Below are 63593 nucleotides of genomic sequence, written 5' to 3' on the forward strand. Positions count from 1 at the left end.
ATCGCTGCTTGCAGCTATATTCATTATTATTTTTATTTTTTTTGTGTGTATGCACTTCATAGGCATATTAGATAAAGGTCCTTAGATTGTGTGTAGAATGTTTCATGCAAATTGCAAAAAAAATCCTAACGGGTTTAAGCGTTTCACAAACTGCTCAAAATGATATAGCGCCCCCCTTTGGCCAATTGGGGTAAGATTGGTTTTAGTGATATTTGGACTAACACTCTACATCTTTGCCAAATGCCATGAACATGTTACTTTGCATGTATGATTTAGAGGCAGAAGAATAATTTGCATAAAACTGCAATATTCATTGAATTTATTTAAAAAAGCATGTTTCAATTTTAAAGAAATCCGATCCGACAGATCTTTAGATATCGGTCCAAAGTTCACGTAAAAAAAGTTTTGTGCACGTGGAGCGAAAATTCCAGAATAAAAGCGGGTTTACGCGTTTTACAAACTGCTCAAAATGGCGGAAAATCGAAGGGCGGAGCTTACTTAACAACGACACAGATGTCTTCCGCTCGAGTCAAAGCACGCGTGTAACAAGTTGCATGTCTTCAAACGAAACGAGTCATGACTTATGCCCGTTTGAAGTTTGAATTTTCAAACGCTTCGTATAGCGCCCCCCTTTGGCCGATTGGAATAAAATTGGTTTCAGTGATACTTTGACTAACCCTCCACATCTTTGCCAAATGCCATGAACGTGTAACTTTGCATGTATGATTTAGAGGCCGAAGAATAATTTGCATAAAACCGCAATATTGATTGAATTATTAAAAATTTATATTTCACTTTAAAAGAAATCCGACCAGACAGTTTGACCGTATTGGTCCAAAGTTCATGTGAAAAAGGTTTCGTGCGCGTAACGAAAAAAACCCAGGAGGAGATAGATTTTTACTGTTTTTCATATTATTCAGAATTGTGGGAGACCTAAAGGTCAGAGGTCAAAAGTTAGAGGGTAAAAGTTGTTCGGCATGAGGAGACGCATAAGTGTATACAGGTCTCATGGCTGTATGTATAACACAGCATGAGCTATACCTGTTCAAAGATCGCACTTTCGAAGGCTTCCTACAGCGCCACCATTTGGCCGATTGCTGTAAAAAGTAATAGCACACTTCGCCACAGTAAACTGAACACATTGATGTTTTTATTTTCATTTTCTCACTACGTATGTAGGAGTTATAGGAAACCGAAGTTTGAAGGAGAACTTGCTCTAGTATAGTATAGTATAGTATAGTATAGAAATAATGACAATAACTAAAGTGTGCTCGCCTATAGGCGAGCCCACAACAACTGTCCTTTTTTCTGGTGACTCCTGACACCCTCCGAATACGTGAGCAGGCCGTGTTTTTTCGATAACCTTTTTCATTTATTTTTTATAATCTTTTATTGTATTTCATAATTTTCATTTCCCCAAAAAATGTATGAGACATCTGCTCGCGTATTTGGAGGCTGTCAGGAGTCACCAGCAAAAAGGAACGGGTCTTGGAAGGGGGCAACATGGGGAAATGAATATCAAATATCTAAATACTGAATGAAGAAATTCAAAAACTGGTTAGGGTTAGGCACAGTCTCACACATAAAACCCACAGGACATAAACTACAAGATGACTTGTATGATTTTATGAACTAGGGGAACCAGCCCAATTTAAAATTGCAACATTCTTTCTTTTTAAAAACAAGATGGCGAAAGCACTATTCTCTATACTGCATCTTAGGCATTGACTTTGCCTAGGACAATATATTGAAGTCTTCACTCCCTAACCTAACCCTAACCCGTTTTTTTTAAAGTGGAATATCCCTTTAACCTCAGTAAAACTAACACTGGTGAATGCTAACCTGTTGAGTGACTAACCTGCCGATGCTGGTGAATGCTAACCTGGTGAATGTTAACCTGCTCTAACCAACGGGAGGTCTAACCCTCACACACACACACACACGCACGCACGCACACACGCACGCACACGCGCACACACCTTATAGTAAAACTTCAAACAATCCCATTAACTGGATGACTACCAGGGGCCACAAGGTGCCGCTAGAGTGCCAGACATTCTCCCATAAGCCTTCACTATCACATCCGGGTATCCAGGCAGAACTGGCTTTGCTTTTCACTGCAATGAGTGTTATGAGAGTGGACCGGAGGAAGTGAGCTAACAGTTAGCAATCGGCTATTTTATTTTTTAGAAGACCGATCTGAAGCTATTCAGCCGCAAAAAAAAAAAAAAAAAAAAAACGTTTCCGCTGCAGTAGGAACGCAGTTCTCTATATTGGATTGGGCGGCGCGTTTCGGCAGCGTTACCCGATTACGGGCCAGTGGAAAGAGAGCTTGGTAGGCGGCTTGGATCCAGGGCTAGACCGGGGCTTAGTTGAGGCCTCCGATTATCTAATTCATTTTATTAAAGGAACCGTTTTTTTTTCGCAACATGTCGCATGGCTCGTTGGAAAGCGATGGATGAGACAGGACCACCCACGTCGCTACTAGCAGCTCAGGGTAAGTAAAATAGCAAAAAAAAAAATAGTATTGCAATGAAAAAAAGAAACGAAAATATTCGGTTTTAGCACTAAAAGAGTTAAATGCGTTTCCATGTCCTCTAGTCTACAGCACTGCTGCCAAGCCAGAGCAGTCATGGAAGAAGTACTGCTATTATTTTACTTCAGTAAAAGTACCAATACTAGGGATGTCCCGATACCACTTTTTTGCTGACCGAGTACAAGTACGAGTACTTCATTTTGAGTACTCGCCGATACCGAGTACCGATACGAGTACAATTAATAATACAAAATGTCTTTAAATTACGTTTTTTTTTTTTTTTTTTTTATCAGATGTTCCTCACTTTCTGGCTGTATATAACACATTAAATTGCATTGCTTTCCCAGAACATGGCACAACTGCCACACATTTCACTTTTCTTTTCAGGTTTAGCCCATGGAAATTCCTGTACTGTGCATGATCTTCTAGATCTGCTATGCTCAAACATTTTGTATTTTTACTTTTGATACTTTAAGAGAGAGAGAGAAAGGCGAAGTGGCGGAACACACAGGGTACTCGGGCGCTTTGTGAGCAGTATCTGACGAGTACCGATACCGCAAAATAGGCCGGTATCGGGGCGAGTACCGATACCACGAGTACCGATACCGCATCCCTAACCAATACCATACAAACATAACAAAATAACTGTTAAAATATAGGCCTAGAAGAAAACATACTGTTACAGATAAAAGATCTGTTCAAAATAATACTTTTACATGAGTAAGTAAGTACAAAATAGAGACGCACAATATTGACATTTTGGCCGATTGGTGATAAAGTAGGGTTAGGGCTTCTACTGGTTCTACTGAGTGAAGTCCCGCCCCCTGTGATCTTCCAGCCAATAGAGCACTAGAGCAGTGAAGTCATGACGTGACTCGCTCATCCCCCGGTTCCACGGAAGTAATTTCTCTATGGAGAATAACATTGAGTCATCTTAAAATCCTCTCATAGATATAAGCATTGTGGTCCCAAAATAAACACACGTGTGCGTTAGAGGAGAGGTGGCTCTGTATGGTTTATGATAGTCAGTCACTCATATTTGATAAAGCCTGTTTCTAGTGAAAATTTAACTAATTGGGTGACAGTAACATTAGCGTTTTTTCACCATCAGTTGATTCTTCATATCCATATGAGTCAAACCGCTGAGATCATTTGTTTATGTTTGGAACACAGTTCTTATATGACGCAACATGAAAAAAGTCTGTAGGAATTCAGAATGGGGGGGGGGGGGGGGTGAACTAGGTAGGATGGGTAAATGACATCAGACTTCACTGCTCTATAGCATTTGTCTCTGTGGCTTCAAAACCATAGAGTAGTAGATATATCTAGAGGACAGTTTGCATCATTTCAATGCAAGTTGCTCTCTGGCGTTTGAAGCGACCGGAAGAACGCATCCCGCATTTCTTGATTTGAGCGCCACATTTTGGTGCCCAAACGCAGAAGACTGGAGCACTGAGCAGGCGCACTAGGGTTTCAAGCGGTAGACGCACGCGCAGTGGCGCTTTAAACGCTTAAGTGTTGCAGTCCCAGATTTGACCACCAGGCGACGTCCACTTCACTGTTCCTACAGCATAGCGTGGTTCTGGGGGCTTGCCTCAAACGGGGTCTAAAGAAACCAACGGGGCGACGACATCACCTACCCCTTCGTCCATATTGTTTAGCGTCTGGAATAGAAGCACTTTAATGCACAGGAAAAACTGAAAATATTCCAGTAAAGTAACCTCAAAACCGTACTCCCGAGTACAATAAAGTACAACCGTAGCACCGCGGCGTGCAGGCAATTTCCTCCGGCAGGCCACAGATAATGTTCTTATTTCATGGTGTGTTGATCTGTCCTGATGACATGTTACTGCAGCCGTCCGTCCGCACGGTCCTTCAGCGTGACGATTAAAACCCATTCAGAACGGGTACACATTTGTATCATTATTTTATGCTTTAACTATTGAAAAATAGCAGATATACAAGCTCACAGCGCGGCACCGAGTGCACCGAGTACACATTTTCACGACTTTTTCAAAAATAGCAGATCTACAAGCTCGGTGCCGCGCTGTGAGCTTGTAGATCTGCTATTTTAACACTGGTTAAAGCATTCAATAATTCTAGGCCTAAATGGGTTAACCCCGCGTGGTCTCTCTGAGCCGCGCTCTGCCCGTTGAGTAGGATGTAAACCCCGTCTGACTGCTTCATGTTGTGTGTTTACAAGGAGAAAGAGGTTTTCTGATGGCGCTTTGATGCTTTCATGTCAGTGGAAATCACAACACGAGGCGCTGCAAAACCTGGGAAGACATTTTGAGTGGATTCTCTTCTCTATACTGCAGCTGGTGTAAAACCTAATGCTTATAGAGCATCGCAGCGGAAGTGGATTCCTGGGGTCACTTAATATTCCCCATCCATTTTCGCCATAGACTTTTACAAAAATATTTATAACAATTATGTTAAGCCTCGAACCAAGCCATCCAGGATGGAGGTGAATCATGACCATATAACCTTTTTTTCTATGAAAAGAACATTTTGAAAATCGCTAAACAAAGGGTAGTTATTAAATGTAGTATATCAAATAATGTAATATTAACATATGTTTTCACATAGGATCAAAGGTTATATGATCATGATTCACCTCCATCCTGGATGGCTTGGTTCGAGCCTTAACATAATTGTTATAAATATTTTTGTAAAAGTCTATGGCGAAAATGAATGGGGAATATTAAGTGACCCCAGGAATCCACTTCCGCTGCGACGCTCTATAGTTGTTGTTGTTGTTGTATGATAATATGCATTAAACCACAGGGTAACCAGTAAGAGTGGGCAAATGCATGAGAAGCAGCTATGCTTTGAAAAATGTTATGAAATATGATAAAATAAAATATACAGGATTTGAAGGTAACAGTATTGGTGGTGACGAAGGAAGAGTAGGCTGTGTTAAATTGGCATTTCTTTTCCCTAAATGTACATTTTTAAATGTCCCTTGTTTAAATCTCTGGGAGTTGGCAAGGGGAATGCCCATACGTCTGACATGGCACCGTTGGCAACCCTAGTCCCTGTAAAGCCAGTAGAAATGCATTCACAATCTGTATAAGTTTAATAGTATAATAGTATAATAGTGTAATAGTATAATAGTGTACTAGTATAATAGTGTAATAGTATAATAGTGTAATAGTATAATAGTGTAATAGTATAATAGTGTAATAGTATAATAGTGTAATAGTATAATAGTGTAATAGTATAATAGTGTAATAGTGTAATAGTATAATAGTGTAATAGTATAATAGTGTAATAGTATAATAGTATAATAGTATAATAGTGTAATAGTATAATAGTGTAATAGTGTAATAGTGTAATAGTATAATAGTGTAATAGTGTAATAGTATAATAGTGTAATAGTATAATAGTGTAATAGTGTAATAGTGTAATAGTATAATAGTGTAATAGTATAATAGTATAATAGTATAATAGTGTAATAGTATAATAGTGTAATAGTGTAATAGTATAATAGTATAATAGTGTAATAGTATAATAGTATAATAGTGTAATAGTATAACAGTGTTGCCAACCTTCATAAGCTATCAATGTGTCGCAATGCAAAGCACTGATAGCTTTGATACTGTTACTGTTGGGCAGAATTGAAACCTTGTATCAACTTAATGTGTTGTTTTGTTTGGTTTTATTAGTGCCCTATCCTGTCATACGTACTGTACATGAGTCAGTGTTTAGGGATGGGTATCGTCTGTGATACTTTTAATGGTATCGATCGCATGATGTCCATACTATCGGGTATCGGTTCACGCAAAAACGAACGATACCTCGTTTCGATACTCTGGAACGCAGCCCTGGCCGGTCACATCTGTAACAGTTGGGCTACTGAGAGTTTAATGACTGCTTTAGTAGGCTACACTCGTTACTGTGGAAAATAGCCCACAATAGCCTATAATGTTTATGATTATGATGATTATCCAACGTCTATACTCTCCGCTCCGCCACACTGTGTGATCATCATCATCACCTCTGCTCTACCACAGCAGCCAGCGAGTCACCACTCTTTCCGTGTTGAAGTTAAACTTAAATAAAAAGTATCGAAAATGGTATCGAAAAGGGTATCGTATCGATTCCCAGGTATCGAAAAAGGTATCGTATCGATTCAAGGGTGAACGATACCCATGCCTATCGGTGTTGCACAAAAGCAGTGAAATGATTCTCAATGTGACACGTTGTGGGCTTTTAGATCTGCTATTTTCACAATTTCTGTTATAAATAACTTAATTATAGCGGGCGAGGTGGTCCGGGTGCCCTAGGCTGCCATCTTTGCATTCCTGTCCCCGCAAATTCATCCTACAGCAAAGTATCTGTAGTATATTGACGAGGCTTGACAACGACTTTATAGTTCAGTGAGTTTACTTATTCCACAGCGTAGCATACAGCAGCATAGCATTCACATAGTAACAACTGATCTACTGAAAGTTGCACGACAGTACCGTTAAGTGTACTGTAGCTACGGGTGCCCAAGAGGCACAACACCTAATATGTGACATCCCCCTTTTTATAGATTTTTTCCATTACATTTCATTTTCTTTTAATACTTTTTTTTTTTTTTTTTTTTTATGTTTTCTTTTTTTTTTTTTTTTTTACACACTCAACCATTAATAACCATATCGAACAGGTGGTTTACTTTGCCGACCAGACCTGGTGTGATACGAGAGTCCAGGTTGTTCAACAGTTGTTGCTGTTGGGACTGTAACAACTGCGTGCTCAGGTGAACTTGGTGGTGGTGTTGCAGGTCTGACACTTGTGTCACAGTCTTTTGTCCCAGAGCCTGTGTTCAGATCACTGTCCTCCTGACCAATGTCACGTTCGATAGTAGCAGGAAAAGTTTCCTCACTCGTTGGTCTCAGATGTTTGCGGTTTCTCCTGTACTGTCTCCCATCAGGTGTACGGATAATGAAGGATCTAGGCAGCTCGTGTCTTTGCAGAACCACAGCTGGCTGCCAGGTCTTTCCTCTCTGCATCCTGACATTGTCACCTGCTTGCAACTCAGACAGGCTGGTGGTTTGCCTGTCAAAGTACAGTTTGTGCTTATCTTGTTTTTCTCTCAGCTTGCTGCGTACCTGATCAGACCCCTCTGGAGTAAGCAGTGTGGTTGAAGTTGGCAATTTTCCTTTTAGCCGCCTTCCCATTAGCAGCTGTGCTGGTGATAATCCTACACCCTCCAGCGGTGTGTTGCGATATTCCAATAGTGAAATGTAGGGATCACCATTGCTGTCTTCTGCTTTTTTCAGCAAGTTCTTAACTGTCTGTATTGCCCGTTCTGCCTGACCATTAGATTGGGCATAACCAGGACTGGAAGTGAGGTGTGTGAATTCCCACTTGTTTGCAAAGTCTCTAAACTCAGCACTAGCATACTGAGGAGCATTATCCGAAATCAACAAATCACAAATACCTTGCCTAGAGAAGATCGATTTCAGTGCTACTATGACACTGTTACTGGTGGTATTCTTTAGCTTTACGATTTCTGGAAACTTAGAGAAATAATCCACACACAGTAGAAACTCAGATCCTCTGAAATGAAAAAGATCAGTCCCTACTTTCTCCCACGGCCTGTGAGGTAGGGGGTGTGAGAGCAGCGGCTCTCTCGGGTTGCTGTTATGGTTCTCATTGCACGTGGCACACTGAGACACCATTTCCTCAATTTGTGAAGACATGTGTGGCCAATAAAGAATGTCTCTGGCTCTTTCTTTACACTTCACAATTCCTAGATGTGACTCGTGTATCTTGTTCAGCATCTCCTGTCTCATTTGAGTTGGAACAATGAGCTTGGCCCCTTTAAACATCAGTCCTGATGTGTGAGTGATTTCATCCCTAAAGGTCCAATAAGGCTGCATTGTTTTCGGTACTGCACTCCGTTCCTTGGGCCATCCCCTTAGTGTAATGTCTTTCAGTAACTGCATTTCGGGGTCGTCTGCAGATGCAGTTCTGAACTTGTGCAGTTTCTCCTCTGACACAGGTAGCTGAAGTGTGATTGAATTCACTTCCAAATCTTTCTCCAGCAGCTCCTCTTTCTGCTCATTAAGGAACGCACGGCTCAGTGCGTCTGCTATATGAAGCTCCTTGCCTGGACGATAGTTGACTTTAAGGCTGTATCTTTGCAGCCTCAGCAGCATCCTCTGTAGCCTCATTGGAGCTTGATGTAAGGGCTTTTTAAAGATGCTCTCCAGCGGTTTATGGTCACTCTCAACTTGAATGACTTTCCCATAAACGTACTGGTGAAACTTCTCACATCCATAGACAATGGCAAGTAGCTCTTTTTCGATTTGCGCATAACGGCGCTGACAGTCACTGAGTGCCCGTGACGCATACGCTACTGGCTGTCCCTCCTGCAGTAGGACTGCTCCGATGCCTTCTGAGCTGGCGTCTACTGACAGAGTCACTGGTTTGTTCACATCATAGAACTTTAACGTTGGAGCATTAGTGACCAGCTGTTTGAGTTGCTCAAAACTCCTCTGCTGCCTGCCCAGCCTGTCTGAGTTGCAAGCAGGTGACAATGTCAGGATGCAGAGAGGAAAGACCTGGCAGCCAGCTGTGGTTCCTCCCAGTGCCACTCGGTGCCACCTTCAAGCAGCTTTCTTAAAGGAGCACTGATTTCTGACAGGTTAGGAATAAACTTTCCGAGATACTGGATCATGCCATTGAACCTCATTAATTCCTGTTTATCCTGTGGCGGTGGAAGCTGTGTCACTGCTCTGATTTTTTCCTCATCCGGTTTCAGTCCACTGGCACTGAGTTTGTGTCCAATGTATTTTATTTCCGTTGTCCTGATTGTGCACTTCTCTCTGTTGAGCTTCAAGTTATTGTCTTTTGCTCTCTCCAAAAGCAATCTCAGCCTGTGATCATGCTCTTCCACAGAGTTTCCCCACACAAGCATGTCATCAATGATATTCACAACTCCTTCAAGCCCCTCGATCATCTGTGCAAAGGCCCTCTGGAACACCTCGGGTGCCGAGCAGATGCCAAATGGTAACCGCAGGAAACGGTACCGTCCAATTGGGGTATTAAAGGTGCAGAGCTTTGAACTCTCTTCATCCAACTTGATTTGCCAAAACCCTTTATTTGCGTCTAGTACTGAGAAATACTTAGCGTTTGGCATACGGGAAACTACTTCCTCAACAGTCAGTAATGGATAGTGCTCCCGTTTAACAGCTTCATTCAAGTCTTTTGGATCCATGCAAATACGGATTTTCTTAGGGGTGACCACAGTAACCATACTATTGACCCACTCTGTTGGCTCTGTCTGCCTTGTTATGACGTCCATTTTCACCATGCGGTGTAACTCCTCCACCACTCTGTCTCTAAGCGCCACCGGAATCCTCCTGGGAGCGTGCACGACAGGTGTGACAGTGCGGTCAATCTGAATATGGTGCTGACCAGGTATGCAACCCAGTCCACTGAATAACTCCTCATACTCTTTAAGGATGTCATCCTCCTTTGCAAGTTCATGCATCCTCTTCACCAAGCCTAATTTCACACAAGTGGCTCCCCCCAGTATAGCTGGTACATTTTCTTGTGTGATTTCAAACTCAATGTTGTGCTTCTGGCCTTTATATTCACAGGTTAGAGCTCTCTTGCCCAGCGGTGCTATTTTCTGCCCAAAGAAAGCAACAAGTTTGCTCTTACTCGCCTGGAGTCGGCCTCTGACCTCCAGTGCATTGAATGTTTTCACTGACATTGCATTACAGTCTGCGCCTGTGTCCAGTTTAAAAGTCACAACTTTTGAATTTATTTTTAGGCTTTCCATCCATTTTCCTCCCTCAGTTTCAGATGACTCCATCACACCGATGTGCTTGTACTGTGACTCCATCACACCGATGTGCTTGTCATGCTCCTTACTGAGTGTGCCAATAAACATATCAGCGTTTTCCTCTTCACTTTGCTCTACTGCATGCATTCTCTTTCTATATGGCTGCTGATTCTGTGTCTGACTCTGTGATCTACACATCTTGGCAAAGTGATTTTTCTTGTGACATTTGTTACACTCTTGGCCAATTGCAGGACATTTATTTGGTCCATGTTTGAAACCACATCTGTTGCATTCAAAACCACTCTGTTCTGTACTTGATTTCACTCTAAAGTCTTTTTTTCTGACAGTTTTCACAGCATGCATTTCCACTTCTTCTGTCAGTGCTTTGACTTGAGTAGTAGTTATTTCACTTGCCCTGCAAATATCAATGGCCTTTTCTAGTGACAAATCTGATTCTCTTAGTCTGCCTACAGTTTACAGTTTACAGTTTAGGCATTTAGCAGACGCTTTTAATCCAAAGCGACTTACAATAAGCAGATAACATCACAATAATAAACAAGATAATATGTCAGTACATCATCAACAATATAACAAATGCAAATGGATATCTATCTAGAAAAAACACAATATAATCAAAGTTCTGAAAAAACCTAAAAAACAAAAACAAATGCTAACTAGCTTCATGTATTCATTGATTCTTTTTCTGTAGTGCTAAGGGTTTAGGTGGAGTCTGAAAAGGTGAGTCTTCAGTCCACGGCGAAAGCTAGCGAGTGAGTCCGTTGTTCTAAGTGCGACAGGGAGTTTATTCCACAACTTGGGGGCCAGGAGGGCAAACTGTCTCGGACGAGTGGATTTTTGCCCTGGAGTTTTGAGCGAGGGTTCTGTCAGCATCCCTGTGTTGGCTGATCTAAGTGACCGGGTGGGGGTGTAGGGGTTGATCAGCTTCTGGAGGTATGGAGGAGCCATACCTTTGGCTGCTTTGAAGGTCAGCATCAGTGTTTTGTATTCAGTGCGGGCCGCAACCGGGAGCCAGTGGAGGCTGCGGAGAAGGGGAGAGACATGTGAGAACTTAGGCTGGTTGAAGACCAGTCGTGCCGCGGCATTTTGGATCAGTTGGAGAGGTTTAAGTGCACATGCCGGGAGACCAGTGAGGAGAGAGTTACAATAGTCAAGCTTTGATATGACAGATGTCTGAATGAGGAGCTGGGCTGCCTCCTGGGTGAGGAAGGGTCTGATTTTACGGATGTTATAGAGTGTGAACCTACATGACCGGGTGACTGATGCAATGTGTGCCTTGAATGATAGCTGGCTGTCCAGGACCACACCAAGGTTTCTAGCAGTAGGAACTGAAGTCACAAATGCATTATCTATGGAAATAGTGAGATCTTGCATGGGGCAAGACTTAGCTGGGAAGAAGAGTAGCTCCGTCTTGTCCGGGTTCAGCTTAAGGTGGTGGGTTGACATCCACTGTGAGATGTCGGCCAGACATGCAGCAATGCGTTCTTCCACCTGGGTGGCAGAAGGGGGGAAGGACAAAAACAGTTGAGTGTCATCAGCATAGCAGTGATAGGATAGATTGTGAGCAGAGATAACAGCACCAAGGGATTTGGTGTACAGGGAGAAAAGCAGAGGGCCAAGTACGGATCCCTGGGGGACTCCCGTTTGGAGGGTTCGGGGGGATGAAAGCAAACCTTTCCATGAGACCTGATAGGTCCGGTCCGACAGGTAGGAGGAGAACCACTTTAGTGCCGTCCCGGTGATGCCTAGGTCAGCAAGGGTGTCCAGGAGCAGCTGGTGATTCACTGTGTCGAATGCCGCTGATAGATCCAGAAGAATCAGGACTGCAGAGTGGGAGGCAGCCTGGGCAACATGGAGTGCTTCCGTGACTGCTAGGAGTGCAGTTTCTGTAGAATGGGCTGGTTTAAAACCTGACTGGTTGGGATCCAGCAGGTTGTTCTGTGAGAGATGGAGAGAAAGCTGGTTAGAGACCACACGTTCAAGGGTTTTTGAAAGAAATGAGAGGAGGGATACCGGTCTGTAGTTCTTGACGTCCGAGGGGTCAAGAGTTGGTTTTTTGAGGAGTGGTGATACTCTGGCTGCCTTGAAGGCAGCTGGGACACAGCCTGAGGTTACAGAACTGTTGATGATGGCGGTTATGAAGGGGAGTAGGTCAGGTGCGATCGTCTGGAAGAGTGGAGAAGGGATTGGATCCAGGGCACAGGTGGTAGGTCTAGAGGAAGTCACTAGTTTTATGACGTCATCTGTAGAGAGAGGGGAGAAGGAGGACAGACATGTTAAGTTGGGGATACAATTCCGTGTGTTAGACACTGTATTCTGGGGGAGATGGGAGAATGAACTACTGATATCGTCAACCTTCTTTTCAAAGTAGGCGACAAAATCATCCGCTGAGAGGGATGAAGGAGGGGGGGGAGGGGGGGGTTTGAGGAGGGTTGAGAACGTGCTAAACAGTTTCCTAGGGTTTGAGGTACATGATTGAATCTTTGTGTGGTAGAATGATGATTTTGCAGTGGAAAGTGAGAGTGAGAAACCTGACAGGAGTGTGTGAAAATGAGATAGGTCCTCTGGTTGCTTCGTCTTGTGCCACTTCCTCTCTGCCGCCCTGAGAGGTGTTCGCTCAGATCTGAGAGTTTCAGATAGCCATGGGGGAGGTGGATTTGCACGTGCTGGCCTGGTCGAGAGAGGGCAGAGACGATCAAACGCTGAGGAGACAGAGGAGAGAAAGGAAGATGTTAGAGCGTCAGAAGGGAGAGTGGGAAGGACATCCGGGTTTGGGAGGGAGGAGAGAATGGAGGAGGAGAGAGTGGAGGGATCCAGGGTTTTCAGGTTGCGTCGTGTGGTGACGGTCAACGGGTGGGTAGGCACAGATCTGAGGGAAGAGAGGGAGAGAGAGAAGGTTATGAAGCAGTGATCAGAGCATTTGACAGGGGTAACAGTGAGGTTTGAGGAAGAGCATGCTCTGGTGAACACAAGGTCCAATACATTCCCTGCCTTGTGGGTGGGAGGGGAAGGGGACAGGGACAAGTCAAATGACGTCAGTAGGGATGTAACTGGAAGACACTTTTCTGCAGTTGGTAGGTTGAAATCACCCAGTAGAATCAGGGGAGTTCCGTCCTCCGGAAATGAGCTGATCAGAGAGTCCAGTTCTTCCAGAAAATCCCCAAGGGTCCCTGGGGGGCGGTAGAGCACAATGATGGTGAGAGGTACAGGTTGTATTATATAGATAGCATGATATTCAAATGTGGACAGAGAGAGGTGAGAGAGGTTTAACGCACGGATCTTCCATTTGGGAGATGTTAAAATGCCTGTGCCGCCCCCAGTACGATCTGTGGGACGTGGCGTGTGTGTAAATGTATGTGCTGCAGAGAGTGCAGCAGGAGTAGCTGTATTATTCGGTGTTATCCAGGTTTCTGTCAGTGCCTCTCACTTGATCATTAGTAATGCCACACGCAATTCGGTCACGTACCAGTGAATCGTGCAGATCTCCAAACTCGCAGTCCTTTGCCTTGTGCTTTAAATCCGTCACGTAGGAATCAATGGGCTCCGACTGCTTCTGTGCTCTAGTGAAGAAGATGTGCCGTATATACGTTAAGTTTTTCCTTGGCTCACAATAGTCCTTAAACTTCTTCTTCAGCACGGCTATTTTATCTTCTTCCTCGTCGGCGAAGACGAACGTATTGGATACTTTAATCGCCTCCTCTCCCGCGACGTGTAGAAAAGTAGCGCACTGCACTCTTTCGGATTTCTCATCGACTCCACTGGCGACACTGAAGAGTTCATAACGCTGAATCCAGCTTCTCCAGTTCTCTGCGAGGTTTCCTTGTAAACTCAAATTTGGCGGTGGCTGGAACTGTGCCATCTCGCTCTTCCTTCTCCCGTCTTAACTTCTGACACCATGTAGTATATTGACGAGGCTTGACAACGACTTTATAGTTCAGTGAGTTTACTTATTCCACAGCGTAGCATACAGCAGCATAGCATTCACATAGTAACAACTGATCTACTGAAAGTTGCACGACAGTACCGTTAAGTGTACTGTAGCTACGGGTGCCCAAGAGGCACAACACCTAATATGTGACAGTATCGCTTCTGTTTTCCTGCTACACCAAATCTCTTTGCCAAAAAAAGCACGCCTTGTGAGTTTGTATTTATGTTGCCAAACGTTCGCCTATTCTCACAGAATGTCCACTGCTGAAGAGCATGGTTTAGGAATAAAACACAAACAGTTAAAACATGGAGAGGTTTTTCTGCCAGACATCAACGCATTACAATTACAAAGGACCATCAAACTGTCGGTTGGAGGAACCCGAGAGGATCAAATAACACCCATGGAGCTTTAAGAATCACATTAAACCCATTCAGAACGGGTTGTGTATTATTATTTTATGCTTTAACTATTGAAAAATAGCAGATATACAAGCTCACAGCGTGACACAGAGTGCCGCGCTGTGAGCTTGTAGATCTGCTATTTTTGAAAAAGTCATGAAAATGTGTGCAAATCATTTTCAAAGCGAACGTTTGTAACTCAAATGTTGCTTCTGGGTGGTCCCTGGAACTAAATATTCTGAGATGGGGGTCCGTGGCCAAATAAATATCAGTTTGGGGGTCCTTCACATGAAAAGGTTTGAGAACCACTAGTAGTCTCTCAAGAACAGACTAACTGAGCTCCAGTTAAGTGAAAAGGACCTTTTCTTTGACGATGGCTGGCCAGATTGCTGACATAGAAACACAGGTTTTTCAAAAAAATCTTAGAAGGATTCAAAAGAGAATCGGGTCAAAATTCTAATTTTCACGATTTTTCAAATCGAGTTTTTCAAACCGAGTGCCGCGCTGCAAGCTTGTATATCTGCTATTTTTCAGTAGTTAAAGCACAAAATAATAATACACCATAAATAATGTGTACCCGTTCTGGATGGGTTAGGGTTAGGGTTAGGGTTAGGGTTAGGGTTAGGGTTAGGGTACACACCATAATGTGTACCCGTTCTGGATGGGTTAGGGTTAAGGTTAGGGTTAGGGTTAGGGTTAGGGTTAGGGTACACACCATAATGTGTACCCGTTCTGGATGGGTTAGGGTTAAGGTTAGGGTTAGGGTTAGGGTTAGGGTTAGGGTACACACCATAATGTGTACCCGTTCTGGATGGGTTAGGGTTAAGGTTAGGGTTAGGGTTAGGGTTAGGGTTAGGGTACACACCATAATGTGTACCCGTTCTGGATGGGTTAGGGTTAGGGTTAGGGTTAGGGTTAGGGTTAGGGTTAGGGTTAGGATACACACCATAATGTGTACCCGTTCTGGATGGGTTAGGGTTAGGGTTAGGGTTAGGGTTAGGGTTAGGGTACACACCATAATGTGTACCCGTTCTGGATGGGTTAGGGTTAGGGTTAGGGTTAGGGTTAGGGTTAGGGTACACACCATAATGTGTACCCGTTCTGGATGGGTTAGGGTTAGGGTTAGGGTTAGGGTTAGGGTTAGGGTTAGGGTTAGGATACACACCATAATGTGTACCCGTTCTGGATGGGTTAGGGTTAGGGTTAGGGTTAGGGTTAGGGTTAGGGTTAGGGTTAGGATACACACCATAATGTGTACCCGTTCTGGATGGGTTAGGGTTAGGGTTAGGGTTAGGGTTAGGGTTAGGGTACACACCATAATGTGTACCCGTTCTGGATGGGTTAGGGTTAGGGTTAGGGTTAGGGTTAGGGTTAGGGTTAGGGTTAGGATACACACCATAATGTGTACCCGTTCTGGATGGGTTAGGGTTAGGGTTAGGGTTAGGGTTAGGGTTAGGGTTAGGGTTAGGGTTAGGATACACACCATAATGTGTACCCGTTCTGGATGGGTTAGGGTTAGGGTTAGGGTTAGGGTTAGGGTTAGGGTTAGGGTTAGGGTACACACCATAATGTGTACCCGTTCTGGATGGGTTAGGGTTAGGGTTAGGGTTAGGGTTAGGGTTAGGGTTAGGGTTAGGGTTAGGGTGAGGGTTAGGGTTAGGGTTAGGGTTAGGGTACACACCATAATGTGTACCCGTTCTGGATGGGTTAGGGTTAGGGTTAGGGTTAGGGTTAGGGTTAGGGTTAGGGTTAGGGTTAGGGTTAGGGTGAGGGTTAGGGTTAGGGTTAGGGTTAGGGTACACACCATAATGTGTACCCGTTCTGGATGGGTTAGGGTTAGGGTTAGGGTTAGGGTTAGGGTTAGGGTTAGGGTACACACCATAATGTGTATCCGTTCTGGATGGGTTAAGAGTCTCTCTCTGGCTCTGGTTAAATGTTCTTTATTGCTGTGTAAGTGGAGAACTATGTTGTCAAAGCATCCACAGATAAAAGATCAATATTTTCTTTCACGCTGAATGCCTTTTTATCCTGTGTGTGCTGGTTGTGCCTGTGTGTGTGTGTGTGTGTGTGTGTGTGTGTGTGTGTGTGTGTGTGTGTGTGTGTGTGTGTGTGTGTGTGTGTGTGTGTGTGTGTGTGTGTGTGTGTGTACTGGAATTGCTATACTTGCGAGCGTCAAATGTCCCCACATGTAGAACATTTGAGAAGTAAAAGGAAAAAAATGTCTGTATATTGTTTTATAGTTGGGCTTAAAATTAGGGAAAGATTCAGGTTGTGGTTATCATTAAACATTTAGATGTTACGTTCAGGGGTTGAGTCTAGAGTTACGTCTGATTCATAGTTAGTTGCTGCAAAAACACATTTTCAAGAAAGTAAAAAATCCTTGTTTGTAGCATATTAGTCTTATTGTTGGTCCCAGTTCTCATTTGAAGGAATTCGTTGCTATTCTTAAGCAAGAAAAAACAATGCTTACACCACTGGCAGATTTATTTGCTTGATACGAGACAATTTAGGCTAGATTATCTTTTTCTTAATTAGGTCAGGGCATCTTTTGCAGTGTGGTACTGTGCGTGTGTGTGCGTGTGTGTGTGTGCGTGCGTGCGTGTGTGTGTGTGTGTGTGTGCCCGTGCATGCATGCGTGTGTGTGCGTGCGCACGTGCGCGCGTGCGTGCGTGCGTGCGTGTGTGTGTGCGTGCGTGTAGGGTCTGGCGAGCTGAACCACACAGCACCAGTCTATCAGGCTCTCTCTATGTTGTCAACAGTCGGAGAACGGCGATCAATAATATTCATTTCATCCTCGACACATCACAGAACATGAGCTGGTATTTTCTCTAAATGCTCTTACAACATTAATGCTCTCAGTCAGAAGGTCTAGATATTAGGGTTGCCATTGCCCTTTAAGGGTCCAGTTTTATCTGAATATTCAGTTGTTGTTTTTACCGTGCAGTTCATCATAATGTCTGTTTGAAACGGACAGTTCATCATAATGTCTGTTTGAAACGGACAGTTCATCATAATGTCTGTTTGAAACGGACAGTTCATCATAATGTCTGTTTGAAACGGACAGTTCATCATAATGTCTGTTTGAAACGGACAGTTCATCATAATGTCTGTTTGAAACCCACATTTCTAATACAACAACTTCACACCACCGGCCGGCCCTACTATAGCGACACAAACAAACACAACTGACTTCACACGCTGCTGCCGAGAGAAGAAAAACAGAAATAAATCTAACAGCAGCCAGAAGAAGAAGAAGAATAAGAAGCCTGTCCTCGGCCTCGCATCGGTGAGCAGGATGGTTTTCCCACCAAAAGCTCCTCCGCTGCGCTCCCTAATCCAATCAGAACGGGTACACATTATTGTGTATCATTATTTTATGCTTTAACTATTCAAAAACTGGTTAATCCATCCATCCATCCATCCATCCATCTTCAACCGCTTATCCGCAATCGGGTCGCGGGGGTAACAGTTCCAACTGAGACTTCCAGTTCTCCTTATCCTGCGCAACTTCCTCCACTCCCTCAGGGAGTATACCGAGGCGTTCCCAGGCCAGTGTGGAGATATAATCCTTCCATCTGGTCTTTGGTCTGCCACGGGGTCTCCTCCCAGTGGGGCGCGCATTGAGGACCTTCCTAGGAAGGCGCTCGGGGGGCATCCGTACGAGATGCCCCAACCACCTAAGCTGACTCCTTTCCAAGTGAAGGAGCAGCGGTTCTACTCCAAGTCTCTCTCGGGTGACTGAACTTCTCACCCTATCTCTAAGGGAGATACCAGCCACCCTTCTGAGAAAACTCTTTTCGGGCTCTTGTACCCGAGACCTTATACTTTCGGTCATGACCCACACTTCATGACCAGAGGTGAGAGTAGGAACGAAGATTGCTCGGTAGACAGAGAGCTTTGCCTTCCGGCTCAACTCTTTTTTTTTCTTCACCACAGTGCGATTTAGCGACTGCAAAACTGCTCCTGCTGCTCCGATTCTCCGGCTGATCTCCTTCTCCGTCTTCCCCTTTCTCTCTCTTGTGAACAAGACCCCGAGATACTTAAACTCCTTCACCTGGAGTCTCATTCCCTACTTGGACTGCACAATCCATCGGTTCCCTGCTGAGAACCATGTCCTCAGACTCAGAGATGCTGATCCTCATTCCGGCCGCAATTCTAGGCCTAAATGGGTTCTAATCCGATCCCGGGCCGCTACGCTACGGTCCCCGCCGTGTAACACGACACCGTGGAGCAGCGTGAGACAGCGATTCAGCCCCGCTCGTCCTGGCGGGGGGAACGCTAACGCTAACGCTTTTAGCAGCGCAGGATGAATGGACGCTCTGGTGTCACAAATCATCAGGAGAGAAGAGAGACCCTTTGAGTTGTATGCAAATCACCCCCCCCCCCCCCCCATCTGCATGTAAAGGCACCCAGGCTGAACCGGGGAAATGGGATGTTCACTATCAAAGTGTCACACATTAATAGAGGATGAAAGTGAGCGAGGAGAGGAGGGAGGGGGGGGAGAGGAGGGGAGGGGGAGAGGAGGGGGGGGAGGGGGGTGGAAGAAGGAGTCGATGCTTTTCACATCAAGGCAGTCTCAGATCGCCGTGTCGGGCGGAAAAATCTCGTATCTCCGTAATTATGTTTTTGGCCCTGTAAAATGAATGCTCTGTGTTGACTATACTTTAAAAAAAATAGTTTATTCCACTTAAAAAAAACAAAGAAAAAAAAAACATTTGGTCAGTTTACCATCTACTCAAAAACAACTGCCTTGTTTATGGTGACTCACTACCCTAATATGTGTGAGCTTTTTTCATTTATTTTTTATATTATTTTGGGGAAATGGAAAAAATGTAGCCTAATACAAGAAAAGAAAAAAGTTGATTAAAAAAAATAATAATAAAAAATAAAAAACAGACAGCTCACGTATTAGGAGGGTAGAATGAGTCACCAGAAAAATAGAACAGGTGTTTTTAATGAATCTATCATGGTTAAAATGGAGTATGAAGTTTGGGTTTGTATAGGAATGGCCCTTGATGGGGAGTGTCTGATAATATGAATATCAAATATCTAAATATTGAATCAAGCAAATACAAATCTGTTCAGGGTGTTCAGTTCACAAAAGACTGAGTAGACGATAAAATGACCAAAAGTTCTTTTGAAAGTGGAATATCCCTTTAATAGATATTGAACCAATACGTATTACGAGATTGTGACAAAATAATAACTAGGTCACACATGATCAATTTGGAAAACATGTTATTTTGTTGCTCCCTCCCCCTGTTTAAAAGCATGTTTTTTTTTTGTATTTATTCTTTGTTTTTGGGAGGGGGACATACAAGGTTTCTGTACTTGGACGGTGGAGACATAATCCTGGGGTTTGTCACAGCGATCCAACCGTCTCAGGAACACAAAACCTTCCGGGGACCACCTGCTCATGTGTGGAGGCTCCGGGGGGCTGGGGGGGCCGGGGGCGGGCTGGGGGGGGGATGCTTTCACACACAGCTGGCTGCCTTTTATTGTTGAAGGGCCCGCGGGGCGGTGGAGTCTAAAGCACCGAGCCACAAACTAACGATACATTTCACCTCAGCAGGAGTTCATTTGTCGCCCTGTCGGCGACCAGTCTGTATTTACCCTGACAGAGTTGAGCAACATCCAACGGCACTGGCACGCATGAGTGCGCACGCACACACACACACAAACACACACACGCACGCACGCACGCACGCACACACACACGTTTGTATTGCTATGCTCGCGAGGATATTTGAGGATGCCGTTGAAAATCGCCGACAACAGCAGAAAAACAGCTGGAAATAAATAGCCGATCTATAAACTCACAATGTGTCGCAGATTGGCTGTTTTCCGCTGCGCGGCGCCAGCGTGCCACTGAGTATGAATCAGGTTTAACACTCAATCAGGTTTAGCCCTGACCCCTTAAAGTAACCTCTAAATGTCTAATCACATGCACGCACGCACGCACACACACACACACACACACACACACACACACACACACACACACACACACACACACACACACACACCTGGGAGCTGCTGGGTACAGCCACTCTACCGTGGTTGGCTAACCACAGCTTACTGGTGTTAATCCTGTTAGCTGATTGGTTAGAACATGAGGAGCATCTTGGGTGGATTGCTACGGGGTGGAGTCTATACTCCACTGTGGTTGGTTGATTAGACATGGAAGGGTGGAGTCTATACTCCACTGTGGTTGGTTGATTAGAAATGGAAGGGTGGAGTCTATACTCCACTGTGGTTGGTTGATTAGAAATGGAAGGGTGGAGTCTATACTCCACTGTGGTTGGTTGATTAGAAATGGAAGGGTGGAGTCTATACTCCACTGTGGTTGGTTGATTAGAAATGGAAGGGTGGGGTCTATACTCCACTGTGGTTGGTTGATTAGAAATGGAAGGGTGGGGTCTATACTCGAAATCTCAAAGAGAACACCAGCACTCTCGGACAAGTCCATTTAAGGCACATTTATTTTAAGTTTAGTTGGTCATGGCAAGCTGCAGAGCAGCAAACAAACGGACGCGTTTCGGCGTGAAGCCTTCTTCAGCGTTGTATATTGTGGGGAAAGACAGTGTCACATTTTATAAGGTCCGTAGGAGCGACACCTTTCCTATGTCCGTGTAGCAACAAATCCCAACTCACTTAAGTCAAGTGCAAATTACAATAGAACTTACATATTATTAGTCTAAAGATATACATCACAATTCAATATACACAGTCAGTCAAAAGTTCAAAGAATCTCAACGACCACGTAGGCGTGGAAACAACGACCGGAAACAGTTTTAACCCGTACTTGCGCATGCACTAACTACATGGCTAACTACTTGCGCATGCGCTAACTGGGTTGAAACGGTTTCCGGTCGTTGTTTCCGGCCAAAGTGTAGTCCGTTTTGGACTACAGAAAAACGTAGGAGATCTTCCGCTCCCGGCCGGATCAAACGGCCCGTTTAGTAAACGAAGACCAGGCTTTCCCCCAGCGGAAAGCCTGGTGATGCGAGGTTAACTCCACTGTGGTTGGTTGATTAGACATGGAATGGTGGAGTCTATACTCCACTGTGGTTGGTTGATTAGACATGGAATGGTGGAGTCTATACTCCACTGTGGTTGGTTGATTAGACATGGAAGTGTGGAGTGGAACCTCTGACTTCAGTAAATAAATACTTAGCAGTCACATTTTTGTTGAAAACCCGGCATTGGGCATCGACTTTTCTTTTTTTGGCCACTTTAGCCATTGTTGATGGGTAAGGTAAGGCAGGTGGTCTTGACCTGTGACCAGTCTGACCACCTGCTTGTTATTGAGACAACATCCAATGATCACACACACGTGATGTACGCATTGCGTCCATACTGTATACGTGAATAAAAAAACTTCAAAATAAAAGGAACGCAGCTTTAGTCCATGCATGAGGTAAAATAAGAAAATGTGTTTATTTTGTAATTTGCAATTAACCCTACACAGGCCGGTCAGAGTGAACCAAAGGGCCACATACGGCCCCCGGGCCGCACATTGCCCATCGTCTGTGTAGATCTACGTGTGCACGTGTCTTGAAGTGCACACTAAACTAAACTAAAAAAAACAAAAAGATCTGTATCTTGTCTGCTGGTCTGTGGAGGAGTCTGGACTGCAACTGCTATTTGGGGATTAAAGGGATTAAAAAAAAAACATTTCACTTTCAAAAGAACTTTTAGTAATTTTATCGTCTAATCAGGCTTTTATGAACACCCTGAACAGTTTTTAATTAGCTTGATTCAATATTTAGATATTTGATGTAAATGTTACCAGGCCCTCCAGGCCCAGGGCCTCTCCCCACACACACGCAACACGTAGCTTCAAACTTCATTTTAACCATGATAGATTCATTAAATCACCCATTTTCCTGGTGACTCATATTACCCTCCTAATACGTGAGCAGGCCGTGTTTTTTTTATAACTTTTTTAATTTATTTTTAATAATTATTTTTTGTATTTCATTTTTTTCCATTTTCCCAAATTATTACACATAAATGAAGAAAGTTATGGAAAAAACACGGCCTGCTCACGTATTAGGAGGAAATAATGGGTGTTTTTAATGAGTCTATCATGGTTAAAATGGAGTTTGAAGTTACAATGGGTGTGTATGTGGAGAAAAGCCCATAAGCTGTTTCCCTGTTGAAAGTGGAATATCCTACCCCTTTAAGTAACATGGGTCCTGGTTTGGGTCTCCTGGATTGCAATCTGACCATATATTAGACCTCCTCTCAGTGCATCTGTACCTCCAAACAACCATCATTATGAAATAAAGCATTCAGATGACAGAGAACTGGACCTACAGTACACACAGGCTGTGGTAATTCCAGAGTCCACGTTCTGTTCTAGTCTCCTCTATTTCAAACACACCATCATATTAGATCTTATATATTGTAATTACCATGAAAGCCTTCTTCATATCTCTCCTTTTATTGCTGCTATTAATAACAAATCAAGTGCGCCCTAACAACTAGATGTGGAGGGGGCGAGACTTGAGACGGTAATTGTCGATGCAGCTGTGCTGTGCTGTGTGTGTGTGTGTGTGTGTGTGTGTGTGTGTGTGTGTGTGTGTGTGTGTGTGTGTGTGTGTGTGTGTGTGGCCGTCTTGGTCTCGTAGGCGACCAGCTTTATTACATCGGGGCCAAATCGATCTACGGTGGGACGAGTTAACTGTAATCTGCAGACAGAGAGATGGAGGGAGGGAGAGCAGTAGCGTCAGTTCAGAAAAAGCTAAGGTATGGCAACATGACTGGTGTCTTGCACGTGCGCGAAGACACCAGTCATGTTGCCATAACTTAGCAACAGGCACGATACATTTATTTTAAGGTTTCTTGGGCTGGATATGGCAGCCTGGAACGGTTGTTCAAGTGCAGCTAAACTTAGCATGTTAGTAAACGTGCCACAATTAACAATAATGCATTGCACCTGTGCAGCTGACCTGCAGAACCTGGGAATATACCATTCTGTCAAGATGGGGAGAATATAATTATAATACCTTGTTAAAGTGACCATTTTGTAAAATTTTGCATTTGTAGTTATTTTACTGTAATTTAACAACATAATAACCAGCACAGGTAGACAAAGAGACATTCATGGATTTATATTTAAAATTAAACTTTTATTTTCCCCTCTGCTGCATACCCCTGCCATACCCAATTGACGCCCCTGAGAGAGAGGAAGAGCAGAGGGAGAGGAGAGGAGAGAGAGAGAAGGAGAGGTGGAATCGATGCTGCTCAATTCAATCATTGTCTGAAAGTGGAGAAGGTAATTTATTGTAATCTTGCCGTGGTTATGGAAAGTGTGAGGACACTGGCCCCTTGAGGCCGTAAACGGGAACTACACCACATCGTTTATATGTTAATGCATGGTAGAGGATCTTGTTCAGCCTCCACTATGGTCTTCACTGTTCTCTCTGTAGCGTGTTTTCACTCAGAGTTGATAGTTTATATGGCTTACATATCATTGTTGTAGGGCAGAAACCTTGTTATCTGAATGTATTGTGAACTGCTGTGTAGAACAGTAGAAGACATGGCTCTACGCATAGCAGTCATATCGGAGAGAAATTGGGCCTGTTCCTTACTTCCTTCACAGGTCTTACACTAGTGTAGCACAATCAGTGGTTCTCAAACGTTTTAATGTCAAGGACCCCCTATAAATCTGAGAGTGCACAAACAGAACCAAAAGGACCCCCTATAAATCTGAGAGTGCACAAACAGAACCAAAAGGACCCCCTATAAATCTGAGAGTGCACAAACAGAACCAAAAGGACCCCCTATAAATCTGAGAGTGGACAAACAGAACCAAAAGCAAAGAAGAGGCCTGATTTCTTTCCAATATGGCAGAGCTGTGCGTATATAACCTGTCGTACAGTACACGCTAAAAGTGTGGAATACAACAATCTGCACGTAAGGTATCCGAGCCCTCCCTCTCGGCCGCCCTCAGACGAGCCGTCCGGTGGCGTCTCCACTCTCCAGTCATCTTCGTCCTCCATACGCCTGGCCGAGCTCGCCGGCGTCTTTCTGTAGTACGTCCACGTAGGAAGACGTGGGACGCCGTTACGATCGATGCCCGCGCGTCGCCTCCCAAAGCACAAGCTCGCTGGCCGGGAGCTCCCCGGTGTCTGCGGCAGTAGTGACTGGCGGCCGGTCTCCTTCTCCTGGCTGTGACATGTTCTCACTCATCCTTGGTCCCCCCCCACCCCCACCCCCACCCATACGGATGCTTGTTGGTTTGAGCTGGATTTGAACTAGTGGAGACAAGAATGTAACAGTTGATGCTGCACAAATCATTTATTAGGCGTAGGGCAGACGGACAGTGGGAGAGCCGCGAGGGAGGCCATAAACAGACAGTTGGGTGCAGGGGGGTCCGTCCTATGTTCCCAAGGGTCTATGTTCCCAAGGGTCTATGTTCCCCATTTTCACCTATAAAAAAGGTTCTATGTTCCCCTCTTACCAAATAAAGGCTCTATGTTCCCCAGGTTCTATGTTCCCCTCCTACTTCCACAAAGAAAAGGTTCTATGTTCCCCATTTACCTAAAAAAGGTTCTATGTTCCCCGCTCATACAAAAATGCAAGAAACAATTACAAATACTATATAGTGGGACAGGGGGGCACTAGGGAAATCTGGGCACCATATTTTTTGGATGACTGGGCATCCGCTGTTCCGACATGGTCGGCAGGTTAGTTACTTAGCGTCGGCAGGTTAGTTACTTAGCGTAAGGCAGGTTAGTTACTTAGCGTAAGGCAGGTTAGTTACTTAGCGTAAGGCAGGTTAGTTACTGAGGTAAGGTTTACTGAGGTTAGGTTTAGGGTTGGGGGTAGAGTTAGGGTTATAGTTTTAGTGTCGGAATACCGGACCGTCGGAACTCTGATGCGGACCCGCCCACCATTACCTGCATTTTTGGTTTGTGCCCACCATTTCCTGCATTTTTTGTGAGCGGGGAACATAGAACCTTTATTTGGTTTAGTGGGGAACATAGAACCTTTTTTTGAGGAGTGGGGTGGGGAACATAGAACCTGGGGAACATAGAACCTTTTTGGGGGGGAAGTGGGGAACATAGACCCTTGGGAACATAGGTACGGCCCCGGTGCAGGGATAGGATGGGATGGTAATCGGTATTATCGTTGATTGTGATAAAAAGCACTCACAATAATCGCATCATTTACCATATACATTTATAGTGAAATTATCCTCATCATGCACTGGGATCAATTCATCTTTTATTTGCCGAGCTGCATAATTATCCGGTACCATATTTAAACCTCTATAATTGGTAAAACAGACCTGGAAATCGTTTCACTCTCTACCAAATCTCTTTGCCAAAATATAGCCGATCTACAAGCTCACAACACGTTACTCGCAATACCACAGGATAATGGATGTTAGTTAGGTATATTTTGATTATCGCGCTAATATCGTACATCACGATTTCTTTGGTCACAATAATCGTGACGCGAGATTTTCATATCGTCCCATGCATAGTTCAGGGAGAGGCCGGCGGTAGGAGAGCTGAGATTACACCAACAAACGTCTGGGAGAGACAACTGAATGTTTTATTGAAAATCACAGAGAAATAGCTTTAAATTGATTACACACACACACACACACACACACACACACACACACACACACACACACACACACACACACAGTCAGACAGTAGCTGCGTGGAATTTTGTATCATATTGTGGAGTATTAGCGAAAATAGCGTTCTCTCAGTAAACTGGTCCATGTCCTGCTAGTCTCGCGTGGCCAGACTGTTGACTCTGTGATTTACAAATGATCCTGTCATCCAGTCTGGGGCAACGGAAGTCTTATGATGAGTAGGATGTGACGCACCAACCGCTCCCTTGGTGCAGTAGCAATAACAAGTCCTACTGGAAGCGTTATGTCTTCTTTCAATATTATATATTATTCTGGTGTTGTTGGTGTTACTTCCATGATGTTTTCAAATGTTTTCTTAAACTATACACGCATAACAAGAATATATCCCGCTCGAATTACTTTGTCTGTGCTAGTGTGTTTCTGTTATGTTTCCAGTGGGACTACAGTTCATTAGAATGACTGTCTGTGCTAGTGTGTTTCTGTTATGTTTCCAATGGGACTACAGTTCAGTGCAGCAGCGGCTACTTCCGATACTCGCCGTTCGGGAGCTGTAGTTCCAGACTCTATATAGCATTCAGAGATTGTGGAATAGTTGTCTGACTACGCGAGACTAATGTCCTGCTAACAGCTGATTGGACGGGAGGGAGAGAGAGCGAGGGTCCGGCTAGGTGGGCTCATCCTGCAGCGTAACAGTGTGTCGAGGGTCCTGACAATCATCGTCATCGTCATCATCCTTATCTTCCTCATCGTCATCTTCATCGTCAGGCACGAGAGTTGCGCTCCTCTTCCTCGTTCTCCAGCTGGTGGGCGGGCCTGTAGCGGGCCACGCCCCTCCCATCAACCATCTGGAGGGAGGGGTTTCGGCAGGTGTTGTCCATGCTGCCCAATGAGGTGTACCTGCCGGGGTGACGGACAGCGCTCAGGACCAATCAGAGAGGCAGGGCTATAATGACTTTGTATGTTCATGTTATATTGACAAGAATATGAGGGAAAATAATATTGAACCCGTTTTAAAAGGACATAGAGTGTGTCTTACCCTTTGTCATACAGCACACAGTAGGGGACGTAGAGCGTCCTGAGGAAAGCCCAGATGTCGTGATACGACCAGTCCTGTGGACACAGAACACAGTGGACAATGAGACAGAGAGAGAGTGTGTGTGTGTGTGTGTGTGTGTGTGTGTGTGTGTGTGTGTGTGTGTGTGTGTGTGTGTGTGTGGGTACAGTGTATAAACAGGTGCCAATATTGAATATTCTGAGCTGAATATGATACTGACACCAGAGTGAAACTGCTTAAATATGGATTTACTGTCTGTGCTCCCAGACAGGATACTGTTAACTCTCTAGTTTGAGGACACAAAAAAATCGAAAAGGTTCAAAATATTCAAAAGAAAGAAAGAAAGAAAGAAAGAAAGAAAGAGTGTGTGGTAGAAAGAGGTGTCAGTAGGTGTCAGTTCTCCATGTGTCCGTCTGGTTTAGAGATCACAGATTGATGAATGCAGAGCGCGGAGCAGCGTTCCAGAACAACGCTCTCTCTGCTCATCACACTGTGACCATGATGGATGGAGAGGAAAGAAAAACACCTGAAACTCTGAAAGAGCTGGTCTACAACAGCAGTCTTCAATGTGTTTCTGACCAAGGACCCCTTAGCTGAGAGAAAGATGAAGCAGGGACCCCCACTTTTATATAACATTGTGTTGCAGATAAAAACCTTTTCATAGGTGTCATACAGTAGATATCTTCATAGACAGTGCATGTGTATTTTCAGACATTTCACCACTTAAGACTGTCCATACTTAGTAAACTTTTCAGGTCGAGAGATTCGACGTTTGACCCAATCTAGTGTTGAGAGCTTGTAGATCGTCTAATTTCACTATTTCTTAATTATTAAGAATCTTAGCTTTTTTTGTGAATGTTTTTTAATGTTTTTAAATAATAATAAAAGACTAAATGTAGGAGACCAGATAATTAAGTGACACAGTGTTTGTGAAAGCAGCTGTGCACCAGAGGGTGGAGGTGGTTCATAGGAGAGGAGCTCCTTTTCAATACAAGCTGGACTCAAATGTTATGGAGGGACTGGTGGAGAAGAGATCCAGTAGAACTAGAAGACATTCTATGTTTGGTTGCGGAAAATAGACGATTTACAAGCTCACAAAATCAAGTGTGAAATCAGCCATTAATTTACAACAGCATCAAGGCCCGCTGAAACACATTTTTGTCGACCAAATCTACCAAACTGTAGATTTAGTCGACAAAAATATTATGATATTTAAGGTCTTTGCACACTGCTGCGTTTTTCGGAACGCGTGAATAAAAAAAACTACCTCACGTTATGCCAATCACGTTTGCACACTGCCGCCCGTTTTGTATTTATTTTTCGGACCAGGGTTGATTTTTTCAGATTTTTGCAACTGTCACCACTGGGTCCTTTGCTCTCTCTCTCCTCTCTCTCTCCTTGGCCTGAAAAATGCTTTCGAGGATTTCGGATTTCGAAAAAGATTTAGACTAAAACTAGGCAACATTTCAGGTGACTAAAATATGACACTAAAACTACAAATCAAAATTTTCTATCAAAATTAACACTGGTGTGTGTGTGTGTGTGTGTGTGTGCGTGCGTGCGTGCGTGCGTGCGTGCGTGTGTGTGTGTGTGTCTAACCAGTAGAGGGTTGACTCTCATGTACGGGGGCCAGCCGGGGTCCGTAGGGCACATGTGTGTGAGTGTGTGTGAGTAGGGGTCCGTCCTCCGCGTGCCCATCAGCACGGCGCGCAGCTCCGGCCTCCTCTCCTGCACCTCCTGGAGAGCCTGGCGGATGCTGCCCTCCACTGAGATCAGCTCCAGGTCGTACCTGTGGTTGGGACACACGGGACACCTTTACTTATCCCTTAACCTCGCCTCATCAGGTTGCCTGGTGTTCGTTCACAACTGGCTCTTTGGTTTCCACCTAAAAGCGCGGAAACCACTAGAAGAAGTGGCGTCGCTTTGATTTGGTTCCCCCCGTTTGTTTCCCCAATCCCTATTAAAATGCTGGAGTAGCCTAGTGTAGTCTTGCCAGTTGCTATGAGTTGGACTAAAAGATTCATATACCAAACGAATTTTCCAAAAGTAAAACTACTCTGCATCAAGGAGTTTATTAGGTAGGCCCTAAAAGTATGTCCTTGAGTGCAGGGGAATTATTTTAGGTTAAAACTGAATCCGGTTTGATAGTTCCGGCCAAAGTGTAGTCCGTCTAGGACTACAACATGACGTAGACCGGATCAAACACCGAAAAGTGAAGGGACCATAGGCTAGACTAATATACCTTAGAGGAGTTTTGTGGAAATAGAAAAAAGTTCCCCCTCTTCTGTGTTGCCTAGAACTGGAGGATTGATTTTGGGGTTTGTATTGTAAAATACAATGTGTGATGTCATCAAGTTGTACTTTACAATACAAACCCCCAAATCAATCCTCCAGTTCTAGGCAACACAGAAGGGGGGGGGGACATTTTTTTCTATTTCCACACAACTCCTCTAAGGTATATTAATGATATAGTTCAATATATAATAAAATGGGTGGTCTTCCCCTTTAAACGACTTATTTGCGAGTCGGCGCGTCGAGGGCAAAAATCCACGTGTGGAAGGATTTTATGATTATTTCTTTGGCCATTTTTTTGCTACGCAGTTGAGAGATAAGAGAGCAACATGTGCTGCTAGGGACGGGACGATATGAAGATTTCATATCACGATTATTGTGACAAAAGAAATCGCGATTTACGATATTATCACGATAATCAAAATCCATTATCCTGGGGCGGAACATTTGCCAAAAAATAGCCGATCTACAAGCTCACAACGCGTCACAACGCGTCACAACACGTCACAACGTGACGCGTTGTTGTGAGCTTGTAGATCGGCTATTTTTTGGCAAAGACATTTGATAGATTGAAAAAAAAAAATGCATCAAGTACGTATATTATAGTACCTTTTACCAATTCTAGAGGGTTTAAATGGTACCGGATATGCAGCAAATAAAAGGTGAATTGATCCCAGTGCATGACGGAGGACGATATCACGATAAATTAATTCTCCACGATACGATTATCGTGAGTGTTTTTTACCACGATAAACGATAATATCGCGTAGCGTCCCATCCCTATGTGCTGCTTGTCACAAAACAAGGCTTACAGAAGCCTTTCCTCTGGACAACAACACTATGGAATCAGGCTGTCAGTGATCCTTTCTGCTGTGTATCACAACGTGGAGGTTTGGTCTGCATCTCTCGCTCTCTCTCTCTCCCCCCGCCCTCCGCTCTCTGACCGTGTCCACACACGTGTCTCGCATTAATGTGATCTGACATCAACGTTGACGACGAGTAATACACATACTTTGTGTTGCGTTTTATTGTCAATCTTGACAAAATCATCGCACACGACGGCGACGCTGCCATTAACAAGCGAGCTTTAGTTTCAAGCATGCACAAGGCAGGAGGTAAACACATCCAGTCGGCGCGCACCGTTATGACGCGCACACCCGATCAGACCAGCAGTGTTTCTCAACCAGTAGTCCGTGGACCTGACTAGCGCATGCATGCATGCATGCACATGCACATGCACATGCACATGCACAAACACAGACATGCACTTGTCTCCGACACAGACACACACACCGGAGACTGTGAAATTGATTTTAGAAAAACGACTTTTAGTAAAAACGTTCTCTCCATAAATGGTTGCCAATATTGGAACCAGATCCCTGCCTCAATTAGAGAGATCCCCACATTCGGTGCTTTTAAAGGGCAGTTGAAGCAATGGTTAAAACGATCACAAACATGTAACCACCTATAAGAACTATTTAATGCCGGTACGAATTACTCTGCCAGGCTAGTTTCTCCTATATGGTTTTTAGCTTACTTCTAGCACTAAGCACTTTGTCGCATTAGGCACTCTGTTGCGCCAAGCACCTTGTTCTTGTTGTGTTTTGTTCGCCCTGTACTGTTCTGTTCTTGTTACTGTTAGTCTTGTTTTGTTTCTTGTTTTATGTGAGGACAACGGATGAAATTTAGCTCTAAGCTAACTCCGGCTGGTTTACACTGAGATTTTTGTATGTTTGTATTTATTATGCAACATGTCAATGTCAATGTGTCCATTAACTGGTACTGTCCTGTCCAAATAAATAAATAAAGTAAAATAAATAAAGTAAAGTTCCTCTCACATTTGGAAAACATTAACTTTTAACCGATTAAAAACACTTTTAAAAATAAAATAGATTTTTCAACTTTTTAGTCACGATGAGCATGAGTCGAAAATCGAGTAAATATTTCACATCCCTAGTTGGCATCCCTCGTTTGTGTTCACGTGCGTGCGTGTGTGTGTGTGTGTGTGTGTGTGTGTGTGTGCGTGCGTGCGTGTGTGTGTGCGTGTGTCACCTCTTGATGGTGTCCTGCAGAAAGCGCTCCATCTCTGGAAAGGGAGAGACGACCCGAATGTAGAGAGCTTTCACCTTATCTTTAATATCTGGACACTTCCTGAAAGAGAGAGAGAGAGAGAGAGAGAGAGAGAGAGAGAGAGAGAGAGAGAGAGAGAGACACACACACACACACACACACACACACACACACACACACACACACACAGAGAAGGAAAGATGGATTGATTAAAGGAGGCAGCAGCTACACTGATCTGATAAGTGTATCAACAAGACATGATCTATGACATCCATGGTCAACTGGCGGCCCGGGGGCCACATGCGGCCCCCACCTTCACTTAATGCGGCCTGCAGGTTAATACCGGAATACTGACATATTATTGATTTCAGCTGCTACAATTACAAACATGACCTGCTTTAATTCCATCAGTCTATATTAGTAGCTTAATGACTAGTATTAAAATGTATTTTTTATGTCCAATGTATTTGTATTTGGGGACTGCCCCATCGGTCGAACTCCTGTTGGGTCGAACAGCATAGGCAGGTTAGATAATCACCCGCGTCACGGTTACTGAGGTTAGGTTTAGGGTTAGAGTTAGGCATAGGGTTAGAGTTAGGCATAGTTTTACTGAGGTTAGGTTTAGGGTTAGGGTTAGAGTTTGGTGGTCGATCCAAAGGGTGTTTGACCTAATGACATGTTACCTTTGTATTTAGGTTCATAAAGTTAACATGACTATATAACTAAATGCGTTTCAAATTAAATAAAAATGTTACATTTCAGCATTCCAATTAAAAAAATAACAAAAAGTATTTCAGGATTCCAATTCAAAAGAAGCAAAAATAGCCGATCTACAAGCTCAAAACGCATCGCAGCATGATGCGTTTTGAGCTTGTAGATCTGCTATTTTTGCTTCTTTAGTATGAGATACTAGAATGACAAAGTAGGACGTAGCAATATGCAATGTGGCCCTCTGGAGTGAAGGTGGAAATATAGTGGCCCTCTGGAGTAAAGGTGGAAATATAGTGGCCCTCTGGAGTGAAGGTGGAAATATAGTCGTCCTCTGGAGTGAAGGTGGAAATATAGTGACCCTCTGGAGTGAAGGTGGAAATATAGTGGCCCTCTGGAGTGAAGGTGGAAATATAGTGGCCCTCTGGAGTGAAGGTGGAAATATAGTGGCCCTCTGGAGTGAAGGTGGAAATATAGTGGCCCTCTGGAGTGAAGGTGGAAATATAGTGGCCCTCTGGAGTGAAGGTGGAAATATAGTGGCCCTCTGGAGTGAAGGTGGAAATATAGTGGCCCTCTGGAGTGAAGGTGGAAATATAGTGACCCTCTGGAGTGAAGGTGGAAATATAGTGGCCCTCTGGAGTGAAGGTGGAAATATAGTGGCCCTCTGGAGTGAAGGTGGAAATATAGTGGTCCTCTGGAGTGAAGGTGGAAATATAGTGGTCCTCTGGAGTGAAGGTGGAAATATAGTGGTCCTCTGGAGTGAAGGCGGAAATATAGTGGTCCTCTGGAGTGAGTGTGTAAATATAGTGGCCCTCTGGAGTGAAGGTGGAAATATAGTGGTCCTCTGGAGTGAAGGTGGAAATATAGTGGCCCTCTGGAGTGAAGGTGGAAATATAGTGGTCCTCTGGAGTGAAGGTGGAAATATAGTGGCCCTCTGGAGTGAAGGTGGAAATATAGTGGCCCTCTGGAGTGAAGGTGGAAATATAGTGGTCCTCTGGAGTGAAGGTGGAAATATAGTGGCCCTCTGGAGTGAAGGTGGAAATATAGTGGTCCTCTGGAGTGAAGGTGGAAATATAGTGGCCCTCTGGAGTGAAGGTGGAAATATAGTGGTCCTCTGGAGTGAAGGTGGAAATATAGTGGCCCTATGGAGTGAAGGTGGAAATATAGTGGTCCTCTGGAGTGAAGGTGGAAATATAGTGGCCCTCTGGAGTGAAAGTGGAAATATAGTGGTCCTCTGGAGTGAAGGTGGAAATATAGTGGCCCTCTGGAGTGAAGGTGGAAATATAGTGGTCCTCTGGAGTGAAGGTGGAAATATAGTGGCCCTCTGGAGTGAAGGTGGAAATATAGTGGTCCTCTGGAGTGAAGGTGGAAATATAGTGGCCCTATGGAGTGAAGGTGGAAATATAGTGGCCCTCTGGAGTGAAGGTGGAAATATAGTGGCCCTCTGGAGTGAAGGTGGAAATATAGTGGCCCTCTGGAGTGAAGGTGGAAATATAGTGGCCCTCTGGAGTGAAGGTGGAAATATAGTGGCCCTCTGGAGTGAAGGTGGAAATATAGTGGCCCTCTGGAGTGAAGGTGGAAATATAGTGGCCCTCTGGAGTGAAGGTGGAAATATAGTGGCCCTCTGGAGTGAAGGTGGAAATATAGTGGCCCTCTGGAGTGAAGGTGGAAATATAGTGGCCCTCTGGAGTGAAGGTGGAAATATAGTGGCCCTATGGAGTGAAGGTGGAAATATAGTGGCCCTCTGGAGTGAAGGTGGAAATATAGTGGCCCTCTGGAGTGAAGGTGGAAATATAGTGGCCCTCTGGAGTGAAGGTGGAAATATAGTGGCCCTCTGGAGTGAAGGTGGAAATATAGTGGCCCTCTGGAGTGAAGGTGGAAATATAGTGGCCCTCTGGAGTGAAGGTGGAAATATAGTGGCCCTCTGGAGTGAAGGTGGAAATATAGTGGCCCTCTGGAGTGAAGGTGGAAATATAGTGGCCCTCTGGAGTGAAGGTGGAAATATAGTGGCCCTCTGGAGTGAAGGTGGAAATATAGTGGTCCTCTGGAGTGAAGGTGTAAATATAGTGGCCCTCTGGAGTGAAGGTGGAAATATAGTGGCCCTCTGGAGTGAAGGTGTAAATATAGTGGCCCTCTGGAGTGAAGGTGGAAATATAGTGGCCCTCTGGAGTGAAGGTGAAATATAGTGGCCCTCTGGAGTGAAGGTGGAAATATAGTGGCCCTCTGGAGTGAAGGTGGAAATATAGTGGCCCTCTGGAGTGAAGGTGGAAATATAGTGGCCCTCTGGAGTGAAGGTGGAAATATAGTGGCCCTCTGGAGTGAAGGTGAAAATATAGTGGCCCTCTGGAGTGAAGGTGGAAATATAGTGGCCCTCTGGAGTGAAGGTGGAAATATAGTGGCCCTCTGGAGTGAAGGTGAAAATATAGTGGCCCTCTGGAGTGAAGGTGGAAATATAGTGGCCCTCTGGAGTGAAGGTGGAAATATAGTGGCCCTCTGGTACAGTCTTACTGTTTCATAGCAGCAGCGTAGTAGAGGTACAGTCTTACTGTTTCATAGCAGCAGCGTAGTAGAGGTGCAGTCTTACCGTTTCAGAGCAGCGTAGTAGAGGTGCAGCAGAGCGGTGCAGTCCTTCCCTCCGTTGAACCCCACACACACCTCCTGGTAGGAGTAACGCTCCAGCGCCTCCTCTATCGTCTTCAGAGCCGAGGACACCTTGTCCCCGAGCGGACAACCTGTGGAGACACAGGAGATCATGAACAACTAAAACCCAGTGGAGACACCAGACTTTTACTTGTCTTTAAAGCCCTCAATGGCCTGGCACCCTCCTATCTGGATGACTGTCTGAATAGATATGTTCCTGGTCGTGCCCTCAGGTCCGCTACTGCTGACTAGGGCTGTCTTCGACACAGGATTTATGAAGTCGATTCGAGTCGCGGGGGTTAATCCGACGCGTCGACGAATCGTTTTATAGTCTACTTTGTGTAAAAAAAAAAAAGAAAAAAAAGTGTTGCTTTAAACCACGTAAACATAATAGAGTAATACATTAAGAGATGAATTGAATACACAGTGTTTTCGGTGATATCGGTGCGCGAGCACAAATGTTATCTGCATAGCAGTGTACAACCATAGAGTTATAACACACCGTTAAAACAAATAAAACATCTCCGCTGTTTCAACTCTGCCCCGTCTCTCTGCAGCGTGCAGTAGAGATGAGACATTCGCGAACGATTCCGCTCTCTTGAACGGCTCTTTTAAATGAACGATGGGATCCAGTCCGCAGTCGCGGGACACAGAGCACTGACAGAGTAATGAGTCAGTGTCGAGAACGGATTCATTTCAAAAACTGATCATAAACAGGTGGAGGCACAGCTCCCGCTTGAGCCATCAGTGTGGACATGTCATGGACGCAAACACAGCGAAACACAATCATTCATCATGGATTACAACACTGGAACAATTCAGAAGCACTTTAATTAGAAAATGTAACTTGTAGCCTACACTTGTGTATGTTAATTTGACTTTAGAAGATTGTTTACTACTTCGTGGACGCGCGTTTGTGCTGTGGCAGGTTATTTAATATGGGATTTTGACAGCGTGCTTCCTCCTCTTAACGGAACACTGTCCCGGCTCTGAATGTTTTAACGAAGCGGCGGTTCTGAACCGTTCTGGCCGTTCCGTCTCACTTTCAACCCGACGCTGGTGCGAGACAATAAATAACTGTTCGCCAATTGCTACTTCTCATTGGAAGTACATGACACCACACCAGTCCAGCAGTGCACCGCAGTAGCCTACTGGCAGTAGTAGGCTAACTGGTGATATAAAAATATATATATTTTCGCTTCGACTCAAACAATTGGCGTCGATTCCCGGGGCTTAAAACGACGCGTCGATTCGTCGATTTTTAGAAGACACCCCTACTGCTGACCTACTTGAAATTCATAGCATAGAAATGAAGATTAGAAAATACGGTGAAGCTGCTTTCTGTTTCTATGGGCCGACGGCCTGGAACCTCCTCCCATTATATCTAAGGCAGTCTACCTCAGTGGAAGCTTTAAGTCTCAACTCAGGACTTATCTCTTTTCTATTGCTTTTAGATAATCCTACCCCAGCCTAACTGTCTTTGCTTGTTGCTACTCTATTGTAATTGATATTATTTGCTGTGTTAACGTTTTATTTACTTTTGTTTTGCTGTTTCGTCATCATTATTGCTGTTGTGTTTATATTTTGTTTTGTGAAGCACTCTGGGCTGCAGTTTTGTATGAAGGTTGCTATACAAATAAAGTATTGCTATTATTATTATACACTGGGAGCTTGTTGGAGGCTGACATCACATGATTCATCAAATATTTATGACAGAATAAATGGCTTCAGTGATGGATCATGTTCAAACTGAAATCCATAAAAAGAAATGTGCTATCAGGGAATTTGGTCCCAGATTCCCTTGGTTATTATAGGTATCCTTTTTTTCTATTTTTCTTTTTTTCATTTTGGCTTTTTCATTCATGTTGAGTTTTATTTTGACCTCAGAGCATCCTTCTCTCTGCCTCTCAATAGAAGAACAGGAGGTTTGTGACTTATGGGGGCTTCTAGTGTTACTGTAAATAGTAATAAAGAAACTGCTTTATTCGAAAGTTGTCCTTTAATGGGACGGTGTTGTATTGGTGCGGGTGAACGTCGCCCCCCCCCCCCCTTCCTCACCGCTGTGGGCCAGTCTGTAGACCTGGTCCTACTGTAGACCTGGTCCTACTGTAGTCCTGGTCCTACTGTAGTCCTGGTCCTACTGTAGACCTGGTCCTACTGTAGTCCTGGTCCTACTGTAGACCTGGTCCTACTGTAGTCCTGGTCCTACTGTAGACCTGGTCCTGGTCCTACTGTAGACCTGGTCCTACTGTAGACCTGGTCCTGGTCCTACTGTAGACCTGGTCCTACAGTAGACCTGGTCCTACTGTAGTCCTGGTCCTACTGTAGTCCTGGTCCTACTGTAGACCTGGTCCTACTGTAGTCCTGGTCCTACTGTAGACCTGGTCCTACTGTAGTCCTGGTCCTACTGTAGTCCTGGTCCTACTGTAGTCCTGGTCCTACTGTAGACCTGGTCCTACTGTAGTCCTGGTCCTACTGTAGTCCTGGTCCTGGTCCTACTGTAGACCTGGTCCTACTGTAGTCCTGGTCCTACTGTAGTCCTGGTCCTACTGTAGACCTGGTCCTACTGTAGACCTGGTCCTGGTCCTACTGTAGTCCTGGTCCTACTGTAGTCCTGGTCCTACTGTAGACCTGGTCCTACTGTAGTCCTGGTCCTACTGTAGACCTGGTCCTACTGTAGACCTGGTCCTGGTCCTACTGTAGTCCTGGTCCTACTGTAGTCCTGGTCCTACTGTAGTCCTGGTCCTACTGTAGACCTGGTCCTACTGTAGTCCTGGTCCTACTGTAGACCTGGTCCTACTGTAGACCTGGTCCTGGTCCTACTGTAGTCCTGGTCCTACTGTAGACCTGGTCCTACTGTAGACCTGGTCCTGGTCCTACTGTAGTCCTGGTCCTACTGTAGACCTGGTCCTACTGTAGACCTGGTCCTACTGTAGTCCTGGTCCTACTGTAGTCCTGGTCCTACTGTAGACCTGGTCCTACTGTAGACCTGGTCCTACTGTAGTCCTGGTCCTACTGTAGTCCTGTCCTACTCACCACTGTGGGCCAGTCTGTAGACCTGGTCCTACTGTAGACCTGGTCCTACTGTAGACCTGGTCCTGGTCCTACTGTAGACCTGGTCCTACAGTAGTCCTGGTCCTACTGTAGTCCTGGTCCTACTCACCACTGTGGGCCAGTCTGTAGACCTGGTCCTACTGTAGACCTGGTCCTACTGTAGACCTGGTCCTACTGTAGTCCTGTCCTACTCACCACTGTGGGCCAGTCTGTAGACCTGGTCCTACTGTAGTCCTGGTCCTACTCACCACTGTGGGCCAGTCTGTAGACCTCATCCGGGGCGATGGTCACAGGGTCTTTGACCAGGTGGACTACGCTGCCCTGGGGCATCTGGTCTAGCAGCTGGTCCCGGGCCCGCTCCACCTCCTCTGGACTGTCTGAGTCCAGGACCAGCCTGACACGGTGGTAGTTGCTCATCCAGTCTGGGTAAGAACCCAGGGAAACCTTCCTCCCCCAGCCCGCCTGCAGCCGCGTCAGGGCCGGGGCGATCTCTGCCTCGTCTGCGTCTACGAACACCTGATCACATGATCACATCATTAATATTAATATTAACACCTGATCACATGATCACATCATTAATATTAATATTAACACCTGATCACATGATCACATCATTAATATTAATATTAACACCTGATCACATGATCACATCATTAATATTAATATTAACACCTGATCACATGATCACATCATTAATATTAACTAGCCCTTACCCGTTCAAAGATATGAGCTCCGAAATGATGTGCAGTGTGTGGGTTATGGGATGTGCGCTGTGCACACAGTATATGAGGGATGGAAAGTAACTTTAACTGGTGCTTGCATGCTAATATGTAGGAGCATCAATGTAAGAAATACCCGTTCCATTTAACGGCTACAGAGATACTGTGTACCGATCTGCATGATTTTTGGACAACATCTGTAACAGGGCCAGAACCCCCCCCCCGTGTGTGTGTGTGTGTGTGTGTGTGTGTGTGTGTGTGTGTGTGTGTGTGTGTGTGTGTGTGTGTTTGTGTGTGATTGTGCATGGCCTGAACAACAGCGCCCCTCCCTTAACATGTGTGGTCACAAAAGGTACTGTAGGCTAAATAGATATAGATACACCATAAAAATGCTAATATACAGCATACGATTTGTGAAAGTGACAAACGGGCTTCACAGTTATGTCAGGTGTGTTCATATGCTAATGGTGATGCGATTTCAGATCAATTGCTCCAGCCACTGAGGAGAAACGCTGAGACAGACAGACACTCACTCACTCACTCACTCAGTCAGACATTCGCAAAATTATAGTATAGATATTAACACCTGAACACATGATCACATCATTAATATTAATATTAACACCTGATCACATGATCACATCATTAGTATTAATATTAACACATACATCTAGCGCAGCGTAGTTCATTTGGACACGGAAGTTAGAGTCTTAGATATACCCCGCAAATGGACCCTTACAGGTCCATTTCATTTCATTTGTATACTGTCAGAGTTAAGGGGAGACCTTGACATTTTAAAGTTTGAGAACTACTGATTTAGACCAAAATGCAGGTTTAAATTAAATTCTGCAATGAATCTCTGTATTAACAATTCAACAGGATATTTCGTAAGGCTCCCTCAATGTATCACGATATATAAGATATCTCTGAAAAGGCATATCGTGGAGACAACGATATTTATCACCATATCACCCTGCCCTACCTCTCTGGTATGGAAGGTTTATCACCCAGCCTACCTCTCTGGTATGGAAGGGGGTCCCTGAACCAGCCTACCTCTCTGGTATGGAAGGGGGTCCCTGAACCAGCCTACCTCTCTGGTATGGAAGGTGGTCCCTGAACCAGCCTACCTCTCTGGTATGGAAGGTGGTCCCTGAACCAGCCTACCTCTCTGGTATGGAAGGGGGTCCCTGAACCAGCCCTACCTCTCTGGTATGGAAGGTGGTCCCTGAACCAGCCTACCTCTCTGGTATGGAAGGTGGTCCCTGAACCAGCCCTACCTCTCTGGTATGGAAGGTGGTCCCTGAACCAGCCCTACCTCTCTGGTATGGAAGGGGGTCCCTGAACCAGCCTACCTCTCTGGTATGGAAGGGGGTCCCTGAACCAGCCCTACCTCTCTGGTATGGAAGGTGGTCCCTGAACCAGCCCTACCTCTCTGGTATGGAAGGTGGTCCCTGAACCAGCCCTACCTCTCTGGTATGGAAGGGGGTCCCTGAACCAGCCTACCTCTCTGGTATGGAAGGGGGTCCCTGAACCAGCCCTACCTCTCTGGTATGGAAGGGGGTCCCTGAACCAGCCTACCTCTCTGGTATGGAAGGGGGTCCCTGAACCAGCCCTACCTCTCTGGTATGGAAGGTGGTCCCTGAACCAGCCTACCTCTCTGGTATGGAAGGGGGTCCCTGAACCAGCCTACCTCTCTGGTATGGAAGGTGGTCCCTGAACCAGCCTACCTCTCTGGTATGGAAGGGGGTCCCTGAACCAGCCTACCTCTCTGGTATGGAAGGGGGTCCCTGAACCAGCCTACCTCTCTGGTATGGAAGGGGGTCCCTGAACCAGCCTACCTCTCTGGTATGGAAGGGGGTCCCTGAACCAGCCTACCTCTCTGGTATGGAAGGTGGTCCCTGAACCAGCCTACCTCTCTGGTATGGAAGGGGGTCCCTGAACCAGCCTACCTCTCTGGTATGGAAGGTGGTCCCTGAACCAGACCTACCTCTCTGGTATGGAAGGGGGTCCCTGAACCAGCCTACCTCTCTGGTATGGAAGGGGGTCCCTGAACCAGCCCTACCTCTCTGGTATGGAAGGTGGTCCCTGAACCAGACCTACCTCTCTGGTATGGAAGGGGGTCCCTGAACCAGACCTACCTCTCTGGTATGGAAGGTGGTCCCTGACCCAGCCTACCTCTCTGGTATGGAAGGTGGTCCCTGAACCAGCCTACCTCTCTGGTATGGAAGGGGGTCCCTGAACCAGCCCTACCTCTCTGGTATGGAAGGGGGTCCCTGAACCAGCCTACCTCTCTGGTATGGAAGGTGGTCCCTGAACCAGCCCTACCTCTCTGGTATGGAAGGTGGTCCCTGAACCAGCCTACCTCTCTGGTATGGAAGGGGGTCCCTGAACCAGCCCTACCTCTCTGGTATGGAAGGGGGTCCCTGAACCAGCCCTACCTCTCTGGTATGGAAGGGGGTCCCTGAACCAGCCTACCTCTCTGGTATGGAAGGGGGTCCCTGAACCAGCCTACCTCTCTGGTATGGAAGGGGGTCCCTGAACCAGCCCTACCTCTCTGGTATGGAAGGGGGTCCCTGAACCAGCCCTACCTCTCTGGTATGGAAGGGGGTCCCTGAACCAGCCTACCTCTCTGGTATGGAAGGTGGTCCCTGAACCAGCCTACCTCTCTGGTATGGAAGGGGGTCCCTGAACCAGCCTACCTCTCTGGTATGGAAGGGGGTCCCTGAACCAGCCTACCTCTCTGGTATGGAAGGTGGTCCCTGAACCAGCGAACAGGTGTTCCAGACCCTGGAAGGCTCTCTCTAGCAGCGAGGGGATCCCGGGGAAGATGTACACGTTACGCACACTGACCTGGAAGACACACACACACACACACACACACACGCACACGCACACGCACACGCGCACACACACACACACACACACACACACACACACACACACACACACACACACACACACACACACACACACACAGAGTTAGACTAGACTAGGAAGACAAGGATTTAATGAATATTCATGAATTGTCCACAAACCTAATAAGGTTTTCTGAATGTGATTTATCAATCGATGATCACTTCATCATCAGCAAGAACTTCATCAGTCAAACGTTAATCTGGCAAACCATCATCAAAGTAAAGGGACAAACAAAACAGCACCCAGTCTGTTCTGGAGAGATTAGTCAAACACACAAATTAACTGAGAATGGATTCAAACTTTCAACCACAAGGGGGAGCAGTTCTTCTACAGAGGATGCAGAGCAGTCAAGCAAAGGGAAGAGAGTGGAAGGTGTTCCTACAGCGCAGAGATGGGCGGAAAATATATTTAAAAAATTATTTGAAATACAAATGAAAAATACTGTGAAATACTGTCAGTATTTGACCAAGTACTGACCAAGTATTTAGATTTTTTATTTTATTTTTTTCGAAATATTTTTTATGTAGGCCAGAGGTCTTCAACAGGGGGCCTGGGACCCCTAGGGGTCCTCAGAGTTACTACAGGGGGTCCTCCAAATCTTTGAGTGATAGAAAATTTTTTTATATTAGCCACTTGAACCCTATAGCGTCCATAACTTTAGCCAGAACTTTAGCCAAAAATAGCAGATCTACAAGCTCACAACGCCTCGCAGCGCGAGGCGTTGTGAGCTTGTAGATCTGCTATTTTTGGCAAAGAGCTTTGGTGTAGAGGGGAAAAAGAGCAGACTAAGTACAGAGTGAAAGGTCAAGTTTATTGAGTATTGACGGTTCAAGTGGTTAAATATCACAAATTGACATGAATCCAAAATACACTGATGATTGTGCTGTCAAACGATGAAACTATATGGAATCTATGAACAGGTTGTGGGGGTCCCTGCTTCATCTCTCTCTCAACTAAGGGGTCCCCGGCCTGAAAACGTTGAAGACCCCTGATGTAGGCCTATTTTCGCCCATCTCTGCTACAGCGGCAACAAAAAGTAGTGAATCTGCAAGCTGGAAACTCAAAGCGACGCAGCGTTTTAGAGCTTGAAACCCCCTGTAAGTGGAGGATGAATTCATTCATTAATACCTGGCAACGGTTGTGTTAATAAACCCTACTTATGGGCACCTGTTGGCCTAGCGGTCCAGGCGCATACCACATATAAGGCTCTGTGTGGCCTGACAGCGTGCCGCGGGTTCGATTCCCGTTCTCGACAACCTTGGCTGCGTGCCACTCTCCATATCTCTCTCTCTCCCTGTGTCCTGTCTCTCTCCACTAGTATCCCCCATCAATAAAAAGACCCCCAAAGATAGATTAAAAATAAAATAAAACGATAAACCCTACTTATTTCTTTATCTATGAAAACGTTAGTGGCTTACAAGTTAAAAGTTCTCAAATATAAGCAGTGTGGGGGAAGTTACTTTGAAAGCGTAACTTGTACAGTTACAAGTAACTCACCATGGCAGTAACTTGATCAAGTTAAAGTTATACCCCTGGAGAAATGTAACTTATAAAGTGCCAAGTTACGTAGAAAAAGTAACTTAAGTAACTTGAGTTACTTTTTCTTTTTCAGCATTAAATTGAGAATGTACATTTGGTGTACATGAAACAAAATATAATATCCTACAAAAAAAGTCACATGCCAGTTTTATTTCAAAAAGGTTGACATTTTCTTTAGTAAACATCTGTGTTCCTAAAATAAAGTTAAAACAGGAAGAAAACGAGGATCTGTTGAGGACATTTGATCCTCAATCTGAACAAAATTTAAATGCAAAATTATAACTTCGCTTGTAACTTCTTGTAACTTGTAACTTGAGCCAAAAATGACCCAAAAAGTATCTCAGTTACTTGACGAGTTACAGAAATATGAATGTAACTCAGTTACCAGCAAGTTACAGCAAAATGTAACTCAGTTACGTAACTCAGTTACATGTAACTTTAACTTCCCCAACACTGAATATAAGCTCTCCAAAGAATCTGGAACGGCATCGCGCTCAAAACTCATCAGTCATGGGTGGGACTGTAACACATATTAAAGTGTATCTCATATCCATCAGCCATAGATAGAGCTGTACTGCTGTACCACCAGCATCATAACCTCGCCCGCCTGGTGTTCGTTCACAACAGGCCGTTTGGTTTCCGCCTAAAGCGTGGAAAGTGAAACCACTAGAAGAAGCGGTGTCGCTTTGATTTGGTTCCCTCCGTTTGTTTCCCCAATCCATATTAAAATGCTCCAGTAGCCCAGTGTAGTCTTGCCAGTCGCTAACAGTTGGACTAAAAGATTCATATACCAAACACATTTTTTCAAAAGCAAAACTACGCCGCATCAAGGAGTTTATTAGGTAGGCCCTAAAAGTATGTCCTTGAGTGCAGGGGAATTATTTTGGGTTAAAACTGATTCCGGTGGATAGTTCCGGCCAAATTGTAGTCCTTTGAGTATTACAACATGACGTTTTGTGGTTTCCGCTCCAGACCGGTTACAAGCCCGAAAAGTGAAGTGATCCCAGACTACCGGTAATAATATAATATAATATTATAATATAACAATAATAAGTCATAGAGCTGTAAGCTGTAGCGCCAGCATCATAATAATATAATATAATATTATAATATAATAATAATAAGCCATAGAGCTGTTAGCATCATTCATCAGGATGATCACAACACCAGAGGCAGCTCCACTAATCATCATCAACGTAGATTTAACACTAAACAAGGCTCTAACTCGTTCTCCTGCTACACCATCAACATGTGGAACGCCCTTCCTCAAGCCCTAAAGGAGAGCAAATCCCTAGCCTCCTTCAAAATTGGTATGAAAAGTCACCTTCAGACAGCTGCTACCCGTGACTTGTAAATATGCTCCCCCCCCCCCCCCTTTTCTTTCTTTTCTGCCTTTGTACTTGATGTTATGCTTTTTCTGCTTTTGAAACTGATATTATCCTAGATAAAGTACTATGTTCTATCCGTCTGTCTTTCAATGTTATATGAGATACTTAAAGTGTGGTTCCTGTGGAAATAAGCCTCGGCTTTCTAGGATCTCCTTTTAGTTGACCTTGTACCAGTGATTTGTACTGTCATGAAACTGTACTTTTTTCTATTGCAAACTTCTAATAAATTCTTCAATCAATCAATCAATCAATCAATCAATGGATCGGAGAATTGTCATTTTATTCCTCTGAACAACTTCATGAGGCCACACTATCATCCAATCATCACCGTCGGGTAGGGATGTGACGATATGAACATTTCATATCACGATTATTGTGACCAAAGAAATCACGATTTACGATATTATCACGATAATCAAAATCCATTATCCTGGGGCGGAACACGACGCGTTGTGAGCTTGTAGATCGGCTATTTCTTTGGCAAAGACGTTTGATAGAGAGTGAAAAAAAAAGACTGTATCAAGTACGTATATTGAGAGCTTGTAGATCGGCTATTCTCATCCATCCCATGCATCTTCAACCGCTTATCCGGAATCGGGTTGCAGGGGTAACAGTTCCAACTGAGACTTCCAGATTTCCTTATCGGCTATTCTCACTACTTCTTAATAATTATAATATTGTGTTTGTTTCTTTTTTTTTTTTTTTTATTCATAAAATTCACAAATGTCTTTTTTATTTCTAAAAATAAAATGATATCTGGGGAGGGGAAGATTTTTTTAAAATACATTTAATTTCTTTGTAGGAAAAGAAAATGGGATTTCTACTCTAGTCGTGACCATAAAGAATCGGTCCGTGACCCACAGATGGGTCGCGACCCACTGTTTGGGAAACAGTGCTCTAAATCAGGGGTTTTCAAAGTGGGTGACGGGGCACCCTGGGGTGCTGTTACGGCAGTCCAGGGGTGCTGCGAGATCATTTGATAATATTTGGCATTTCTTTGGTATCATTTTAAACGTAGTTTTCCTCACAACATAATCACTAAAATATCGTCACTGTCGAGCAGAAACCTCGTACCTCCAAGTTTCAAATGTGTACGTCTTTTGGTAAAGCAAAGCCCTGCTTCATTATACAAGACTGTCGCACAAAACTAGTGAAAACAGCCGATCTACAAGTGCTTGTAGATCAGCTGTTTTCACTAGTTTAGTACATTTTATAGATGATAAATACCAAACGAACGGTTTGGGACACACACACACACACACACACACACACACACACACACACGCACACACACATGCACGCGCACGCACACACACACACACACACACACACACACACACACACACACACACACACACACACACACACACACACACACAGAGGCAGGGTTTCCGGTAGCCAGTGATCATTGGTTTTGGCCGGCCACCGTGACTGGCAAGATGATTTTTTTCCGGCCAGTGGATAAATTAAGCAGACATAATATAATAAACGTTGTGCAGTAACCAGTGGATAAATTAAGCAGACATAATATAATAAACGTTGTGCAGTAACCAGTGGATCAATTAAGCAGACATAATATAATAAACGTTGTGCAGTAACCAGTGGATAGATTAAGCAGACATAATATAACCAGTAAGGCTCCCTAATCGGGAGATAAGCGACCGTAGGTCACTGATCTCCACAAATAGGTCAAAAATGTGTTTTGCCAAAATCTTCCTGATCCATGTTGATGACATGAGTGTAGACATACTGTGTAGTGATTTTCGTGATTTTAGGGCGAAATCTGTAGGAGCAGTGTCCAAAAATGTGTTTTTAAAAATCGGCCTGGAGGTGGCGCTATATGGGAGAGATTCATGTTGATGGGATGAGTGTAGACATACTGTGTACCGATTTGCGTGATTTTAGGGCAAAAATTGTAGGAGCAGTGTCCAAAAATGTGTTTTGCAAGAATCGGCCTCATGGTGGCGCTAGAAGAGGGCCATGTGAGAAATGAGGGGTGGGGTCTCCGCGCCGGCAAGGCGGACGAATAGGTACCGGCCCCGGCTGTCCCGGTGGCTCCTAGCCGGAGTTACGGCATTTTATGTGAGCTGCAGTGTAGGGGGTCCTCCACTGGGGGCGCCACCACTTTTGCATCCGTTCTGGAGCACCAGGAGTCGGTGGTCCCCGGGAATTCCCCGTGAGCAGCCCCGTTGGGGTGGTCATTTGGTCAGTTTAGCACATTTGGTCATTTTTTACATCTGGGGGTCCCCCGGGGACCTGGGGGTCCCTGGAGCTCCGGGGGTCCTTGGAGGTTGTAGTTTGGCAGGCGAGGAACGTGTGTGCAAAATTTGGCATGGATCGGGGCAACGGTTGCGGAGATATGAGCAGGGCAAGAGTGTGACGTGTGAGGTGTGACAGACAGACTGACGGACTGACGGACTGACTCACAGTTTGTGCAGGTTTTGATAGTAATAAACGTTGTGCAGTAACCAGTGGATCAATTAAGCAGACATAACATAATAAACGTGGTGCAGTAACCCACATCATAAAGCTTCTGCTGTGTTTTGTTACGGTTATGTTTAGTTCATGATGGTTAAGGAAGGTAGTGGTCATTCTGGTCAACGTGCCTGCAAGCTGCAATTTGTCACCAAGTCAGTCCACCACTTTGCTCCATTGCAGTCACTGTGCTTGCTTGAATAATATCCACGATAGGGCATTAACGAAAAAGTCGACTCAGTCGACTTCATTGCACAAGTCGACTCCCACCAGAGAAAGTCGAGAAAAAAAAATCTATTGTGAAAATAGCAGATCTACATGCTCACAACTATATATTTGACAATGTAGACAATGTTTAATTTGCCATTTTAGAGGTACTCGTCTAGTCGGCGACCTGGCCAACTCGGAGCAATGTAAATAGGGAATGAATGCCCCGCCCTTTAATGCAAACCCCATTATTTGGACACTGCACTATTAGGTTGTGTTAGTAGTTTTTTTTAGTATTTCTGCTTGTGTTTGACATGATGTAGAGATACTTGTTGCACTAACTAGCATTGACTGTTATGGTCACTTTGATTTGGGCACTGTATTATATTGATAGTCATGCTTTAAGACACTTTATGTATATTTATTATTCGTTCCCTTTCCTGTTGTACCTTGCTCTTACTGTACTTACTGTACTCTGTTCTTGTTTTTTTTTCTTCTTATCTTTTTCATACTTCTCTGTAACTTTGTAAATAACCTTATACTGCTGTGCTGCCTCTGGGCAACACATTTTCCCCCTTGGGATAATAAAGGTATCTATCTATCTATCTATCTATGTATCTATCTATGTATCTATCTATCTATCTATCTATCTATCTATCTATTATACCTGTTGTCATAGGACCCGTTTTGACCATCTGTCTGCCTGTGTCCATTTATGCCCATATATGGAGACATCTGTATCTGTCTGTCTGTCGGCGTCCATTTTATGTCCATATATGGAGATCACTGCAGTTATAGTTCTGGGTCCATTTTATGCCCATATATGCCCATATATGGAGATATCTGTCTATCTGCGTCCATTTTATGCCCATATATGAGATCTCTGTCGCTTTTTCAAACAGATGGTCAAAACGGGTCCAGCCTGCGATGTCTAGCTCAGCTAGGCTAGACTAGTGTAGGCCTAGAAGTCTTTTCAGAAGTTAATTTTCGGATGTGATGTAGGGAGTTCTCGACCCTACTTGCCCATCGGCCCCCACCGTTGCGTCTCAGGGTCCCTGGGAATACCGCGGTCGCTTCCAAGTGTGGGGGTCCTTGTGTCATACTGACAACACTCACCAGGGGGTAGCGTAGGGGCTTGCCCGTGTGGGGGTCCTTACAAGAGGGTATCAGTGTGGGGGTCCTTACCAGAGGGTATCGTAGGGGCTTGCCCGTGTGGGGGTCCTTACCAGGGGGTATCGTAGGGGCTTGCCCGTGTGGGGGTCCTTACCAGAGGGTATCGTAGGGGCAGTGTGGGGGTCCTTACCATAGGGTATCGTAGGGGCTTGCCCGTGTGGGGGTCCTTACCAGAGGGTATCGTAGGGGCAGTGTGGGGGTCCTTACCAGAGGGTATCGTAGGGGCTTGCCCGTGTGGGGGTCCTTACCAGAGGGTATCGTAGGGGCAGTGTGGGGGTCCTTACCAGAGGGTATCGTAGGGGCAGTGTGGGGGTCCTTACCAGAGGGTATCGTAGGGGCAGTGTGGGGGTCCTTACCAGAGGGTATCGTAGGGCAGTGTGGGGGTCCTTACCAGAGGGTATCGTAGGGGCAGTGTGGGGGTCCTTACCAGAGGGTATCGTAGGGGCAGTGTGGGGGTCCTTACCAGAGGGTATCGTAGGGCAGTGTGGGGGTCCTTACCAGAGGGTATCGTAGGGGCAGTGTGGGGGTCCTTACCAGAGGGTATCGTAGGGCAGTGTGGGGGTCCTTACCAGAGGGTATCGTAGGGCAGTGTGGGGGTCCTTACCAGAGGGTATCGTAGGGGCAGTGTGGGGGTCCTTACCAGAGGGTATCGTAGGGCAGTGTGGGGGTCCTTACCAGAGGGTATCGTAGGGCAGTGTGGGGGTCCTTACCAGAGGGTATCGTAGGGCAGTGTGGGGGTCCTTACCAGAGGGTATCGTAGGGCAGTGTGGGGGTCCTTACCAGAGGGTATCGTAGGGGCAGTGTGGGGGTCCTTACCAGAGGGTATCGTAGGGCAGTGTGGGGGTCCTTACCAGAGGGTATCGTAGGGCAGTGTGGGGGTCCTTACCAGAGGGTATCGTAGGGGCAGTGTGGGGGTCCTTACCAGAGGGTATCGTAGGGCAGTGTGGGGGTCCTTACCAGAGGGTATCGTAGGGGCAGTGTGGGGGTCCTTACCAGAGGGTATCGTAGGGCAGTGTGGGGGTCCTTACCAGAGGGTATCGTAGGGGCAGTGTGGGGGTCCTTACCAGAGGGTATCGTAGGGCAGTGTGGGGGTCCTTACCAGAGGGTATCGTAGGGCAGTGTGGGGGTCCTTACCAGAGGGTATCGTAGGGGCAGTGTGGGGGTCCTTACCAGAGGGTATCGTAGGGGCAGTGTGGGGGTCCTTACCAGAGGGTATCGTAGGGCAGTGTGGGGGTCCTTACCAGAGGGTATCGTAGGGCAGTGTGGGGGTCCTTACCAGGGGGTATCGTAGGGGCAGTGTGGGGGTCCTTACCAGAGGGTATCGTAGGGCAGTGTGGGGGTCCTTACCAGAGGGTATCGTAGGGCAGTGTGGGGGTCCTTACCAGAGGGTATCGTAGGGGCAGTGTGGGGGTCCTTACCAGAGGGTATCGTAGGGGCAGTGTGGGGGTCCTTACCAGAGGGTATCGTAGGGCAGTGTGGGGGTCCTTACCAGAGGGTATCGTAGGGGCAGTGTGGGGGTCCTTACCAGAGGGTATCGTAGGGCAGTGTGGGGGTCCTTACCAGAGGGTATCGTAGGGGCAGTGTGGGGGTCCTTACCAGAGGGTATCGTAGGGCAGTGTGGGGGTCCTTACCAGAGGGTATCGTAGGGCAGTGTGGGGGTCCTTACCAGAGGGTATCGTAGGGGCAGTGTGGGGGTCCTTACCAGAGGGTATCATAGGGCAGTGTGGGGGTCCTTACCAGAGGGTATCGTAGGGGCAGTGTGGGGGTCCTTACCAGAGGGTATCGTAGGGCAGTGTGGGGTATCGTAGGGGCAGTGTGGGGGTCCTTACCAGAGGGTATCGTAGGGGCAGTGTGGGGGTCCTTACCAGAGGGTATCGTAGGGGCAGTGTGGGGGTCCTTACCAGAGGGTATCGTAGGGGCAGTGTGGGGGTCCTTACCAGAGGGTATCGTAGGGGCAGTGTGGGGGTCCTTACCAGAGGGTATCGTAGGGGCAGTGTGGGGGTCCTTACCAGAGGGTATCGTAGGGGCAGTGTGGGGGTCCTTACCAGAGGGTATCGTAGGGGCAGTGTGGGGGTCCTTACCAGAGGGTATCGTAGGGCAGTGTGGGGGTCCTTACCAGAGGGTATCGTAGGGGCAGTGTGGGGGTCCTTACCAGAGGGTATCGTAGGGGCAGTGTGGGGGTCCTTACCAGAGGGTATCGTAGGGCAGTGTGGGGGTCCTTACCAGAGGGTATCGTAGGGCAGTGTGGGGGTCCTTACCAGAGGGTATCGTAGGGCAGTGTGGGGGTCCTTACCAGAGGGTATCGTAGGGCAGTGTGGGGGTCCTTACCAGAGGGTATCGTAGGGCAGTGTGGGGGTCCTTACCAGAGGGTATCGTAGGGGCAGTGTGGGGGGTCCTTACCAGAGGGTATCGTAGGGGCAGTGTGGGGGTCCTTACCAGAGGGTATCGTAGGGGCAGTGTGGGGGTCCTTACCAGAGGGTATCGTAGGGGCAGTGTGGGGGTCCTTACCAGAGGGTATCGTAGGGCAGTGTGGGGGTCCTTACCAGAGGGTATCGTAGGGCAGTGTGGGGGTCCTTACCAGAGGGTATCGTAGGGGCAGTGTGGGGGTCCTTACCAGAGGGTATCGTAGGGCAGTGTGGGGGTCCTTACCAGAGGGTATCGTAGGGCAGTGTGGGGGTCCTTACCAGAGGGTATCGTAGGGGCAGTGTGGGGGTCCTTACCAGAGGGTATCGTAGGGGCAGTGTGGGGGTCCTTACCAGAGGGTATCGTAGGGGCAGTGTGGGGGTCCTTACCAGAGGGTATCGTAGGGGCAGTGTGGGGGTCCTTACCAGAGGGTATTGTAGGGGCAGTGTGGGGGTCCTTACCAGAGGGTATCGTAGGGGCAGTGTGGGGGTCCTTACCAGAGGGTATCGTAGGGCAGTGTGGGGGTCCTTACTAGAGGGTATCGTAGGGCAGTGTGGGGGTCCTTACCAGAGGGTATCGTAGGGCAGTGTGGGGGTCCTTACCAGAGGGTATCGTAGGGGCAGTGTGGGGGTCCTTACCAGAGGGTATCGTAGGGGCAGTGTGGGGGTCCTTACCAGAGGGTATCGTAGGGCAGTGTGGGGGTCCTTACCAGAGGGTATCGTAGGGCAGTGTGGGGGTCCTTACCAGAGGGTATCGTAGGGGCAGTGTGGGGGTCCTTACCAGAGGGTATCGTAGGGCAGTGTGGGGGTCCTTACCAGAGGGTATCGTAGGGCAGTGTGGGGGTCCTTACCAGAGGGTATCGTAGGGCAGTGTGGGGGTCCTTACCAGAGGGTATCGTAGGGGCAGTGTGGGGGTCCTTACCAGAGGGTATCGTAGGGCAGTGTGGGGGTCCTTACCAGAGGGTATCGTAGGGGCAGTGTGGGGGTCCTTACCAGAGGGTATCGTAGGGCAGTGTGGGGGTCCTTACCAGAGGGTATTGTAGGGGCAGTGTGGGGGTCCTTACCAGAGGGTATCGTAGGGGCAGTGTGGGGGTCCTTACCAGGGGGTAGCGTAGGGGCTTGCCCGTGTGGGGGTCCTTACCAGAGGGTATCGTAGGGGCAGTGTGGGGGTCCTTACCAGAGGGTATCGTAGGGGCAGTGTGGGGGTCCTTACCAGAGGGTAGCGTAGGGGCTTGCCCGTGTGGGGGTCCTTGCCGTAGTTGAGCTTGGCGGAGCGGGGCACCATGGCCAGCTTCATGGCGGCGCTGTCCTTCTCCACCGCCCCGAAGAACTCCGTGACCAGCGAGCACAGCTCGGGGTGGGCGTGCACCTCCTCGCGGAACGCCATGGCAACGCTCTCGAAGGTCACGTCGTCGTGGGTGGGGCCGATGCCCCCGGAGGTCAGGAGGTGCGTGTACCGCGGGGCCAGCAGCGCCACCTCCTGGGCGATGACCTCGGGCACGTCGGGCACCACCGTGATGCGCTCCACGCACACACCCAGCTTCCTCAGCGCACGGCACAGGAACGCACTGTTGGTGTCCACCGTGTGACCCTGAGGGGGGGGGGGGGGGGGGGGGGGGAGAGAGAGAGAGATATGAATTCTTCTGTTGTAGATTAATCCCTCCCTCGCTATTTCAACAGATCCGAGACAAACATAACGACTAAAGTATAATTCTAACACTTTCCTGAACATTTTGATTATAGTAAAAAGATTGACGGGCGCTGGTGCCTCGTTGGCACCAGAATGTCTCCTCCGCCTACAGAATGATGTCAGACTTAAGAGGCCCATAGGGAGTTAAGGACATACACACACACACACACACACACACACAAGCATGGGAGCGCTTGCACCGCTCAGAAAGCAAGCTACCCAAGTTCACAACGTGTCGCAGCACAGTGCACACAGTGAAATGATGTGCAGTGTGTGGGTTATGGGGTGCACTGCGCACACAGTGAAATGATGTACAGTGTGTGGGTTATGGGGTGCACTGCGCACACAGTGAAATGATGTGCAGTGTGTGGGTTATGGGGTGCACTGCGCACACAGTGAAATGATGTACAGTGTGTGGGTTATGGGGTGCACTGCGCACACAGTGAAATGATGTGCAGTGTGTGGGTTATGGGGTGCACTGCGCACACAGTGAAATGATGTACAGTGTGTGGGTTATGGGGTGCACTGCGCACACAGTGAAATGATGTGCAGTGTGTGGGTTATGGGGTGCACTGTGCACACAGTGAAATGATGTGCAGTGTGTGGGTTATGGGGGGTGCACAGTGCACACAGTGAAATGATGTGCAGTGTGTGGGTTATGGGGTGCACTGCGCACACAGTGAAATGATGTGCAGTGTGTGGGTTATGGGGTGCACTGCGCACACAGTGAAATGATGTGCAGTGTGTGGGTTATGGGGTGCACTGCGCACACAGTGAAATGATGTGCAGTGTGTGGGTTATGGGGGGTGCACAGTGCACACAGTGAAATGATGTGCAGTGTGTGGGTTATGGGGTGCACTGTGCACACAGTGAAATGATGTGCAGTGTGTGGGTTATGGGGTGCACTGCGCACACAGTGAAATGATGTGCAGTGTGGGTTATGGGGGGTGCACTGTGCACACAGTGAAATGATGTGCAGTGTGTGGGTTATGGGGTGCACTGTGCACACAGTGAAATGATGTGCAGTGTGTGGGTTATGGGGTGCACTGTGCACACAGTGAAATGATGTGCAGTGTGTGGGTTATGGGGTGCACTGTGCACACAGTGAAATGATGTGCAGTGTGTGGGTTATGGGGGGTGCACTGTGCACACAGTGAAATGATGTGCAGTGTGTGGGTTATGGGGTGCACTGTGCACACAGTGAAATGATGTGCAGTGTGTGGGTTATGGGGCACCCAGTATATGAGGGATGGAAAGTAACTTTAACTGGTGCTTGCATGATAAAATGTAGGAGCATCAATGTAAGAAATACCCGTTTCATTTAATGGCTATAGAGATACTGTGTACCGATCTGTGTGATTTATGGAGAGAATCTGTAGGAGTACTGTCCAAAAATGTTTTACTCAAACCCGCCTCCTGGTGGCGCTGTAACAGGGCCAGACACTCAGACAGACACAGGTATATAACTCTATGCTCTCACCTTGAGAATCTCGTCTCCGATGATGAGGATGGCTGCCGTGGTAGCTCCGCCCTCCTTCAGCGGGGAGCAAGGGGCGGGGCCAGAAGCCATGGTTGCCGTGGTAACCTGAGCCACCAGTCTCCTCAGTCGGAGCGCTGCTCTACTCAGCCTGAGACCTGCCTGCATGGGCTGTGCACGTACACACACACACACACGCATGCACGCAAGCACGCACACACACACACACACACACACACACACACACACACACACACACACACACACACACACACACAAACACACACACACACACACACACACACACATACACATAGAAATACAAAGTTCATTATTATTATTATTATTATTATCATTATCACAGTGTGTCTGTTAGTTTCATGTTCACCAGCTTGTCCACTTTCCACAAAGTTCAGAGTGTCCCATGGTGCATTGTGCAGAAGGTGGGCGCCAGTTCCGCCGCCCGCAGCTGCGTCTCAGCCGAGCCGAGCCGAGCTGAGTGTGACGTAATCGTAATCCCGACCGTCACTGACGGTCTCAGAACACCCGCTAGTAGACTACAGAGCAGGCAGTCAACAATGAGAAGGGGAAAAAAGGAATAGATAGATACCTTTATTATCCCACGGGATATCCCACAGCAGTTAAGGTTACAAGTTACAGAGAAGTAAGAAAAAGAAAAAGAGTATACAGTCCAAAGATCAAGCACAAAAAAAGATAAATAAAACATAAAGTGTCGAAAGCTATTGCAAAAAAAAAAGAAGAATATATACATAAAGTGACAACGAAACATTCAACGCTCATAAGTGACACGTCACACACACAAAAAAGCTATACTCAAGCATAACTTAACAAACAGTGCCAAACAAAAGAGTGCCCACTGCTAATCAATGCAGTCATGCAACACAAGTATCACATCGCCATATCAACACCGCAATAATACACAGTACAACCAACACAACCCAATAGTGCAGGGCCAGAAAAAAAGTGATCAAAGTCAGTGCAAATAAGTCAAGAATATATATATACATTTTTTCCTTTTAAAGCAAATAATGGGAGCCACAGCAAGACGCCACAGCAACCCTCTCAGGGAAAAGTACGTTAGAGGTCAGAGTCAGTACAACTTTTGTTCCCATAGTGCAAGGTAACAGTTGTCCTAGGTAATCCAATTCACCCTTTGTCAAGTCCCGCCCATTGTCCTGCCCCTCTCCACACCCATTGGTTGCTGTGTCTTGGTGGGACATTCAGTGGGACATTCCATCCACTGTCATGTTAATTCAGTTGCTTCATATTGTTATTGTGTGTGCTCAATTCTAATTTCAAACTTTGTTTCAGTCAATTGGAGCTGCTCAGTGGCAGCATAGTGAATCAGCATGTTTTTAAATGTTTTTTTCTCCAAAAATTATGTTTTAGCTAATTCAACATAAAAAAGGCGGAACCAGGGCGGGACAAGGCAGATAGAGCCTGCTGGTTGGTCAGTCAGGGACCAACCAGGAGGCTAACAAAGGGTGAATTAGGCCTCGGCAAGCGACCATCATGAGTCTCAAATCTTGCCCAGCACACTTAGAGCAAGGGTTTATTAGACAATACAACGTTTTGGTCACGACAGCCTTCATCAGGGATATTATATAAAGATACAAATATACCTGATGAAGGTCAGAGCGACCCAAGCTGTGGCTCAGGAGGTGGAGCTGGTTGGCCAATGATCCCGGGGTTGGCGGTTCAAATCCCAGCTCCTCCTGCCACCAGTGGTGTGTGAATGTGGGAGGTGAGGACGCTGGGGTTTACGGTTCACCGCTTCACCTCCCAATGTATGAATGAATGGACCGTTGTAAAGAGCTTTGAGTTGGCAACTTGTTTAGAAAAGCGCTATAAAAATGCAATCCGTTATTATTATTAACTCTACGTTGCAGGATTCATTTTTTGCCCTTCTCATGTTGCTATACCTAGTGTCTACTCTACTGTCTCGCCTCATGTACATTTTTTTTTTTTTTTTTACAATGCTTTAAAAATGTGTTGCAGGCCTCATTTTAGGGGCGTGGCCACTTGGCCTTTGGGGTTGTCCATTTCTTTAGGGCACAAAGGCCAAATGCCAGGGCAGGAAGGACATCAAATAAAACAAGATTTGAGTCCATTGAAATAATTTGTTGAGTTTAATGGTTAGGGATGATAACCTAATCTGCAGTGAAATAGATCAATGATGGTATTTACAATCTGATCCATGCTCAGCCCTGCACCAATCAATGTCACTGGATTGGATTAAAGATGGGGACTCGGGGGAGTTAAGATTTCATAATCTCAACAAAAGACACTGGTGTCTACATGTTGACCAGAAAGAGACAGAGCAGAAAGTGGTCCAGTCAGCTGGGGCATTAAGGCCACTGTGGTCTCAGGTCATGCCATTGGTTTGAGGGGCATTAAGGCCACTGTGGTCTCAGGTCATGCCATTGGTTTGAGGGGCATTAAGGCCACTGTGGTCTCAGGTCATGCCATTGGTTTGAGGGGCATTAAGGCCACTGTGGCCTCAGGTCATGCCATTGGTTTGAGGGGCATTAAGGCCACTGTGGTCTCAGGTCATGCCATTGGTTTGAGGGGCATTAAGGCCACTGTGGCCTCAGGTCATGCCATTGGTTTGAGGGGCATTAAGGCCACTGTGGTCTCAGGTCATGCCATTGGTTTGAGGGGCATTAAGGCCACTGTGGCCTCAGGCCATGCCATTGGTTTGAGGGGCATTAAGGCCACTGTGGTCTCAGGTCATGCCATTGGTTTGAGGGGCATTAAGGCCACTGTGGTCTCAGGTCATGCCATTGGTTTGAGGGGCATTAAGGCCACTGTGGTCTCAGGTCATGCCATTGGTTTGAGGGGCATTAAGGCCACTGTGGTCTCAGGTCATGCCATTGGTTTGAGGGGCATTAAGGCCACTGTGGCCTCAGGTCATGCCATTGGTTTGAGGGGCATTAAGGCCACTGTGGTCTCAGGTCATGCCATTGGTTTGAGGGGCATTAAGGCCACTGTGGTCTCAGGTCATGCCATTGGTTTGAGGGGCATTAAGGCCACTGTGGTCTCAGGTCATGCCATTGGTTTGAGGGGCATTAAGGCCACTGTGGTCTCAGGTCATGCCATTGGTTTGAGGGGCATTAAGGCCACTGTGGCCTCAGGTCATGTCATTGGTTTGAGGGGCATTAAGGCCACTGTGGCCTCAGGTCATGTCATTGGTTTGAGGGGCATTAAGGCCACTGTGGTCTCAGGTCATGCCATTGGTTTGAGGGGCATTAAGGCCACTGTGGTCTCAGGTCATGCCATTGGTTTGAGGGGCATTAAGGCCACTGTGGTCTCAGGTCATGCCATTGGTTTGAGGGGCATTAAGGCCACTGTGGTCTCAGGTCATGCCATTGGTTTGAGGGGCATTAAGGCCACTGTGGCCTCAGGTCATGTCATTGGTTTGAGGGGCATTAAGGCCACTGTGGCCTCAGGTCATGTCATTGGTTTGAGGGGCATTAAGGCCACTGTGGCCTCAGGTCATGCCATTGGTTTGAGGGGCATTAAGGCCACTGTGGTCTCAGGTCATGCCATTGGTTTGAGGGTCACAAGGCCAAACTGAGGGGCAACAGCAGCCTTCATGGCCTCCATGAAATTCCTGCCCAGCCCTGGTGTACAGTATAGATAGTATACTGTATATGCAGATACATTAGATTCATGTTTCTTTCCTCGGTTTTTCTCTGCTTTTTTGCCAGCCTGTGCAGAATCTCCCACAGAAGCAGCATCAGTGTCCAGGCAGCAAGGAAGAGAGAGCACCCATGTTTTTGAATGGGAGATTCTGCAAATCCTTCAGATCAGTGATATGAAATGCAACACTGGAACACAGGTCAGAAATGCAAGCGGACGGAGCAGAGCTACAGTGAAGGGCAGCTCAACAGATGAACAAGATAAGATAAGAAGGCTTTATTGATCCTGTGGGGGGATTCAGGTGAAGTGGCGACAACAGCCATAAGAGTGACACACAGGATTATGTACATCAGGGGTCCTCAACGTGTTCAGGCCAAGGACCCCTTAGCTGAGAGAGAGATCAAGCAGGGACCCCCAGATTGTTTTTGTTACCTGTGTCAAATGTTTGTATATATGTTATGTGTCGCATACATGGCTGCTGTGTCGCAAGACAAATTTCAGTGTGAACTGACAATAAAGTACTATATCATATCATATCATATCATCATATCATATCATATCATATAGTTTCATCGTTTGACAGCACAATCATCAGTGTATTTTGGATTCATGTCAATTTGTGTTTTTCAGATATTTAACCACTTGAACCGTCAATACTTAATAAACTTGACCTTTCACTCTGTACTTAGTCTGCTCTTTTTCTCCACTACACCAAAGCTCTTTACCGAAAATAGACGATCTACAAGCTTGTAGTTCTGCTATTTTTGGCTCAGTTCTCAGAAAATGGACGCTAGGGTTCAAGTGGTTAATAATATAAAAAAAGATCACACAAAGATTTGAAGGACCCCCTGTAGTAACTCTGAGGACACTCTGAGGACCCTCTAGGGGTCTGGACCCCCTGTTGAAGACTCCTGATGTACAGGTAAGAGTAGAGAGATGAGAATAAAAATACAATAGATATTAAAAAATAAAAATAATCTCTAGTCACTATAGGCATCTACACTAGCTCTCATGCTCTGACTGAGTTATATGGATTCTATCAATAAATATATGTTACTGTACAATCTATCACCAGTAAATATGAACAATTTGTATTATTGCTACAAGCTCACATGCCGACTGCTGATTGGTCATGAGCTGGTAGATACTGTAGATGTATGGCTGTGTGAGTTTAACAATTAAATGTCTACCGACTGCATTTTGTTATTTTATGTATTATTTTACTTCACTAGAATCACTACATCCAGTAATTAGTTATATTTATTATTATTATTATTAATAATAATAATAATATAAACCTCCAACACGCACACACGCACGCACGCACGCACACACACACACACACACACACACACACACACACACACACACACACACAGTAATAGTGTAATAAAGTCATGGTAATGTACACTAATAGACACTAACTACACACTATCTGGTTTCCTTCTTGGAAGGCCAGAGAAAAGCAGGAAGCAGGAAGAGGAATGAATAAGTGACATTGTTTTAGTGTTGTTTCTGTCCTCCTAACATGTGGTAGACTAGAGAGTAGAGACACATACTGTACTTCACACAGATAAACACCCAGACCTACTGTACATACAGTATAAACATCTAGACCTACTGTACATACAGTATAAACATCTAGACCTACTGTACATACAGTATAAACACCCAGACCTACTGTACATACAGTATAAACATCTAGACCTACTGTACATACAGTATAGACCTACTGTACAGTATAAACATCCAGACCTACTGTACATACAGTATAAACATCTAGACCTACTGTACATACAGTATAAACATCCAGACCTACTGTACATACAGTATAAACATCCTACTGTACATACAGTATAAACAGACCTACTGTACATACAGTATAGACCTACTGTACAGTATAAACATCCAGACCTACTGTACATACAGTATAGACCTACTGTACATACAGTATAAACATCCAGACCTACTGTACATACAGTATAGACCTACTGTACATACAGTATAAACAGACCTACTGTACATACAGTATAAACATCCTACTGTACATACAGTATAAACATCTAGACCTACTGTACATACAGTATAAACATCCTACTGTACATACAGTATAAACACCCAGACCTACTGTACATACAGTATAGACCTACTGTACATACAGTATAAACAGACCTACTGTACATACAGTATGCTACTATTTTTATTTTATTTTCTTTGCATATTATTGAAATCGTATTGATAAAAAAAGTAATGCTGCTATGTGTTCCAAAATCGTCATACCCTGTACTATACTGTACATTAAGACAAAACGTACTGTGTTCTATTCGTCTGTCATTCAATGTTATATGAGACACTTCAATGGTTTCATATGGAAATAAGCTTAGTCTTTTCATGGATCTCCTTTTAGTAGACCTTGTATCAGTGAACTGTACCGTCATGAAACTGTACCTTTTCCTATGCAAACTGACAATAAGGTCTTCAATCAATCAATCAAAATCAATAAACAGAGCTGCTACTATTTTTCTTTTCTTTTCTTTGCAAATGCATGCTATTGACATCGTATTGATAAGATGCTATATGTTCCAAAATTTTCATACCCTGTACTACTGTAAATAGTAATACTGTACATGAAGACAAAACGTGACATAGCTCTGTTTGCACAATGCTGTACCCTCTCCAACTGTATCTACTGTATGTCCAACTGTATTATATAGACTACTGTCTTTTCCCCTTTTCAACTGGTTTTATAATGTTTTGACACTTGTTTTGATAATGTTTTCTCATGCCAATAAAGCTGCATTGCATATAAATTGACCTGGTTGTAAATAAACGTGTTTAACACATGTTATTAATGTAATATTTATCATAAAATAATAACATTATAGAATCAGTGTTCTCACCCTCGCAGATGTCCTCCATATGGCTGCACACACACATACACACACATACACATCATGACGTAGAACGGTCTGTCGTCCAATCACGACTCGCGCCGGGTCCCTGGGAGACCGGCAGAGCCAATGGGCGTCGAAGGGAGGCGGGTCTTAACGCGGAAGTACCAGTAAAGGAAGTGTTATGAAAATGACACGCTTGGTGGAGCTGTACTTCGCCCGTACGACGGTCCACCGCGCACCAAGAAACAGCAGATCTACAAGCTCACAAGGCGTCGCTGGCGCCACGCCTTGTGAGCTTGTAGATCTGCTGTTTCTTTAAGGTGCGCGACACCGTCTCACGGACGAAATACAAAAAATGTCCGCTTACATGATTAATAAAAATAATAATAATAATATAATAAAGACAGATTGTAGTGTTTTTATGTCTCTGTGAGGACATGGAGAGTCAGGAGTTACCACCAAAATATATGTTTTATTTTTGTGAGATACAAAATACATATTATTTATAATAAAACATTATAACATATTAGTTTGGCTTTGTTTTTCTAGGCTAGCTGCTAATCTATGTGAAGCTGGAGAATATAAGGCAAGCTGGCGAATATAAGGTGAACTCTTCAGAATAAGAGTATACCTGAGCCAATTGATTTTTTTATTATTATTTTTTAAAGGATGAATTTCCCCATGATATGCACATTCAAAATATAGATTAAGCATTTACATGAACATACACAATGCTAATTATGTTTCTGGGTAAAAAAAGATAAATGCTGTTCACTGGAGTGCATGGCCTTTACAAATTGGACACTGGACAGGAGACAATTCGTGTCGGCACTTTTTGACCCATGCACACGCTCGGGGAGACCTCCTCTGCCACACCACACTCTCCGCTAAGCGGAGAAGTACACCAGTATAAGCAATTTAAAAATACATACATCATAATTGTATTCTTTAAAATAAATGTACGCTCTCTACAAACATTAATTACTGACATCTTGTTTTGAAGGTCTAATTCATTCTCTTACACCGGAAGTCTTATATTCGCCAATTTCACGCTGCTACTTCTTCTTCTACGCCACTTAAAAGAGTTCAGAGCAGCTCTGCTGCCGCTGCTGTGTTGGAGGACTGGAGGTTGATATTATTTTCATGACTGATAGAATTAACCACAATGGAGCACACACACGCACGCACGCACGCGCGCGCGCACACACACACACACACACACACACAGACACACACAGACACACACACACACACACACACACACACACACACACACACACACACACACACACACGCCATAGCAATTTTCGATTGATTATTTTATTTAAATTAATTGAAAAATCGATAACCACGAATAAAAAAATATGAATATATATTTTAGAATCAACTATTATACTTAAAAAAGATAATATACTATATAATATAAGGTACTTTCAAACACCTCTGTCAATATCTAAGTATAATTTAAACTCTGGCTGCTGGAGGGAATGCGGGGAGAGTGAAGCGGATCACACCCATGTATTCCTCACATGCCCCAAAATACAAACCTTCTGGTCAAGAGTCACACAAACAATAGAACAAATATTTGGGAGAGTTTTAAACTTACAAAATCATAATATACTCCTTGGAACACGCCCCCAGAGTCTGCAAAGTTGAGATTTATATCTATTTTGGATTTTGAGAATTACAGCGCTCAAGCAAATATCAAGGAGTTGGAAAAGTTTGGAACCTCCCAAGGTAGAGAAATGGTGGGAAAAAACAGAGGACATGTACCTTATGGAAAAGGTGACCTATAAAATTAATGGCAAAGAAAATGCTTTCGAAAAAAGGTGGGCCCCTTATGTTTTAAATAGGGGAAACATGTCTTTTTAATTTTCAAGGTTGTCTTTTTTTTATCCTTTGGTTCTTGTTTTTTTCTCCCTTTTGTATTCAAACCTAAAGTATTCTAGATATAAATATTAATTTAAACAATAGCAGCTTTTTCTCTGTTTTAATGAAATGACAACAATTACATAACAAAGTCTCCTCTTTTTTCTTTTTCAGTTTCTTTTTTGTAATGTTTCTGTTTACAGTTTTTGTGTGGATTTTTTTTCTTTGCTCTATGTGGTGGTGGGGGAAAAAAAATACATAAAAATGTGTCAAAATGTCCTTAAAAACAAAGAAAGGACATAACAGGTTTTGAAGAATGTTATGATGTGCATGTTTTGACACAATAAAGTATAAAAACTATAGTATAAACTATTATACTTTGTCATACAACAGTGTTGTGTATGAGCTGAAAACATGTTGTGATGGACATGTTTTGAGCTTGTAGGCCTGCTATTTTAGATTTTGTTAAATGTAATTGATAAATCAAGTGTTGCATTTTGCACTTGCCATTATACCATAGTGATTGAATGAGAGGCATTTTAATGTAACAATTATGCTGATAATAACTGTACTTTTCGTTCCCTATCATGTTGTTATTAATTATGTCAAAGGTTTTTCAAGTAATTACATGAATAAATTAAAAATAAATCAAAGAAATTAAAACCTTTGAGAAGTATAGTGAAAACAGCAAATCTACAAGCTCACGATGTCTCACATTTATGTGATGCGTAGCCTATAGGGTTGATGTGGTTAAGCCCTATGTAATCATTTGTCGTTCTACAGATAGGACTAGTGAAAATAGCTGATCACAGCTGCTCACAACATGTTACAGTGGCTTAGATTGTTTTGGAAAATGTTGATATTTGTTATTCATGGAATCCACAGTGTATTTTTCTTTTTCTTTTTACTTAACAAAGGTTCACCGTAATGACATGCCAGAAGAGGGAGGTCAGGTTGGAAGTGATTAATCACAGCATAACTGAGGGTGAGTCAGTTAGGCTAAACGCTGAAGAATGTTCTTACAGAACATGATTCATGGAGGACAGGAAGTTAGCCTACTGTACTGGCTCTCAA

At 45.3% G+C, this 63593-nt stretch overlaps 2 protein-coding genes across 3 annotated transcripts; both read right to left on the reverse strand.

Moving 5' to 3' along the window:
* Window positions 1–11766: 11766 nt before the first annotated feature.
* On the reverse strand, window positions 11767–14199 carry LOC308300649 (uncharacterized protein; the record flags this gene model as incomplete). The annotated part of the gene is made up of 3 exons (XM_080744521.1): window positions 11767–11831; window positions 12014–13666; window positions 13950–14199. The coding sequence occupies 3 exons, from the start codon at window positions 14197–14199 to the stop codon at window positions 11767–11769; spliced, it is 1968 nt and encodes a 655-aa protein (XP_080600647.1).
* Window positions 14200–26260: 12061 nt separating this feature from the next.
* flad1 (flavin adenine dinucleotide synthetase 1) lies at window positions 26261–60688 on the reverse strand. Of its 2 annotated transcripts, XR_013962973.1 has the most exons (11): window positions 60657–60688; window positions 54097–54264; window positions 52140–52517; window positions 41563–41676; window positions 38356–38623; window positions 34998–35145; window positions 31688–31786; window positions 28943–29132; window positions 27326–27399; window positions 26734–27186; window positions 26261–26600 (listed from the first exon to the last, which is right to left on the reverse strand). XR_013962973.1 is itself a non-coding variant. In XM_080747525.1 (10 exons), exons 2-10 carry the CDS (start codon window positions 54259–54261, stop codon window positions 27051–27053), a joined length of 1572 nt encoding a protein of 523 aa, XP_080603651.1. In that variant the 5' UTR covers window positions 54262–54264; window positions 60657–60688; the 3' UTR covers window positions 26261–27050. The 2 variants fall into 2 exon arrangements, 1 of the variants encoding a protein (XP_080603651.1); XM_080747525.1 differs by having other exon boundaries at window positions 26261–27186.
* Window positions 60689–63593: the final 2905 nt, after the last annotated feature.

Source organism: Nannobrachium achirus (genome assembly GCF_963921795.1).
Source record: "Nannobrachium achirus genome assembly, chromosome: 2".
In the NCBI taxonomy this organism is placed as follows: Eukaryota; Metazoa; Chordata; class Actinopteri; order Myctophiformes; family Myctophidae; genus Nannobrachium; species Nannobrachium achirus.

Coding starts and splice junctions, on each gene's coding strand:
- flad1 (XM_080747525.1), bottom strand. CDS start 54,261: ATGCAGGCAGGTCTCAGGCTGAGTAGAGCAGCGCTCCGACTGAGGAGA. Junction 35,146..38,355: donor CTACAGACTGGCCCACAGTG/GTGAGTAGGACC, acceptor GTGTCTCCACAG/GTTGTCCGCTCGGGGACAAG. Junction 31,787..34,997: donor TACTACGCTGCTCTGAAACG/GTAAGACTGCAC, acceptor TCTCTCTTTCAG/GAAGTGTCCAGATATTAAAG.